The sequence below is a fragment of the Helianthus annuus genome, chromosome 16 (genome assembly GCF_002127325.2).
Source record: "Helianthus annuus cultivar XRQ/B chromosome 16, HanXRQr2.0-SUNRISE, whole genome shotgun sequence".
Classification (NCBI taxonomy): domain Eukaryota; kingdom Viridiplantae; phylum Streptophyta; class Magnoliopsida; order Asterales; family Asteraceae; genus Helianthus; species Helianthus annuus.
The window spans coordinates 139,575,807-139,647,895 of record NC_035448.2 but is presented as its reverse complement, the minus strand read 5'-3'; the positions used below and the strand labels follow the sequence as shown (position 1 = coordinate 139,647,895).

The 72,089-nt window shown below is 38.9% G+C and overlaps 2 protein-coding genes across 2 annotated transcripts; both read left to right on the top strand.

The window, feature by feature from the left end:
• The first annotated feature begins 38,887 nt into the window (after window positions 1–38,887).
• On the top strand, window positions 38,888–40,438 carry LOC110917852 (transcription factor WER). The gene is made up of 3 exons (XM_022162291.2): window positions 38,888–39,094; window positions 39,188–39,317; window positions 39,687–40,438. The coding sequence occupies exons 1-3, from the start codon at window positions 38,962–38,964 to the stop codon at window positions 40,171–40,173; spliced, it is 750 nt and encodes a 249-aa protein (XP_022017983.1). The 5' UTR covers window positions 38,888–38,961; the 3' UTR covers window positions 40,174–40,438.
• An 11,917-nt stretch (window positions 40,439–52,355) lies between these two features.
• Window positions 52,356–54,057, top strand: LOC110919671. Its single transcript, XM_022163934.1, has 3 exons — window positions 52,356–52,501; window positions 52,625–53,339; window positions 53,449–54,057. The coding sequence occupies exons 1-3, from the start codon at window positions 52,356–52,358 to the stop codon at window positions 54,055–54,057; spliced, it is 1,470 nt and encodes a 489-aa protein (XP_022019626.1).
• Window positions 54,058–72,089: the final 18,032 nt, after the last annotated feature.

Below are 72,089 nucleotides of genomic sequence, written 5' to 3'. Positions count from 1 at the left end.
GAAATGATAGGAAGGTCTTCTATCTTCGGCTTGGGCTCTTCAATTATCACCTGAGCCATGTAAATGACACAGCCTCTTTTTAAACATCTAGAAGCCTTGAGCATAGATACGTCCTCGGGTAATCCATACTGTGTATCTCCTCGAATGGTAAGCGATTCACCACTCGGAGTCTTTAGCACTATATGCCTTCTGTTGCAAATGATTTGGGCCTGATTACGGGATAACCAGTCCATGCCTAGAACAATGTCGAAACCCGCCAGTTTGAAGGGAAGTAGAGATAGAAGAAAAGAGTGGTTCTTAATGGACATTTCACACCCCTCTAGAACAGTGGAGACGGTTTCTATCGTGCCGTCTGCTAACTCTACTTCGTATTTTACGTCTAGGGTTTCGATAGGCATATTCAATAGTTCGCAAAATTTTTGGTCTACAAAGGACTTATCGGCGCCAGAATCGAAAAGTACTCTTGCAAATATATTATTTACGAGAAAAGTACCTGTAAGCACATTGTCGTTCAGCACTGCCTCCTTTGCATCCATGCGGAAGACTCTCGCATTCGTCTTCTTGTTCTCTTCCGGTTTCCTGGCATTCTTAGGGCAGTTGCTCTTGATATGCCCCTTTTCATTGCAACCATAGCAGGTTGCGTCCTTGATCTTTTTACAGTTCACAGTCTTGTGGTCCCTGGACTTGCACAGTCCACAGGCAAAAGACTTTGGCTGGGATTGGGAGTTCGACCCAAACCTACATTTCCCAGAGTGGGGTTTCTGGCAGATCTTGCATTTGGGTCTTTCTCCTGACTGTTGCCCGTCTTTCTTTGCTTCAGCCCCTTTCTTGCCATCACCGTTTCCACGGTGTTTCTTTCCTGGCCTTCGTGAGGTGTCATCCTCACGTTTCCTCTTTTCCGCCTCCTTGCTCCTTAGCGTCCTCAAACGGACAACATCTAAAGTGAGAGACAAGGAGAGGTCAGTCACTGACCTGAAGGTCGTCAGCCGAGAGGCCTTCACGCTAGCTTTTATCGCGGGTTCTAATCCCCCAATGAAACGAGCGATTCTTCTGGACTCTGGTGTCACAAGGTACGGGACCAGGCGAGACATCGTATTGAAGCTCGTCAAATAGGCCTGGCAGTCCAGGTTTGTCATCACCAATGACACAAAATCAGACTCGATCTTCTCCACCTCATGCTGAGGGCAGTAGTTTTCTTTAATGAGAGCAATAAATTCCTCCCATGTCATCTTGTATAGAGCAGACTTACCCGATGCTTGTACCAACGCTCTCCACCATGCCAGGGCCTCGCCCTTAAACGACTGCGACACAAACTTCACCACATCCTTCTCCGCACACCCACTGATGTCCACAATAGTGTCCATCTCATCCAGCCAGGTGATACAATCAACAACACCCTTTTCCCCTGTGAATTCCCGGGGTTTACAAGACACGAAGTACTTGTAGGTGCAACCCTTGGCACCGGATGCATCAGTATATTCCCTATCACGACGAACACTGTTCTCAGCGGACGAGTGATTGTCGTCATCTTTCTTGGGTTTGGAGAGTGGTTTGGATTGTGACTTTGGTTTGGAGGGTGGTTTTGATACAGTTCTGCTTTGAGACTCAGTATATTGACGATCAAGAGCTGCCTGAACAGCGTTGTCAATCAGAGCCTTTAACTGTGCGCCTGTCAGATGCACTTGCGCATTATCATAGTCATCTTCGTTTGTATGGCTGTTCTCTCCATTGGGATCCGCCATTGTAACTTGTATCTGTTACAGAAGATAACAAAATTTTATTTAGAAGCTTATTATGGAATTGTCTTTTATGACAATCCGTTAACCATGGTAACAGAGGCCATATCTGGTTAACTTATTACTCACTTAGTGTTAGGATTTGAATATATCCTATTTTAGCTATAACAATAATATTGGCGGCACAAAGCCTAATCACGAGGATGTTTTATGATATTAGCCGAGATTTCAGAGAATCAAAGGCATAGAGATTTGAACCGTAGTTCTTTTGTCTCTTTCTGACAGGGAGTCATAGACCACCACTGTCTTTTGTCGTTATAAGACAATTATTACGGCCCATAGGCACTACACCACTAATGGATGTATTATTAAGGTTGGCCCGTAGGCACTACATCTCTAATGGATGTTTGATAATTTGATCACCTTTATTGGTGATTTTAACCCATGATTTATAAATCATTTAGTTGGGTCTTTGAGATCCTTTAAGGGACTCTTGTACAAGAATGACGTGTGTGACTTTAGCGAATCACATTTGTCATGATTTGTTAACATGCTTACAGAGGTTAACAGGGAATCAGAATCTTTTCAATTAGGTCTTACCATCTTGGCCGGATCTTAAAAGACACCAGGCTAGGTTTCACTCTAAAGATTCTTTATTTAGGCAGATCAAATTAAAAGGAATGGTTTTGATTTATTTCCTATATAGTGATAACAAATGATATTCATAATATAACATTCCATAGTTTCAAATACAATCACATATTGCCCTAAACGGGTCTTTAAAGTAAGTACATACCTTTATAAAGGTTAAATAAAAGATAGGTCCATACAGGGACTAGTACACGACATGTGTCCTTGTAGGGATTTACGGATAAGTCCGCGAAGGACTAAAATACGATAAGTGTCCACGCAGGGACTTATTTCAAAAATAGAAATTACTTAGTACAACTATTAAGGGCTAGTGATCACGTTTCTTCTTTTTGCCCTTTAATAGGTTCGCCAAGCCTTTGAGAAATCCTCGGTGGCTCTTTTTCTCTTCCTCGAACTCTCTCTCCACACGATCCAGTCGGTGGAGTATCTCTTCATGCTCAGGAGGAGAGAAACGTGGTTGTGGCGCTGGTTGCGGCACTGGAGGTCTAGGTGGTGCTGGATACCCATGAGCTGAGTAATTCGGTATCCCTAGATTTCCGTCTGGATAGCGGGCGTTATACCTTGCCGCTACCACATATGGGTCGCGCTCATAGTTGTAGTTGTAATGAGCTTGCGACGTTGGCTCAAACGGGTTATATGCCGTTGCGTACGGAGGTAATGGGCGGTCGTCCCCAAATGGTGGCGAAGATGGTGCAACTGGTGCGGAGTTCGCCTCTTGTGCTGGGCTTGAAGGCCCTTCCTCAGGTACTGACGGATAGTGGCTACCACTTGAATGTCGAGGGGTGCTGAAGTAGAAATCCCCTCCTCCTCGTGTGGACATACGGGCATTTGTCCTCCTACGCCTTGGCGGATCAGGCATTACTGGTTGTGCCGGTGGCGGTGGTGGTGGCGTAACTGCCACGAAATGTGGATCCTCGGAGGGATCTCACGGATGTTACGGCTGTTGTGATGACTGCTGAGGTGGTGTGTAGTACCACTCATGTCGGTCGAACAACGCTTGGAAACTATCTGGTCCCTGATAGGGTGTGCCATGGAAGGATGACCCATCAGAGACTTCTATTGGATGCGTGGGCGTACCATGAGCAGGTTCTGTCGGATCAGTATCCTCGTCCATATGATCTTCGGAGAAATGATCTTGTGGCCCTAACGGAACAAAGCCTGAAGGTTCCTGGATGTAGTCAGCTGGATTAAACTGACCTCTGAAGTATGGAGTAGGGTCGTAAAAATTTCGGTGTGATACCGAACGCTGTAGAGGTATGAAGGAGGGTTGCGGGTTGTTGGGGTCATTCTCGGAATTTGGCCCGAATGAGTGCCGGTATGATGGCGTCGAGCTGTGCGAGGTAGAATGCCTCGCAGGTTCATAAAGGTCTCTTCGCCTCTGCGGTTCTTCACTCCTTGTAGTTGAAGGAGCTCGCGTATTTGAAGGCCCGGCTTCGTGATCGTGGTGAGTAACGATCTCTCCTCTGCCTCTTCTTCCCCTTCCTCTACCTCGAAAAATCACTGGCGGCATATTTCCTGCTTTATAAAACTTTAAATACCAATAATAAAAGAAAAAGACAAAATTGGAATAACAATTCGAAATTGTCCTATGTTCCTGTCTAGACTCAAGTATGTGCAATTGTGTCACTGAGATTAAACACATTAGGATAGTGTTTAATTCACTCAATGTTGGCTCTGATACCAACCTGTCACACCCCGATTTCCACGTGTATCACCGGTGGGCCCGGTGGGGGATTACCGTGACGTAGTTGGCAACAATATAATCAAACCACACAATTATATGAATGCACAGCGGAAGCATAAAGATAAATATAATTCAACCTTTTGAATGTAATATCAAGTGTATTACAGAAGTCGAATTGCATCCACAGGGGATCATAAATAAAATAAAGTATTGTTCAGTCAGATACAGCATCAAGTTTGCGAGACTATTCGTGATGCTAGGAAGCTATTACCAGCCAAATTTCGTGTAGTACCTGCACTTAATCTTTTTGGGGAAAATACGTCAGTTTACACTGGTAAATACGTTCAACTGACACATTTGAAAATGTTTATTAAAATTGATTTGAATGCACGAGGCACAAACTCTTTTATAACATGGGAAAATTATTAAAATCTTGTGAACGAGTTACATGTCCTTTTATGCGTTTAGCAGCCCGGATCCTGTCCGGGTTAAAGATTAATAGACACACCACATTGCGTAAAACCGTGGTGTAAAAACCAACGGTTACTTCTTTTAATAATAATAATGTCGACATAATATACCGGGTGTATGCCTACACCGGGATGTCGAGGTCGTGGCCATTTCGTAAAATGATGCCAAGGATATCCGGGACAACGGTCATTAACCCCCCAAAGGCTTTTAAGTAACAAGACTGTTTAAATGAGCTGATCACATTATTCAATTAACCACCTAAGCGATGGAAGATATGATGCTCAATCAAGCGGTATTAATATACCATATCCCAAGCCCGTATTCCTTAATGGATTACGTCACAGATAGCTTTTACTGTGGCTCCTATTCTGGAACGAAGGTTTTAATTAACCTATTAGAATCCTAACGGGTCTTTATATTAGTCGTAGCCTAGACCGGTCGGTTTCAAAAGGTAGATATGGTTTAATCGCGCGAAAAGGCGAAAACCGAGAATGGAGTGTGATTCTGACCCAACAAGTTTAGAGACTTGTTTTATATGGGTTTAAAGTTCACACTCTGGATTTTAGGGTCAAAATAATATGGTTTGACCCATATCGGCTAATTTATGAAAACTAGTTCCATAAGCCGAACCGTGCGCGCAATAGGTGAAACGGTTAACCATGAGAGTCCTACGCTTGTTTCCTAAGTCAATATGCCTTAAAGAGGTTGTGGTATCAGTAGGATACCTTCCGTGATGCCCGTAACGAGTTTTAGTTAATATATCGCCCCGTAGGGGTTTTTCGGTCATTTTAAAGACTTTTAAAGAGCTTTTCGAGTTCTACAGGAAATCTGAGTTTCCCGAACAGTTTATAGAGTCTAAAATACTTTATTTATTATTTAAAATCAGTAGCAACTGGAATCGGGTCAAAAGACCTTGTAGAACTCAAGTTTTGGCCGAAAAGGGCATATTCGGTATTTACCGAACCGTAGCCATAACCGCAGGTTATGAGCAAGGTAAAAATTATTAAAAATCTTTAAAATTCCAAAAATATTATTTTATAACAGTGTGTAAAAGTTTTGGTGACGAAATCTTGGTTTAGATAGGCGTTATGCTAATTGCGCCGTTTATTACAAAAGTTTCTTATAAATGCGCTATTTAGCATAACTTTCATTCTAGACCTCGGATTGACGTGAAACTTTAAGGACATGCTTATAATTTAGTAAGCAAGGTTATGGTCCGTTCACGCGTCCGAAATGCGTAAAAGACTCGGACAACCAACGAACCGGTCACAGAGGTTTATACCATCATGTAACCTGGTCCTAATAGAGTCCTAAGGCATATCTATACCTCACTAAAACGGGTCAGAACTGAAGTCAAAGCAAAAGTCAAACTTTTGCGACATTCGGCTCCGAACCGGGTCAATATAGCAAACGGTCGATTCAAACGAGCGTAAACAAGTTTATATACTTAATATCATGTTTTATGAGTGTCTAAACAGGTTGCATATCATTTATATCACAGATTATGCAAGAATCGCAAAAATAGCTTTCTGTTGACTTTTTAAGCATTCGTTTGACTCGACATTTGAGCTAGTTAGAGTGGTGATCAGAGGGAACCCTTTTAGAGGTTTATTACCTACATAAATACCAACTCATAACTACTTTTGATCCGTCATAAGACTGAGCCATTACAGATTTATTTTGAAGTCAAACCGTAGTTACGACGGTTTGGTTTTTAGCTACATTACTAAGTAAAATTGAACCACAAAGGATCTAAACGACTTACAGAAGCTTAGGCTTGCTTAGAGAACAAAGAAGAACACTTGGGAGCTTTTGAAGTGACCAGAGAAGTGTTTTTGAGTTGTGATAAACTTATGCACACAATGTGCTTATTTATAGTGCAAGAAGGGCTTTAAGATCATCACACATTGGTCTACAACTGATCATGGATGATGGGCAGGTGTCCCATGGTGCTATGGGTCGAGTAGGGGGCGCCCATGCCTCTGGAGAACCCATCATTTATTGTTTTACCGCTTAAAAGTGCCAACAACCATTTTTCTGTCGCTGGGCATCGCTTACGGACCGTATGGCTTAGGCCTTGCGGTCCGTAAGCCATAGGCGGATCAAAATCAATCATTCCCCTCCTTACGGTCCGTAAGGCATAACCTTTACGGTCCGTAAGGGGTTAAAATGAATATCTTTTTAAATCTTTTGTAATGATTATAAAATCTTGGTAATTAATTACCTGACCTTTCGGGTTTGAGGGGGTAACTTTGCGATTTGGCCCTCGGTTAATTACAATTAAGGACCTCGCGTTATTTACCCGTATTGTTAAGCCCCCGGATATATTACTTATTATCCGAAAAGCCTTAAATTATATTATTGGCGCTTTTAACCCTTCTCATACGAATTTGATCATAACTTTCCCGTTTTAAAACGGAACTTCGCGGAATTTATATAGTATATTCTGGTGAGCGTATAATACCGTTACAAAGCCTCGGGAACGTTAAAGGGTCACTCAGAGGTATAATTTAAACATGTTGACACGGTTAACCCCTGTAGCTCGTAATCTCTCACTTTCTTCCGCGTTTACCTTCCGTATGATCCATGATTTATTCGTTTGAAGGTACGAGCATCATTTAGGGTTACTATACAGTATATTTACCCTTTGTTGACATTTATAACCCTCGAATTTACATACTTTCAAGGTTTGTCAAAATTAGTCCTTTATTTAATATCAATGCCACGTGTAATCAAATGACACGTGTTAACACATCATTGGACACAAAAATTCGAGGTGTTACAAATATGCTGCAAAACAAAGCTTGCTGAGCTATAGCTGTTTAACTTCAACTGAATTCGTTCGTTTTCAATTTCAGCTTCTTGAACTTTGAGTTTCAGTTTAGCAATTTCATCCAGTTGTTCGTTAATTGATTCTTCTTTTATTCTTACCACAGCTCTTAGATGTTCATTTTCTTTATATGTTTTGCCATTTCGATCATCACTATCTTTCACAATACTTTTAAGTTTTTCGAATTTTTCAGAAATTTGACGGTTTTCAAGAATTAACTTTTCATTTTCACATTTAACTTTCTCATGTTCAATTTTATCAGTTTCAATTTGAGCCGTTAATTCTTTAATCCGTTTTACGGTTTTGTCACGACCGAGAATCTGATTCTCAACATTTTTAACTTTCGTTGTCAGATTCTTAATTTTCTCACCATTTAGATACGTGACAGTGCTACAAAAATTGCATTCTTTGTTGCAGTTTTTGCAGTCAGCATTTCCGTCTATCTTTTTACCTGACACATTTGTTGACGCATTTGGACTGACCTGGCCCTTTGACTCAGTCACAGAATTAGAGTCTACCTCAAGTGCTTTCGCGGCTAGCACTTTGTCAGCCATCTTTCCCAGGTTCTCTGCCGTCAACTCCTGCGTAGTATTAATCAAACCAGTATCAATCTGCTTTGCTTTCTCAAACTCTTCTTTTTCTTTCATCTCTTTCTCTTCCTTCTCCTTTCTCTCTTTTTCTTTCTCTTCTTCAATCATCTTCTCAGTTGGCGTTCCCCACCACTTGTGCTGCCAGCACTCATCATCTTCTTTTATTTCCTTGATGATGGCTTCCATATCGAGTGTGCTGTCATCAATTGCAATGTTTCCATACCGATCAAGATAGCATTCTCTGTCTGGATCCCATCTATTTGTTCTTCTTGCTTCCAGATAAATGCGAGAGATCCTCAAGATTCTGTTTTCAGCAATCATTTTTCGATAACAGTACTTCTGCTCGTCAGTACGATCATCTTTCCACGGAATCGGTTCATCATCATTCGCCATGAATGCGTAACCAACCGTATCTTCTTCCGGTAGAACTTCCTTACTCCAATCGTACTCCTCATCATCGTAAATCACAGCCAGAGCCCTTGATTTGTCTCTGTTATCTTCAGACTGCTTCAATCTAGGCGGCTCGGATTTATTCTGATGGTAGATTGCCTTTTTGTAGTAATCATCTCTAAACGGATTCTCTGACTCATCAGCGTACGCGTTTCTGCATTCCCGCTTGAAGTGACCCTTCTGCTTACACTTAAAGCACGTCACCTTGGATTTGTCGAACCCCAACTTTGTAGACGGACCACTGATCGTTTTTCTCCCAGTAATCTCCATGAAGCGTTGTGCACGTCGAACTGCACTTGCCATCGCCCAACGAATGTCGATCAGTTCCATTTCTTCGGGGTCTATCTGATCGTAATCTTCTTTCGTCAGATTTGTATTCCCGATCTTACTAGCCACCAACTCTTCATATGATTCCAACACAGATGCCAAGAAAACCATCTATTGCTTAGCCGACTCCTCATCAAAATTCTGTGCGTTTTTCAAATCTATCGCGATATTGCAAGAAAACTTCGCATCAGAACAGTTTGCAGAAGACGTAGATCCACTGTGATAACCACTGTGGCTTTCACTGCTTGGACTACTTTGACTTTCTTTGCTTGCTGAAGAAACATTTTCAGCAGTAAATGCAGTTTTAGGAGAAGCAGCTTTCGGCATCAAGCTTTTCGGATAGTACAGATCCAGGTTTTGCTGATAAGATGAGTGATTGATTTTGTGTGTTTTCTTCAGTTCTAGCTCATGACTTTCAAGTCTCTCAATCACCAAATCTGGAGTCAAATTTTCAGGAGCAATAGTGTTCTTCAACATCAGTGCGTAATATCTCCAATCCACTTCATCTGGTAATGAATCGAACAGTGTGTCAACAAGTTCTTCATCAGAATACGTGATCTTATGTCGTGCAAGCTCCAGCTTCAGATGACCTAACCTTTCAATCATTTTGCAAACCGATTCATTTTTAAGACAACCAAACATATCGAACTCTTTTCTAAGAAGTTTTGTTTTATTTTTTACAATCTCTTTACTTCCTAGACACTTCTTCTTGAGTTTTTCCCATAAATCTTTTGCATTGGAGTAGTCTATCAACGAAATGATGTCTTCCCGCACCGACTGAAACAGTAATGCCACACACTTTTGCTCGGCTACAAATCCTTCAATTTCTTCAGCTGATCTCAATGCTTCACCATTCTTCTTTCCATTTGCATATCCGTTTTTCATACTCTTCCAACTTGCAAATGCGAATGCCATCAGCCAGTCTTCGAACTTTGTAGACCACCTACTATAATCTTCTATAGCCATCAGCTTCGGAGGTTTGTTGAATGTACCAAATGCGGTCTCCGACTCCCAAGCTTCTTTCTTTTTCTCTTTCGGTGGATCCTCGTACGTATTGCTCGAAGACGTATCATTGTTTCCAGAATTTCCTGTGAATGCGTACATGTCGCTGAACGGGTTCAAGAAAATATCGTCCATCGTGAATGTACCTGTAAAATCAGACAATACTTAGAAAAATTTTGATTTTTGAAAATATCAGATTCAAACGGAACTGTTCAAACGGAATGGTCTTGTCCGTTTGAAATACCAATAGTTTCAAACGGAAAGTGTTCAAACGGTCTAATTTCAAACGACAGTTTTTCAAACGATCACTTTCAAACGATCAGTTTCAAGCGACCACTTTCAAACGATCACTTTCAAACGGTCCTCATTTTCAAACGATTGGTATGTTTTTCAAACGATAGGACTTGTTTTCAAACGATAGGACTTGTTTTCAAACGACCAATTCAAACGGACTGTGCCTTTCAAACGGATGACGTCATTTTTTCACGAACACTTTCAAACGGACATGATGATTTCGGTAAGTTTTAGGTCGAATTTTAGTTCCAAATTGTCAAGGATTAGTTAATAGTGAATTTCGTTTGATATGTGAACGTTTCAATCCATTTTAATCGTGACAACTATTCAAAATCAGAAAAGAAAGGTAGAAGTGAGATAATCCGGCGATTTCAAGCTGTATTTGGTATGAACTCCTCGTCCTGAGCTCTGATACCACTTGTTGGACCGATCTGATGACCTTAAATGTCAGTAGAAGTAGTTCATCTCAGTTTACAAAGGCGAAAACAGAGTAAACCAAGTCAAAACAGCTTAATCCTTTCAATTCTTTTTTCTATTCCTGATTGTGAGCTTTTACAGAGATTTTGACAGAAATCCGGCAGCACCTTGGCTCACACACACAAACATCTGTTCTGTCCGTTTGAAATGGACTACCCTATTTATAGACATCCACCCATCCGTTTGAATCATGTTCAAACGACCTGACCTTGTTTAAACGGTCATGGTTCAAACGGTTAAGACAGTTTCAAACGGATAGGCTTCCTTCAAACGGTCAGACATCCTAAAACCTATACAAACCCTAATTTAATCATGTTTATACACCCGTTTAGCCTATCTAGACACAAGACTTAATAAGACGTAGTCAGCAGACATTTTGTGCACCAACAAGAACCCTTTCTAGTCAAAGTCATATTAGAACTTAACTTAATAGGACACTTGACACTTGGGTCTTATAACTTTAAACTTTATAGGACGCTTAATCATTGTGGTGTTATTATAATACACCGTAATAAGACACTTGATATTTGAGTCATAAAACATTAGTTTTATAGGACGCTTATTCGCTAGATTTTTATTATAATATAACTTAAAAAGACACTTGACACTTGGGTTTTATAAATTTAATCTTTATAGGACGCTTAATCATTGTGGTGTTATTATAATACACTGTAGTAGGACATCTGATATTTTAGTCATAATACATCAGTTTTATAGGACGCTTATTCGCTAGAGTTCTATTATAACATAACTTAATAGGACACTTGACACTAAGGTCATATAACTTTAATCTTTATAGGACACTTAATCATTATGGTGTTATTATAATACACCGTAACAGGACACTTGATATTTGAGTCGTAAAACATAAGTTTTATAGGACGTTTATTCACTAGAGTTTTATAATAACACTAGGTTATTGACCCGCTTAATCATGGCCTGTGAGTGGTGGTGGTGAGTAGTGGTTGTCGCCGGTGAGTGGTGGTGGTGAGCAGTGGTGGTGGCCGGTGAGTGGTGGTGGTGAGTAGTGGTGGTGGCCGGTGGTGATGGTGAGTAGTGGTGGTGGCCGGTGAGTGGTGGTGCTGGTGAGAGGTGGTGGTGCTAGTGAGAGGTTTGGGCATCTAGGACCCCAAAGCGCCCAAAATATATTTGTGTAATTATAGGAAATCAAGAACCACCCAATTTTATAAGAATAACGCCCAAAAAAGCGTATATTTCTAGGCGTTTTAGATGAGGGCCCAAAAAGATATCTTTCGGGGCGTATTAGGTGTCCCGCCCGGAATCCTTTGTTTTTTCTCCACTAAATTACCAAATTTTCCAGCTAACAATTTCAAATCTAGGGATGCAAAAATACCTGAGCCCAACGGATATACCAGAAACCCGACACAAATAGGACGGGTATACTTGATACACGACGGGTATTGGGCCGGGTATGAGATTAGAAATTTTTCGTGGGTATGGGCTTAGGTGATACCGACCCGATTACCCGAAACCATATATCCGTTTACCCGAACTATATACCCGGATTTTTTAATTTATATTTTTATTTTCCATTAAGCGTTGTCTATTAGTATTTTTATTTTTGTATGTTCATAATCTATACTATATATAATATACATATTGGAAGGGCAACTTAGGTCATTTGCCACTTCCCTTAAAATTGATTCAATGCATAATGTACAAGTGTTTAAAACAAATCCATCTTTCATCCAAATTTTGGGCGGCCAAATTATTCATTTAATTTTTGAATTCCCGCCCATCCTTTACACCCACCCATTACTGAATTCTTCTTTTTTATTTGGAGAGGGAGAATGAGAAAAAAAGAGATGGCAAGAGAAATAGAGAGAAGGTTCTATAGCTTTCTTCACTCATCAGAACCCACCATCAACGTTCGTCATAATCATCGGGGCTTGTGGATGGAACGAACACAAGACTTGATTTGGTTTGAAACCTGCCGAATCTGGTGGTGGCGTGACAAAGGAGTTTTAGGGCTTTCTTGATGACCTAAGGGCGGCGATTAGCGGTGGTTTTAAGCTCGAGTAACAGCGGCGACCAAAAATGCTTGGATTGGCCGCTGCATTTGATTAGGGTTCAGGCGGCGGCGTAGGAAAGTATATGCCGTATACTAAGACAATGGAGATAAAATCGTTTCCTGGCCACGATCATGACCGATAGGCGCAACATGGGTCATTACCAACCAGATCTGCGATGGTGTCGGGTGTATGTGCTTATTTACGGCTAGCTCAGGTAAGATTCAACTATTTTCTGTCATACCAACGAGATTATTTGTGCAAACTGTTGATTGTCTCTGCTTGTATAATTTTTGGCGAATTTAGAGGCAGAGTTGAATGGAGAACGTTAAAAAAACTATAAGTAAAAGACATAAAAACTCTACGCAAAAGTTTGGTCTTCAATTCACCATATGATAACTCTCACTAATATTTATAATTTCACTAAATTATAAATTTACTAAATATCCATTCATGAAATTTCTAACAATCCCCCACATGAATGGAGAACGTTCAAAACACGTAAATTTTTCAATGGAACATCGACAATTGAATATTGCCGGATAAGTAGATGTTCCCTTTAAACTTTCCGTTGTGAAGCTTATTTAGCCTCCTAACGGTTTGTAGACGCAATGTCCTTAAACAAACCCTCATTTGTGTAGAAGACAATACTCTCCTTAGTCAGGTTATCTCCTCATAGTTGTGCCCAATAATGGTCGTGGAACACTTTCCTAGTTATGCGAGAGCTCTAGGAAGTGCGCCCCTAATTTTATTCGAAGCGACCTGACTTCTCTCTAACATAGCTGATTCTCCTTAAATTATTAAAAGCATTGTGGTTACTATGATTAACCAAAATCATTTACCACATGATATGCTTAGCGTTACAATTCGTCACTGAATTTCATAGGAATGGACTAGGACATATTTAAGCGACCTTTTATAGTTTAGGGGATGTATGTAACCATATATACTAGCTATGTCCCCACAATGACCACCCTTAGGCATATGAATTAGTTGTCCTATTGAACTTAGATCTTGGGATCTCAAGTCAACTAAGTTAGGTATCCTCCATAACATTCAACAACTTAATCTCTTATCAACCCTCATTGTTGGATCCATAACATTATCTTTGACTTTGTCAAGTCACTAAAGATAACTTTGCAATTGAGATATGTTGCCATGTTGTGTTCTTAACTCATAAGTTAACGTTGTCTTATAAGACTATAACCTTAGATCCCAATCTGAAAATAATATTTGTCTTTGAAAGATACACTTATCATTTGAGGCAAGAACTCATGTATGCACATAAATCAAACGCAATCAATATTTATGTAAGTGAAACAAGAACTATAACTGAAATCTAAACAAGTGTGTTACCGAGAAAAAGATGGAAATCGAAAGACTTAGAAAACGAAAGAGGTGGTCCTGTTTGTGCTTGATCATTTGCGAAGAGAGGGAGAGACGAGGGAGGGGCTACAATTAAAGTCGTAGGTAGGGTTTTTGGGTGTTGGGGTTGCATGCATGTTTTTTTATAAACTAATAAGGGTTGGGGTTGTGTGTGGGTTGGGCTGCAAAACCGAATGGGTCGAGGGTTGGGGCGATGTGGTTTGGGCCGAAAATGTCCATGGATTCTGCGAAGGTGGTATGAGGCCACGAAGTTTAGGTGGTTCGGGTTGCGTATGTTGTGAAAGTTATAAGTGTTGCGGAGGTTGTAACTATCTTGGGTAGAAAGTTATCCTAGATAACTTTGCGTTTTGACGAGATAAAACCCTTGTGTGTTGTTAACTTTAAACATTGATACGAAACTACGTCGCGTGTTATAATTATTCGATAATTCTTAAAGAATACCAAGACGTGTGAAAGTGTTTAGTGATTACATGAAAGTATAGGATGTCACATTATCCCCATGTTGAAAGAATTTTTGTCCCGAAAATTGAATAAGGATGAGTTGTGTCGCTAAGATTGAATGGAATTTTCCTGGATGTCTCATCATCCACACATTAGAGGAATTTCGTCCCGAAATTCAGTTTATGTTATCTGCATTTTGCGATCTGGTTTCGAAGAGGTGAGGATATTTGTTTTTCATTTGGTCCCCTCTTTCCCATGTGAACTCCGATCCACGCTTAGAGTTCCAACGAACCTTGACGATCGGTATTTTTCTTTGCCTTCGTGTTTTGACCTCCCGATCCATGATTTCTATTGGCTCTTGAACAAACTGTAGTTGTTCATCTACTTGGATCTCATCCAACGGAACGACCAGTGTTTCATCTGACAGACATTTCTTCAAATTTGAGACGTGAAAAACATTGTGACCTCCACTGAGTTCTTCAGTAATGTTTAACTGATATGTCACTGGCCCGATCTTCTTCGTGATCTTAAACGTGCCTACGTAACGCGGGTTTAATTTGCCTCTTTTTCCCAAAATGAATCACACCCTTCCAGGGTGATACTTTTAGTATGACTCTATCACCTAGCTGAAATTCTAAAGGTTTATGGCGTTGTTCGGCACAACTCTTTTGCAGATCATGGGTTGCCGCCATACGATTTCTAATTTGAACAATATTTTCAGTCGCTTCGAGTACCAACTCGGGACCGTTGAGTTGACTATCACCAACTTCAGCCCAACAAACGGGAGATCGACATTTACGTCCATACAACGCCTCAAACGGTGCTTCCTGATTGCTTATGTGGTAGCTGTTGTTATATGAGAATTCCACTAAAGGTAGATGCCTCTCCCAACTGTTGTGAAAGTCAATGACACATGCCCTAAGCATGTCTTCGAGGGTCTGAATGGTACGCTCACTTTGGCCATTAGTCTGGGGATGGCATGCGGTGCTCATATCCAAGCGCGATCCTAGAGATTTATGGATACTGACACACCGTGTCTGGCGACTACTTCCTTCATATAAACCGAAACAAGTTTATCAAACTTGTCCGTCTTCTTGATTGCTAAAAAGTGAGCTGATTTAGTTAAGAGGTCTACAATCGCCCAGATGGTGTCGTTCCCACTAGGCGTCCTTGGTAAGCCCGTAATGAAGTCCATAGCGATTTGCTCCCATTTCCACATTGGGATATCTGTTTGTAGTTAAAATATCAAATCAAAAGAAGAATTTACAACATCACATAATCTATTTCGCCTCTCAAACTCACTCTTATAATTTATAAACACGTGTAAATTTGTTAAATACAACAAACTTATACATGTGTAATTAAGAAACTTACACATGTGTACATTTTCAATACTTACGAATACATGAATAAATGTAAATATAAACGTGAAAATTTAATTTCTAACATTGTATTCGAAGAATAATAATGATAAGTGTAAAAAAAATTGAATTTGAATTGTGTTTGACCATGTTCTCGCGGGTTTTTCATTCGTTCTCACCGGTCTCACAATATTTAGCGTTCTCATTTAAACCTTCTCATGTATATATATGATTAGAAGTGGTATCATACGTTGTTTGTCATCAAACTAGTGACGAATTCCGACCACATATTTTGGTTGCTTTTACCCCGTTTTACCCGGTTTTGTAGCAGCGTTGATTGAGTATTCTTGATTCTACATTTCTTGCGAGGGTGATGTCACTTTTCTTAAGGATTTTTTCTACCAGTTTTGAATATGTATGAGAGACTTAGTCACACTTAATGGGCTTATAGGTGAAATATTCTTAAAAAAATATGGAATATTCTGGTACACTACTACAATATATAGATTTGATGCACCTAATATGATCCCGTTTTCTTGAACGAAAAAAGATAAAATAGCATCTTCGTGTGCTCAAGAAATATGGTCTTTGACTCAAACTAATGTTTCTTTGAATTATTTTTCTTGGGCACATTTTTTTTGAATCCATGTCATGTCTATACAGAAGAGTTGAATACTAATTCATATATGTCATTAAGATCGTGACAAGTTACATTAATTATATGTTTACTTAAACGGTTAACTAATTGGAACTCTTTATTCGACTGAAAATTGACTGATTTATTCCAATTTAATTATATCTTTAGTAACCGACAAAATTTTCTATTTTTTTTTTTTTTGGACAGCAAATTGCATTTGCATTCAACACCAAAAGATTATAGTGTATGGATATTAGCAAGATACTAAACCCACCCCCATTAGGGTGTAAGGGGCACTCCCCTAAGAGGGGAGTCCCCTCTCTTACGTATAACCAATTCTCGTGTGCCACGTCAACTCCCCTCTTAAACTCCCTAACACCCTAAATTGATGGTGGCACTCCCCTCTTAGGTGACTTGGTTTTTTATTAAAAAAAAAAAAAAAAATTTCATTGGTCCTTCTCCTCCCTCTCTCCTCCCTCTCTTCGGTGACTTCCCACCGATTTCATTCCCCCAAACCACTCACCTAAGTGATGGCGGCGGTGTTCCCCTTAGGTGACTTGGGTCACCGAATGGGGTCACCGAAGGTGCCCCTTACACCCTTACAATATCACCCAACTTCACAGTTAACCCATACAAAACTTGGTTTGCCACATCAAAGGACACCTATTTGTTCCAGTTCGTAGTCTCGTTTTCGTCCGGTTCTTCACCCATAAGAAAGTTGTCGCTTGCATCCCACCAAACATGGCATAGATGCTGATTCGCTTACCGCAGAAAATCATTTCATTGCGTGCCTTCCATAAAGCCCAACATGTTGCGAAAATAACGGAGTGTATGATCTTTTTCTTGCGAAAAAAAAATACGGGTAATAATCTGTGAACTTCAAACACATCCTTCATTGAGATAATAAAATGAAACTTCATTAAGAGATTTCATTTGTAAAGTGGCAAGTGGAGTGGGTATTGTTTGTGGGCCATTAAAATTTAAATACACTAGCTGGGCCAGCTAAATTGGTAGACATGGATGATGGACCCTTGAAAAGAGATTTCATTTTTGTTAAGTAGGTAAAGTTCGTGGGCAATTAAAGACACTAGCTGGGGTCCAGCAGCCAAGGTTAAATTGTGAGGTCTGGGATCTGAGAATGAATAGTAAATAAACCTTTTAAGTAATTTGATGCGGGTGAACCCGTTTTGGAATGGGATCCAGGTTGAAGATTATCTGAAGTTTAAATAATATTTAGTTTCTTAATTATCGAGTCTTTTATTAATTATCGTATCTTTAATTTATTTAGCTTATTTATGTTTATCTCTAAGTTTGTTAGGGTCTAGTATAAATAGTGGTATTGGTTCAATGTTTTAGGAGGAGTTTTTGTTGATTATTGAAAAGAAAGAACATTGTTCTTGGAACCATTCGGTTCGTTTTTATCGTCATTGATTACTCATTGTTTTTGAGCCATTTGATTGCATGCGAAACTGCATCAGGTGGTATCAGAGCTTTGGTTTTCAAATGGCTCGACGTGAAGGTGAATACTTGTTTGCTCGTAGAGTCGCCGATAGAGGCAACGACATGAGTGTTTTCTATTCACGTGCTTGTGGTGAAGATCGACACCCTACTCGCAGAGTCGCCGACCGAGGCAGCGATGGACTCTATCTAGACCCACGAGATCTTAAGATCAAACGGCTTCGTCAACGAGTCCGAGATCTTGAAGAGATCAAACGGCTTCGCCAACGAGTCCGAGATCTTGAAGAGATCAAACGGCTCCGCCAAAGAGTCCGAGATCTTGAGTTACAACGGGAGATGCGCGTTAAGGAAACCGAATCGGGAACCGTCATCCGGGACGATGTTAACGAGGAAGAGGAGTATCCTTTCGGCCATCCCCACCCTCGGTTCTACGAACCGATCTATCAAGAGAGTTTGACGGATGACGAACCCGACTCGAGTAACATCGTTTGGGACGAAAGTGATGACGAAGAGGAGTTTTTGTTGATTATTGAAAAGAAAGAACATTGTTCTTGGAACCATTCGGTTCGTTTTTATCGTCATTGATTACTCATTGTTTTTGAGCCATTTGATTGCATGCGAAACTGCATCATAATTACTAGTAATAAGACCGCGAGCGTTGCGGCGCAAGTACTTCGCAAATGTCGAACGGATTAGTCCAACATTATGTGATGTGTTAACTATATGAAAACGCACGTTCTGACGTATCCGATTGAACTCAATTTATCCTATAGCTGCATTGTCATTGAATCAAAACGTAACGTAAATCGAATTTATATCGTACAATTATAACGTATTATACGCGACCCGGCTAACTCGAATTTATATCGTCAAGCCAAAAACTCTCGAGGGGGTCAAAGTGGCATTTACAAAGTTCATAAAAGTTAAGTGGTTAAAAGTTGCATTTCCTAAACTTAAGGGCTAAGAAAGGGTAAAGTTAAAATTTGATAAAGTTTTGAGGTAAGAAGTAAACTATAACAAAGTTGGGGCTGAAAAGAAAACTACCACAAAGTTGGGGTGTCAAAAGCAAACTATTTGTAAAATGGAGTAGTAGTTTAGGGACTAAATTTGCCAATTTATGAAACTTTGAAGGTATCAAAGTTAAGAGGCTAAAACTGCAACATCGTGGAAGTATGGGGGGAGGGGGAGGCAAAGCCGGTGGGATTTCCACCGACTTTGTCTCTTAAGAGTATGTATAATTTCAAATGTTTTAAATAATAATATTTTCATATTAATTCGGAATTCCCATAAATAGATACCAAGTAAAACTTTTGAGTATTTGTTTCAACTTTTTTAAATAATATTTTTGTTCATCGTTTAATTGGAATTCCCATAAACATATACTAAGTAAAACTTTTAAATATTTGTTTCAACTATTTTAAATAATATTATACTCATCATTTAATTTGATTTTATTAGTTATTTTTCAAAAAAAAAAAAAAAATCTAAATACATAACTATAGTTATTTTTCTCGAACATTCTCACATAAATTTTATGGAAAATGGATACCGTACAACTACTGTACTGAACCGAAAACCGATGGAACAACATCGTCATCGGTATATATTTTTATGGTTATCAGTTTCAGTAAATCGGCACAATATTGCTACCGTACCTGAAGGGGTAAGGTCCCAAAAATCCCACAAAGATATAGGACCATACCACCAAACCGACCTTTCAACCTTTCTAACCTTGCGCGGCCGCGCATTGGTCTTGCAGAAGGAAGAAAGAAACTAACGAGCGATAGTCGCGCGCCCAAAGGGAAAACTGAACCCTTGCGACGCCTTCCATTTAACAAAGGGTCAAAAACCCTGAGACCAAAATGTCCACCCAAATATCCAGACTTGGATATTATTTTACCCAGACTGGGATTTGTTCAGCTGTGTACACACTAAGAGGTGTCACACCAGATTGCAGTAATAATCTTCTAGAAGAGGTACAATCGTGCACCACCCAGACGGTTATAACCGTCTGGACACGTGTCATCATCACAAACATTCCTGAAATCACAACGATAGCATGTAATTGAAGAATGATCTCCACTTGGATCACCTTCCACGTGGCAATTCCCTAGCCATAGGATCAGGTCACGATCCGTGTGCATCCACGTATGATCAAGGCAAACTAATAAAGATTAAAAGAAACGTAACGGAAGGAAAAATAACTGCTACGGCGTTAGCATCTTCCGTTATCTTTTCAATAACAGATTTTCCCTCCCAAACTCTCGGTTATAAATAGGAGAATTCTTCAGGTAAAAATTCAGATCCAATTTCACTACTCAAATACCTTTATCTTCTCCATTCAAATACTTATTCTCACACCGGAGTCGGGTCAAGGAGAGAACCCTTTTTCTCCTCTTGACGAGGCTAACGGTGCTTTGTTTTGCAGAATCATCGGAGAAGGAGCTCGACTTCCACTGAACCAATTGAGAGAGAACTAACCTTTTATGCGGATTCAAACCCCCTGGTTCAATTGATTCTGATCTGTTGAACCAGTTTTTCTTCATTGGCGCCCACCGTTTTCTCAGTTTTTCTAGTTCCTATCTCGTTTCGGTTCAGTTCATCTCATTTTTCTGTTTTTGCATATGGCAGAAAATTCATCTTCTCACCGACGGTCTGGTCCTCGACCAAATATCGGAAACAATTTACCAGTCGAAGGGATGGTGGAAGAGGCCTCAGACGATAATGAGGTTCAATCTAATGGAGCAAATGACCATGTTACTCCAGGGATATTTCCCACAAATCCCGCCCAATCAATTCTACCACCGGGGGAAACTCCGATATCATGGTATGTCCGGTCACAAGGAACATTAAATGCAGTGTATACACAATTGTGTGCTCAAACCGCTCCCGTAACACAATCGCGAAGGCCGGGATCTAGAGCTCATGCTTCCCAACGAGAAGAATCAACGAATGATGGAACGAACAGCTATCAAAGACAACACCATGAGTCACAGCCTCGTCAAAGGCAATCAGTTCATGATAGGTTGGGCTCCCCTTGGGATGCTCATACCAATGAATCTGACCAAACGTATCGTTTGAGCGCAAACACCAGCGTATTCAACAGGCTGCACCCAAACTCTAACAAATCCAGGCCTCGAGCGGTGTACAACCCTGAGGCAGAGCATAATTACAACTTAGTTTACCGCCCTGCAGAAGCAGCGGAAAACTCGAAGTTTATACTGGAAATAGCTCTAGCTCCGTTAGAAAGAGCAAAATTACCATCTAACGTCGGCAAATTCAATGGGTTAACTGATCCCGACGATCATTTGAGGGTCTTTACCAACGCAGGATTGGTCGGCGGTTGGACTCTTCCACTTTGGTGTCATTTGTTTGTTCAAACATTAACGGGACCAGCACGAATCTGGTTTGATAATCTACCAACGGGGCAAATTGAGTCATGGAAAGACCTGCGCCAAAAATTCTTAACACACTTCAGCTAGCAAAGGCGCTCCATGCGGGATACATCTGATGTCATGAACATATGGCGTCGAGATGATGAGAATTTGGAAGATTTTATAACCAGGTATAATAAGGAAGTATTGGAGATCGGTGGTGTCCACGAACAGTTAATCCGCGCTCAGTTTAAGTACGCGGTTAGATGTGATGATATGGTCAAAGTGCTGTCCGGAACAGAAGGTCTTCCCAAGAGTTGGGAAAAGATAATGGCGGCGGCCAAGGTTTACGCACAAACAGAGAAAAACCTTACTACAAACAGACCACCACCACCATACAGCAGGCCCACAGATTTAAGTGCAACGGGCGAGCGAAGATTCAAGAAATCATGGCGCGAGTCATCTGGAAGCCGCTCCTCTGAAGATGCTCGCGCAACAATTAACAAACTCTCTACTCAGAGAGATAACAAGCATGAAAACAGGGAGAGGCAGTGGACCCCACTGACCAAGACCCCGGCGGAAGTCCTGAGTACCGAGGATTATCAGTTTAAACCGCCAATCCCGATGAAGAGTAAACGTGGTCAGGACCTAGCGCAGTATTGCGAATATCATAGGATACGGGACACACCACAAACAATTGCATTTCCTTGCGCACTGAGATAGAGAAAGCCCTCAAAAATGGGGAGTTTACGCATCTACTCCAGAATATGCGCAAGGAGATAAAGCAAATCACCCGGGGAGAAGAAACCTCCAACAAACCGGCCAAGACTTAAGAGACTCTACAGAAGTCCCCGCAAGAAGAAAACGTCAAAAATGGCAGAACTAAGTTAAGTTCCATCTAATTATTAAGACTTTGTAATGCCTCTGCGTGTTATCCATGAATAAAAATTACAAAGTTTCTATCATTTGTATTTACAAAATGCATGCAATTTCTTTTTAGTAAGCACGAAAACATTAGGGTAGTATAAAATAAGCTCCATTCGCGGTCGGTGATTATTTCACAAACGACCATAGACTCCACGCATGAGCTTCATACCAACTTCATTCGCCTTACTTAAGTAAAAGCAATTGTACTCATGCAAAAAGTTGTAAAGGCATTCAAACAAATAGAAACATATTACTTTCAGCGTACAAATACGCCCTGACAAGATTCAAACACGGCAGTGTTTCGAGTTTTTACGCGAACAGCGCAACAAAACAAGGATATACATCCCACAAAAAGAAAGGGGGAAAAACACAAATTGTTCAGAAACAAATTTCACCCTACTCTAAATTTTCTTCCTCATCAGGGAAGATTTCTTTAAGCTGCGCTACCGGATCGTCCGACTGCAGCGCTACATCTATCAACTCCATAACTGGGAGTTGTAAGTTATTAAACTCCGCCTTCATAGAAGCAAGCGCGGCCGCAGTATCTACACCAAAAGTAGCAGACTTGCTGTCATCCCAAGTAACTTTCAGCGCACTCGTTACATGATGAGAGCATTCTGCATAACCTTGCGCATAACCATCCCGCCGCGCAGCAACCACTAAATCCGCAACAGTCTTATCCAGCTCTTTAGAGTTTAACACAGATTCAGCAACCTATGAAACCAATCAATAACGGTTAACACAAAAGAAAAGAGAGAAAAAAGCCAACGCAAGCGCATATATAAGGTAGGAGCTTACACAGGCAATCCCACGATCCTTCAACCAGGTCATGTCATTCCTTAAGGGCTCAAGCTCGCTCTCTGCTGAAACCCGCACCGTCTCTGAATTTTCCAGTTTTTCTTCGGTCACAGTCAAGCGGCGGGAGGACTCAGCATGTTCAGAACGCACAAGCTCCAGGTCCTTTTTCAGTTGTTCCTGGTCAGAAACCAAAGCAGTAAGTTCCTCTAGTTCCTTATCCCTAATGGCAAGAGTGCTTAAAGCTTGTACCTCCCGTTGCTCGCTACGTTCCCTATGAGCACGAGCTTCTGCCAACAAAGCTTCCAAGTCACCTTTCTCTTTCTTCAATCTCTCAACCTCCGCATCTTGATTCTTCAGCTTTTCAACATCAGCTTTGAGGTTATTTATGATAATACGGAGATTTGCCTTCTCTGCGTTATCCTTTTCACAAATCTTCCTCCAGTTTTTTCGTTCTTCAGAAAGAAGAGCAGCTTCAGCTTCAGCCTTTCTTTTCCAACCAGCAACAGACCACTCCTCAGTCTTCCGCTCAGCCTCAAACTTGGCTTGATCATCTTTTAGTTTCGCCATCAATTGGGCCAGATGTCTCTCATCATTGGAGAATTTCTTCTGAGCCGCCGCGAAAGATTTCTGCTCCTTATGCATATTAGACCACTCCTGAACAATACGATGGGTGGTAGAAACATGAGAGGCGGTCTCGGCAACGTAAGACGGATAGGCTTGATCACAAGATCGGCTTTCTTGAAACTTGACCTCCCCAGGCGGAATTATCCCCTGCAACCAATCTTGGCACACATGCCAGTCCGCAAAATTATCTCCTTTCTTCAAATTCCAGACAGGAGCATGAGGGTCAGCAGCATCCTTCTCCGAATAGCTCCGATAATAATAATCTCCCAAAGTTTCCTCTGGACGGATAGGAGATTGCTTACTAACACCGGCTGATGAGTCTTGTTCTTCAACTGTTGTCTTCTCAATATGCTCCGGTGTAGTATCTGAAGGAGCAGGACTAGGAATTTTTTCGGTTGACCCTCTCCCTTGGTCTTGAGCAACTACCTCAGGAGCCGAAGGATTATCCGTATCATCCGTCTTACCTAGGCCCGCATCAGCAGACCTCTCAATTTCAACAGGCTTCTCCGCATCGTCATCAGCGCCTTCTGCAGCGTTCGATTGAACAGTTGCAGAAGCATGCGGAGGAGTAGGAGGAAGTTCTTCATGCACCACGGCTTGAACATTGGTGGGAGATGGAGCAACAGGAGTTACTGTAAAAGTAAAAATCCATAAAAATTTAAACCATAAAAAGGAAACAAGAGAAGATGCTGCTTACCAGGAACAGATTCCGTAACAAAAGCATCAAGATTCCCCCTTCGAGTAATCTTCTTTCTTTGAATCTTCTTAGGAGGTTGATCCTCCGCGTTCGTATCAGTTTGTTTTCTCTTGCTTGCTCCTCTCTGCACCAAATGCTCAGGACTAGATTCCAAGTCAATTGGATCATCTGGGTTGGATGGAGGAATGTCAGCAGAATCTTTCGGCTCTGGTTTCGGTCGCCTAATAGTAACTGCAGGCGTAAGACCTTCCAAAGTATCAGATACCACCACATAATCACACTTGTCAGAAGAATGGCGCATACCTTTCTTCTCAACATTTTTAACTTTTGAAAAATTGAGTCTTTCCCGCATCACCTTTCTTGGGCGCAACATTACTAGCCGTAGCGCGCCTTTTCCTCTCAGGGCCTACGCCCAAATTTGACAACTCACCTACAAAGCGCAAAGAACAATTAAGGCGCGAGTAAAAAGATAAGACGGACAGCGCACACAATCTTACCTGCGCCAGCAGCAGGAGGATCAGACAAATCCGCGTCCCGCGGAAGAGAAAAATTCCTTGCAATACGATCATACCAAAATTCTTCATCAGGATTTTTCTTAATGGTACCCATTCTCCCCCCTTCTCTTTTGTAGGCAACAACATACAGTGAAACAACTGCAAGAAAAAACAGACAGGCTCAAAAAAAAAAAAAAAAAACTTAAACCGTACCATGGCCCCCCTCTGTGTATACAGGCTTGTCGTCCCGATCCATCTTCCAGTTTAAACTCATCCCAGCTCCGACAAGGGCTTTCTCCGGCAAAGCAATATTAGGTATCTCCTTCAGATCCTGGTACCAAGTTTCATCAGAAGGAGTCCAGAGTGTTTCAATAGGAACATCCTCTTTTCCCCTCAACACCATCCTCACCGGAATCACTCCGGCCTTAATAAAGAAAAATTTCTATTTCCAATCATCGAAGGATTTCGGAGGATTGAGCAAAATCTTCTTTGCAGTAGCTCTCTGAACAAAAGAGTAAAACCCCTGGGTACAGTGCATTTGGTGAAAAACCCTAAATCGAGGAACGGTCGGCTCAATATTCATAGTCCGACACACGAACTCAAAATGTCGAACCCTGACCATACCAATAGGATGCAGTTGAGAAAGATGAATATTATAAAATGTAAGGATGTCAAGAAGAAACGTCGTTGCAGGCAAACGGAAGTTTCCATCACAGAAGAAATCCCAGAAAAGGGTGATGTATCCAGACGGAGCATCTACCGCTGTCTGCCCTTCTTCAGGGTACAGAGCACCCCAACTTTCCGGAAACTTAAGATTTCGCATCAAACCGTCAAAAGACCCCCTCGGCCACTTCAATGGTGGAAGTTCAGTACACATCTCTTCAGCAAGACTTTCTTGATTTTCTCCGGTCGACATAAAAAGAGGAATGATGGATTTTTCAAGAAAAGAAAGGTAGGGGAAAAGTGTCAACAGAACAATGATGGCACTAGGAGGTTACCCAAACGTTATATACTCATCGCAATAAATAAGCATCGGGAACCGTCACAGCAATTTTTTCGGATATCACAGTCCTTCGAAAGAGCAGGAAAAGTACACACGCGTTCGCACACGCGCGTAAAAGGCACAAATAGCAGCATATACCTGACAATGTCATCTTGACCTACAGTCCTAGCTGTACCATCCTATAAAGACAAAAGATTTCCAAAATCCCCAAAATAAAATAGAGTCTTCTCATAGAAGATTTCTCATTTTTTCGCGCTCAAAAACCATCTCTCTCCTAAGTCCAGTGCTCCACTTATTTGCATAAGTACAACACTAGACTGGGGGACTTGAAGGGGTAAGGTCCCAAAAATCCCACAAAGATATAGGACCATACCACCAAACCGACCTTTCAACCTTTCTAACCTTGCGCGGCCGCGCATTGGTCTTGCAGAAGGAAGAAAGAAACTAACGAGCGATAGTCGCGCGCCCAAAGGGAAAACTGAACCCTTGCGACGCCTTCTATTTAACAAAGGGTCAAAAACCCTGAGACCAAAATGTCCACCCAAATATCCAGACTTGGATATTATTTTACCCAGACTGGGATTTGTTCAGCTGTGTACACACTAAGAGGTGTCACACCAGATTGTAGCAGTAATCTTCTAGAAGAGGTATAATCGTGCACCACCCAGACGGTTATAACCGTCTGGACACGTGTCATCATCACAAACATTCCTGAAATCACAACGATAGCATGTAATTGAAGAATGATCTCCACTTGGATCACCTTCCACGTGGCAATTCCCTAGCCATAGGATCAGGTCACGATCCGTGTGCATCCACGTCTGATCAAGGCAAACTAATAAAGATTAAAAGAAACGTAACGGAAGGAAAAATAACCGCTACGGCGTTAGCATCTTCCGTTATCTTTTCAATAACAGATTTTCCCTCCCAAACTCTCGGTTATAAATAGGAGATTTCTTCAGGTAAAAATTCAGATCCAATTTCACTACTCAAATACCTTTATCTTCTCCATTCAAATACTTATTCTCACACCGGAGTCGGGTCAAGGAGAGAACCCCTTTTCTCCCCTTGACGAGGCTAACGGTGCTCTATTTTGCAGAATCCTCGGAGAAGGAGCTCGACTTCCACTGAACCAATTGAGAGAGAACTAACCTTTTATGCGGATTCAAACCCCCTGGTTCAATTGATTCTGATCTGTTGAACCAGTGTTTCTTCAGTACGAGCCAAACTGAACATCGATACATATACCTGTATTCTTATACTAGAATTACCACCCGCCGCAATGCGGCGGGGATTCATTATCAAACGGGAAAAATAGACGCGCTGCGACGAACATGTAAAACAGGAAAAAAATAGATGAAAAAACGTTGAACCCCACACGCACGCTGCAGCGTGTTAACTCGGAAATTTAGAATGACACGTTAAACGGAGAACTTATGAAAGATGAAAAGTATATAAGAGACTAAAGTTGAAAGTAAAAAAATGTTGAGATTAAATTGGGAAAGATGAAAAGCTTTGGGTTAAAAGTAAAAAAAAAATTAAAGGGCTTAAATTGCAAAAGATGAAAACTTTTGAATTAGAAGTGAAAAATCAAATTAATCAAAGGGATTAAAATATCAAAGATTGAACTTTAGACTTAAATTGCCAAAGATTGAAACTTTAGAGTTAAAAAAGAAATTAATTTGAGAAAAAAGAGACAAATAGATTTAGTTAAATTGATGTTTAATATTATTATTATTATTATTATTATATTGCGAAAAATAAAAAGCTTTGGGTTAAAAGTAAAAAGAAAAAATTAAAGGGGTCAAATTGCAAAGAGTTAATAGCCAAAATGGTCCCTGAGGTTTGCTCACTTTTGCCACTTTAGTCCAAAACCCAAATTTTTTACATATGGGTCCCTGAGGTTTGCATTTTGTTGCCATTTTGGTCCAAAATTTAAAAACCCTATTTTTTGACTGTTGCAACCTCCTATTTTGTCTTTTAGTTCAGGGGCATTTTGGTCATTTTGCTTTTCATTAAATACTTTCTTAATTCAAAAATTAATATATATATATATATATATATATATATATATATTAATATACACACATCATATGCAGCAGTTCATCTTCATCATATTCTTCAGCACTCTCTCTCTCTTCTCTGAAATACCTCCACACCAGCACCGCATCATCCCCACCACCACCATCCCACTGCCGCCAACACCACTACCACCGTGATGAGAACCGACATCGGAAAACGACACCCGGCTCTCTCTTTCTCTCTCCAAACCCCCATCTCTCTCTCCTCTCTCTCTCCTCTCTGTCGAACACCACCACCACCACCGTGATGAGAACCGGTGGAGCAGGTGAAGGATCTAGGTTGTTTGCAGGTGGTTGGTGATTAGGGTTGTTTGCAGGTTGTTTGGGATTAGGGTTTCAGTGAGGGTGGTGATGGTGGAGACGGTGGGGGGATTGTGATGGTTGCTGATTTGGGATTAGGGTTTTCAGTAGGGGTGGTGGGTTGAATTTTGTTGGTTGCTGATTTGGGTTAGGGTTCCGGTGTTGGTTGCTGAATCGTGTTGTTGCAGGTTTGGGGTTAGGGTTCCAGTGTTGGTTGCTGAATCGTGATGTTACAGGTTTGAAGGTGGTTGTGGTGGTGTGTTGTTGGAGGTGGTGGGTGAAGGAGGGAGACAGAGAGATGGTGGTGGTGGTGGATTAATGGTGGTGGTGATGAAATTGGGTGCAGGTCTGATCAACCTGGGTTTCTTGTTGCAGGTTTGAAGGCGGTTAGTGTCGCCGGCGTGAGGAGGTGGCGGAGGTGGCGGTGGTGGCGGCAGAGAGGAGTAGAGGGAGAGAGAGAGAGGTTGTGGTAGGTTTATTATTTTTAATTAATAATTAGTTATAATAAAATGAAAATGACCATTTTACCCATGTGCAAAAGGACAAAACTTAAGTTTTTTTTTGAGAAATCTGAGCAGATTTCATTTTTGGACTAAAAGGGTAAAAAAATGCAAACCTCGGGGACCCAGATGTAAAAAATTTGGCTTTTGGACTAAAGTGGCAAAAGTGAGCAAACCTCAGGGACCATTTCTGCTATTAACTCAATTGCAAAAGATAATAACTTTTGAATTAGAAGTGAAAAATCAAATTAATTAAAGGGGTTAAATAACAAAGATTGAAATTTTAGACTAAAATTGCTAAAGATTGAAACTTTATAGTTAAAAAAGAAATCAATTTCAAATTATGAAAATAAAAGAGATAAATAGATTTAGTTAAATTGATGTTTAATATTATTATTTAATAAAAGAGATAAATAAAAAATAAGGGTGAGAAATTACCAGAGAATGACACATGTCCAAAAAGGATTTTTAATATTATTATTTAATAAAAGAGATAAATAAAAAATAAGGGTGAGAAATTACCAGAGAATGACACATGTCCAAAAAGGATTTTTGTTTATTAGTATAGAAAGATATGATTTCTAGTTTTTGGTAATATTATATTATATATATTAACTAGTGCATAAATAACTTGAACTTTCCGGTTCCTTGAGTTGTTTTATTATATTATATTATATTCTTATTATTATTATTATTTTATTTTATTATTCCATATATAAATTAGCAAGTTATATGTGCATCATGAATTGTACATTGAGCTTTGGACATTTTTAAAAAAAGTTGATTTTTTACTTTTAACCCAAAGGTTTTTACCTTTTGCAATTTTAACCTTACATAATTTGTTTTTTAACTTTAACCCAAAACTTTTCATTATTTACAATTTAACTTCACAACTTTTGTCACTTATACTATTCATCTTTCGCAAATTTTCGCTTTACGTATACTTCTAAATTTTTCGAGTTAATACGACGCAACGTGCATGTGTGATTCAACGTTTTTACCTCTATTTTTCCATATTTGACAGGTTCGTCGCAACACGCATATCCTAGGTCGAGTCAGTGTTGGTGGTCGATGACGGTTAAGGGTGTTCAAAACCGGATATCCGAAAATTCGGATATCCGAATTTCGGATATCCGAAATTTTCGGATACCAGATTTTACTATCCGAATCCGTATCTGAAATTTCGATCCGAAAACGGATTCGGATATCGGAAAATCCAACTTTTTATTTAATTTTTATTTTTTTTATTAGGGTAAATTACACATTTCGTCCTTTATGTTTGTAGCGGGTTGCAATGGATGACCTTTAACTTCAATAATTACAGACACAGTTCTTTATTTGCGAAACCTGTTACATATTACGTCCTTTGACCCTAACCTGGTTATTTTTCATGGTTAAATATAGTCATGTGCATTGCACATGAGGGTATAATTGTCCTTTTACCTATTTATTAAAAAAATAATTAATAGAACACTTAATCCACCTCATCTTTCTCTCCCTACCTTACCCACCACCTGCAACCACTATTAACCACCCTCACACCACCAACTCACCACCTGCAACCACCCTCAAACAAATCTGGAAACCTAAACCCACTACAATCTGGATCGGACAGCTTTCCACTATCACCTGAAAACCCTAAATAATCATATGAAAAAAAAATCCTAAAATTATTCACAAAATTACCAAATATTTTACTAAATTTAAAATCACTAGACACAAAAAAAAGCCAAAATTTAAAGCATCAGTTTAAGAATATCTAAACTAACAGCAATCATAAACTAAACTTTCAAACCAGGATCAGATCAACAACCATAAATCATTTAATCAAATAATGTTTAAAAAAAACAAAAGGCAATATAGTAATTATACCATTCATAGTAGCTCTAGGGCAAACAAACCCATCATTCACAAGCGAAATATTTCTCGGCATGGGTACATCGGGCGACCCGACTCCAAACTGGGTACCCACCAACTCGACCCAAATCGACATCTGATTGACATCACCAGCAGTCTCAATAACCGTTTTGCAGCAGCTTCGGGACCTCTTGTCATTTATCAAGGCAAACTGTGAAGGAAATGGGCGACTTGTGGTTTTGGAAGTCAATCAATGGGAAGGTAGCCCTTTCAGTTAAACAGGCCAGGCGTAGGTGCAACAGACTCCTTTCAAATGGTGTAAGTCTGTCGTCCCAAAAGGTGAGCTGCTTCATCTAGATGGAGAGAGAGAGTACAGGGGTGGGTGATGAATGATGATGGTTTAGGTTTATAGATATTTTTAATTTTGATATTTTTTTAATGTATTAAATGACAGTTTTGCCCTCACATGGGTTGCACATGATCTCACTTACTGGAAGTTTTAACTAGGTTAGGGTTAAAGGACGTAAGATGTAACGGGTTTCGCAAATAAAGGATTGTGACTGTAATTATTGAAGTTAAAGGTCATCTATTGCAACCCGCTACAAACATAAAGGACGAAAACTGTAATTTACCCTTTTTATTATTTTTTTCATATTCGGAAACGGATATTTTCGATAGTTTTGGATATCCTAATATAAGTTTTCGGATATTTTTCAGGTATTTCGGATATTTCAGATATTTTCGGATACTTCGGATATTTTCGGATATTCGGATATCCGAAAAAAATGAAAATTAAATTTTCGGATATCCGAAATATCCAAAAATTTTGAAAATCACTATCCGAATCCGAAAAATTCGGATATCCGAAATTTCGGATATCCGCTTTTTCAGATATTTCGGATTCGGATATCGGATATTTCGGATCGGATTTTCGGATACGGATAGTTTTGAACACCCCTAATGACGGTTGTGTGACATTAGTACTACTTGACACCGTTTTATGCCTCGTCGCAACGCCGGGTGTGCTTTGGGGATTTTTCAAAGAAAAAATGATTATGCATATGATTGTCGTAACGTTGGCTTTGGGGGTTTTCCAAAAAAAAAATGATTTTTTTTTACTTTCACCCAAAAGTATTTCATAAATTACTTTTAACCCAAAACTATTTGTTTTTCTACTTTTAACCCAAAACTTTTTATCTTTTGCAATCTATCCTTATAACTTTTTTTTACTTTCAACTTTGGTCTTTTATAGTTTTCAGTAAATTTTCCGTTTTATGCTTGGTTCTAAATTTTGTGACTTAACACATCGCAACGTGCGTCTTTGGTTTAACGTTTTTATGTTTTGTTCTAAACTTTGCGAGTTAATATGACGCAACGTGCGTGTGTGGGTAAACGTTTTTACATCGTCTGTTTTTTCCCGTTTGATAGGTTTAACATAACGTGCGGGTCCTAGATCGACTTAGTTATAACTAAAGATTCCCCGCCGCATTGCGACGGATCGCAATCCTAGTTATTATTAATTTGAAACTCTCATCAATAGTAAATAAACTTTTTAAGTATATGTTTAAAAATTTTAAACGACATTTCTTTATTATTTAATTTGATTATTATAATAACTTGCGTCCTTTAATATTTCATTTATACAACTTCGTATGCAACAATTAATGAATATCGACATTGATACCGTGATGAAATAAACTAATACCCTCCAAACAACATCGGCACCGACGTTCATTTTTATGGATGCCGTGCTGCTGCTGTACCGAACCAAAAACCGATGAAACAACATTGGTATATATTATTGATACCGTATGAATGTCGATTATTTGCATGTTATTTGGCATTAATTGTCGATTAGTTAGGTGTTATTTTGCGTTCAGACCTAAGGGACACATATTTTTAAGCTCGGACAGAGCACCTGAATTCTCAGGGTTGGCCCTGTTAAGAGGATACGTGTTCTTAGTTGTTTTCCTTTATTAATATTATTAATAGATAGATTATTAAATACGGGTAAGGGTTAAATAGGAAGATTGATCTTGCTAGGAAGGATATGAAGTGTGATTTTTTAATTTAGGCGCGCAAGGGTATTTTGGTCCATAAACAATTTCACATTCTCTATCATTTGTCACGCACAGAAAAAAAAACCCAATTTCACACCCCCAGAAAAAAACCCTAAAATTCAAACAAATCTTCACTAGATTGAACCAATTAACAATTCAAAACATAAATCAAACCTCATGATCACCGTCCTAATTAACCTCACGATTGTCGCTAAACGCATCATTTCCTCCTCAAACCGTCCTAATTGAGCTTGAACACATTCTCTAACCTCCAGTTTCTTCCCAGTCTCTTCCTTTTTCACTTTGAACGCGTTTGAAACCGGTCAGATCCGCGCAGTCAACGTTAAATTAAGTCAATAACTTTGCGTTGGAATTTTCATGCGGTGGCTTTTCTCCACCTAATCTTCATGTGTTACATGATGCCGATAAAAAAAGTTGAAGAGGAGAACAGTGGTATCAAATTTATAAAAGGGCGAACTAGATTTGGAGATATTCTAATGGCAGGCTTCATTGTGTTTTATGGGCTTCATTGCGTTATATGGGCTTCAGACTTTAGTAGTGTTCCATTACGTTTTATGGGCTTGAAACTTCAATTATTTGTAAGTTATGATTTAGTTGTTGCATATGTAATTTTTTATATAATATTAAAGTTTGGATAGTTGATAATCAAGGTGTCTGTGAGATTGTGATTTATGGTTCTTTATTGAATTTTATTCTATTGTGTTTTGGTCTATCGCGTAATTGAATTGTGTTTTACAAAACACAATTATAAAACACATTTTATTGTGTCTTACTCTATTGCGTTTTAGAAAAAAAAATGTACTTTTAGTCTATTGTGTTTAAAGAAAACACGTTTTTGCGTTTTAGAAAAACACATTTTTCTTGTATTTTAGCCCATTGTGTTTTAGAAAAACACAATATTTTTGTGTTTTTAGCCTATTGCCTTTTAGAAAACCCCCAATTTTTTTTTTTTTTTTTTTTTTTTTTTTGTGTTTTAAGCCCATTACGTTTTAGAAAAAAAACACATTTTTGTGTTTTAGTCTATTGCGTTTTAAAAAAAACACATTTCGTTGCGTTTTTAGTCCATTGCGTTTTAGAAACAACACGTTTTTTTTTGTGTTTTTTGTTCATTGCGTTTTAGAAACAAGACATTTATTTTTTGTTTTCTGTCAATTACGTTTTAGAAAAAAAATTATTTTTTGTGTTTTTTGTCCATTGTGTTTTACGCATCTGGGTTATTGATTTTTTTTAAAAGTATAACAATAGTGTGCTCGTTTTAAAGATAAAAAGACGCTCGTTTTTATGGTGCAATTTTTATAAAAAAATAATATCGTATGAAAAAGTTATTAACGTCTTAGAAACGGGGGATGGGGGGGATCGTAGGAGAGAGAAACTATTGACTTGTATGAACTAGAATACCCTTAAACAATCCTACGCGCCTCCTTTTTTGTTTAACTCTAACCCATTTAATCTTAGCCCTTGGTTATTCAATGAATAGTTAAGATTAATTTCTAACTTTCCTACACTAATACATATTCCTAAGGGTCTGTTTTCTTAGTTTGTGGTAGAACTCGTTGAGTGTGTAGCTTCAACTGATTGTTTTATTTGATTAGTTCCATAAGAAGTTTAATGTTGATATAGTTAACAGTTCTCATATAGTTCCCAGATAGATCTACAAATCAGTACTTTTATGAACTTTTGGTGAATTTGCGGGGACCAACAATAGAGGAGTTTTATCTTTGTATACTTGCAAGTGTGAGTACAAGTTTTCTATACTTGCCAGTGTAAGCATTGTTTGATTTTTTGTAGTAAGGGCATGTAGACCAACAATAGAGGAGTTTTATCTTTGTACATGTACTTAAGTGCGAGTACAATTTTCCTATACTTGTAATTGTAATTAGACTATCTTCATCGCTTCTGAAGTTATGCGTCTGAGATGAGGTGGATTTTGTCCTTAGTTACGGCCCATTAAAGTGCATCATAAATTGAATTAATATCCGACTGCAAGGGCATTGTTTGTTTTGGTTCTTGTGCAATAAAGCCATGTTTATTAATTATTTTTTCAACCAACCCATTACAATAAATCAAATTCATTCATTTGCAATTAAGTTTCAAATTTTGTTTTAATTGAATTCAGTAACTGTCCCATATGGACTTTATTTAATTTGCTTATGTACCAGCTCAATTTTATATTGTGTACACTTTATTTGGTTGTGTAGTTGAAGAATTTGTTTACCAACCTCTCAGCATTTCACTCTCATTTCCTTCTTCAAATACATACAAACAAAATGAGTGCACCAAATCCGTTTATGCATCTTGCAAAACTTGAAGAACTAATGTCAGGTGATATTGAAATAATTGCACAACAATTTTTGGAGCTCGACAGTGATGAGGCCATCGGTTCTTCTCGACAAAAGGTGAAACGCAAGTAGATTGAAAGGTCTCGTGAAGATGGTGATAATCGTATGTGGAACGATTATTTTGCTCCCAATCCGGTGTTCCCCAAGCATCTCTTTAGAAGACGATTTCGGATGAGTATTCGTCTATTTAATCGAATTGTTGAGAGGTTAACAGAACATAATACGTGGTTTTCACAGAGATTTGACGCAATAGGTAGAAAGGGTCTTTCAACTCAACAAAAAATGCACAGCAGCTATTCGTCAGCTGGCATACGGCGTAGCAGCTGATGAAATTGATGAATATGTACGTATTGGTGAGTCTACCGCTATCCTTTGTTTACAAAAGTTTTGTGGTTTAATTATTGAAATTTTTGGTGAAGAAAACCTTAGAAAACCAAATGAAATTGACGTCCAATGGTTACTTGAGGAGCATTTAAATGTGCATGGCTTCCCGGGAATGCTTGGAAGCATTGATTATATGCATTGGACTCTATTTACTTACCAATCCATTGAATTCTATTTACCTTATATTTAGAATATCCATTGAATCATCTAAAGAACACATAACATTCAGCAACTATCACCAAATTTCTTCACCTATCTCTATTTAAAAAAATGAATCCAAACCAAAACCTAAACTTTACCGAGTTGTTGAATCAAGGTAGCGTAGATAAAAACCCAAACTTACCACTTCCAAACTTTGGGTTTCCACAAAAACAACTAAGCCAATCATTACCAAATTTTGGTTTTCAACAGTTTGACCATAATTCTGGAGTGTTTAAACAACAAATGATGTTTCAGCAGTTCCAACAACAAATGATGTTTCAGCAGTTACAACAACAAATGCAGCAACAACAATGTCAGAGTCCTGTTATTCCAAGCACTGAAACATCATTTGTGGAGCCTCAAATCTTTAGTATTGAGGCTACTCTATCCACCCAAAAGAAAACACAAAAAACAAAAAAAAAACACAAAAATTGTGGAATCATCTTCTGAAGTGAGACGCATCAAATGGACCTTGGAAGAAGAGGTTCTGCTTGCCAAGGCCTACGTGCACGTTTCTGAAGACCCGGTTTTCGGAAATAGTCAAAGGGTGGGTGTATTTTGGGGACGAGTTTTAGAAATTTTCTTGAAAATCCCTCAAGTTTCCCAAGAGAGGACTGCCCATAACTTGAGGTCACATTAGCACATGTTTAAAAGCAAGGTGAACAGGTTCAACGACCTGTACATACGCAACAAAAACAATACAAAGAGTGGTATGTCGGACGAAATGTTGTTGTGGGCAGTTAGAGAAGAATATGTTGCTGATAGAAAGAATAACCCAACTGGACATCAATTTCAATATGAGCATGTTTGGAGGGTTGTGAAGGACCACAAAAAATGGTCCGGACCAATCAAGGTATACGGTGCTCAGCCGCCCAAACGCACAAAGACATCGAGCACGAGCACTGGTGAATACACCTCGGTTGGTACTCCTTCCGATGCTCATACCACGGCCTTCGACCCTAACGCTGATACATCATTGTCGGTGGAGGATTATGGCATCTCACTAGGTGATGATGTCCATGTGTATGATGATGATGATGATGATGAAAATGTTGTTCATGTTGAGGTTGAACCAACACAAAGGCCAACCGGGAGAGACAAAGCAAAGGCACAGGATAAGGTTAAGAGGAATGCCAAGGCAGGATCTTCTTACCAAGAAAAGAAAGAAGAACTACTTGACCGGTTAAACGAAACTCTGTCTCTTAAGCAACAAGCGATTGGTGATTGGAGAGTTCATATGACAGACTACTTGGAATTTAAAGAGAAAAAAATACTTTACAGCCCGACTGCCCACATGGACCCGGTTCAAAAAGCCCGACATGACATTGAGTGTGCTAGGATTAAGGCAAAGTATAACATGGATTGATCGAGAGTAGTTTATGTTTATTTTTAAAATGTTTGTTTTTAAATCTAGTTTACTTTTGTTTTTAGGTAATGCAATTTCTATGTTTTTATGTTTTTTTTTTATTTTACTTAAATTATTTATCTTAATTATCTAATCATTTAATTTATTTGAATATATTTTAATAATTTAAGTAAGTGAACTTAAAAAAAATGGGTAAACTTAAATAAAAAATGGGTGATGATGTGGAAAATGTAAGGATATGTAATGATGTTTGTATGGTTGGAGATGAAATTGGTGGTTTTTAAGAATTTGTAAGGATTTTTAAGGATATGATGTGGCAGCTGATTAGGCATCTAAGGGCGCCGTTTGCATTGGAGATAGTGTTAGCATTGTTTGATTTTTTTTGTAACAAGGGTGTGTAGAAAAATGTGTAAACAAGTGATATATAGTTTTAGCATTTTTTTTGAACGGCCAAAGAAATAAAAGCTCAGCTACCTGGGATAACTTAATGGCAAAATTCGGCCCATACGTCCGGGCCGCAGTGTCTATAACACTACAATGCGTTATTCGTACAACTGTCTATAGCTTTAGCATCTACAACGCATTATTCATACAAGTGTCTATAACACTACCACGTGAGCTTTTAAATAACAGAATAATATTTCAATGGATAAATCACATAGTACATTTGCTAATACAAATATCCATATCTGTAACAAAAACAGTTTTGCTTTTGTTTTGTTTTGTGACTGCATTCATTCTTACTATACCCATCCTTGGACGTCTTTGCATAGACAAACCCACCATTGTCATGTTCATCGTTAGATCATTTCCAATGGTCTTCGACGGATGGCTGCCATGATGAAGATCCGCACGAGCTGCAAACAAAAAACCCTCTCTTTCTCTAATATATGATCTCTTCCCAATGGCGGATCCAGAAATTTTTTTCTGTGGGTTCATTTTTTAAGATACTCTAATATCATAGGACTGGATGTAAAAAAATTCGGGTCGGTCCGACGGTTCGGGTCGGGTAAAGTTCATCACATAATAAAAATTAAAAATACGATGTAATAATAAAAAAATATGGTCATTAGAAATTTAAAAACATGTAACACAAATTGTCTAATTCATATTCACATAATCATTCAAGTTCAACAAAGTAACAGAAACAAATAACAATTCACATTTTTCATATAATCATTCTCAAGTTCAACTAACATATTAATAACACATTACATATATTCATTAAAAAGAAACAAAGAATGAAAGAAACTAAAGAAATTGTAAATTTACCTTTCATTCTTTCAAGAAAGGTATAGAAACTGAACTCAAAGTGGCTTGTGAAATCATTAATTCGAAGTGTAGACGTTGGTTTTGGCTTGTGAAATCGTGAATCAATGAGAGAATTCAGATTTGATACTTGGCAGTGATAGGGTCGAACTCACTCTTGAATGGATTAAGGGAACTCTGATGTCGAGTTTAGAAAAGAAAAGCCAAGCTTGAAAATGCTTCAAAATTCTTCATGCCAGATCGTCCATAGCCACGAATTAGAGCTTGAAAATGCTTTAAAATTCTTGTCATTAGTACAAAGCCCACTCATGTATACAAAACACACCACCACGTGAGCATTTTCTCTCACGGTCACAGCCATCCCATTTGGACGCTCTTAGAGTGTATGATCTGGATAAAATGTATTATTTTTGAGGAAACATAAAGAATAATTCAATCTGTAGATTTGTTATCATTCCGTGAGCCACTCTGCATGTGGACAAAGTTTTTCTTGCTAGAAATGAATTTAAAAAAGTACATTACTATTTTAATATTTATTTTAAAACACATGTGCATTCCACCATGTATTATTTTATTTTCCCCATGTATGTAATTTACAATCTAGACATTGTACGCCGCGTAGCAAGTATTTTATGAGTTTTCAATGATCTTATCTGTTGACCAACGTTTTGAAACACAGAACTTATTAATAATGGAAGTTTCTTGGAGGATGACAGGAAGCTGCTTGATCATATCTATTACAACGATAATGGAACACTATTTATAGCAGTAGATCAGTTACTGATGATACTCCATCAGTTCAAGATACTACTTATTTCAATATAGTTAACACTTAGAAGTGATGAGGACTCCAAGTGGTCAGATGAGCACAGGTTTAAAAAAAGGTTCATGGAGCCTTGAAGAAGACCAGAAGTTGGTTTCTTATATCAATAGATATGGCATCTGGAACTGGTCTCATATGCCTAGATTTGCTGGTAAGTAAATCCACATATAGGGTTTTCGGATCTACGATTATGTGATATTGAAATAACATGATTTCTTATTGTTTTTTTTTTGTGTGTATTTAGGCTTGTCGAGAAGTGGGAAGAGTTGTAGACTTCGGTGGATGAATTATCTTAAGCCTAACGTAAAGAGAGGGAACTTCTCCAAGGAAGAAGAAGAAATCATACTGCATTCTCATTCACTTCTCGGCAATAGGTATGCATAGATATCGATCAGTTATATATTATATTATTTATTTGAAAATCCATCACTAACCAACTTTTTCTCTGGTATAAATGATCGGGTCTATATATGTTTCAACAAGTCAGATAAACATTATAGAATAAAGACTCAAATTAAAAGACATGAATGGTTGGATTTCAACACATACCTCTTGGTTCTTAGATAAAATGTAATGTGGATGTCTTAATCACTTGGCCGACAAGCCAATCTAATCCGCCTAATCCGTGTATATTAATTTAATTACATAGAATTTATTAAGATATATACTTTTAGGAGTGGGGTATAGTAAGTTAAGTATAGTAAATAATCATTAATGCCCTCGTTTCTTTAATCTATTCACAGATGGTCTGCAATTGCAGCAAGACTTCCTGGTCGAACTGATAACGAAATCAAGAACTACTGGCATACTCATCTCAAGAAACGTGGGACAGACAACCTACTGCATCAAACAACCAACCCAAACGATTCGGACATATCATCTACGTTTGAATCCAGTGATATTAAGAACATACAATGTGAGCAGGTTAATCATGTAAAAGATATTATTGAGACCCAATCCTCAATGACTTTTGAAGATGATGCCTCTTCTTCATCTACTACTACCACTTCTTCCATAGAGGAAGAAGGTGACATTAAAGATAATCACTATGATATAGGATCCCCAGGAACTGTTGAAGATCTTCAATGGTTTTGGAACCAACTTTGCCCAATTGAGAACTTGGAGCATGGAAACAATTATCAAGACCCGTTTTCTGATTCGGTTTTTCAAGATTCGTTCCATGATTCAATCAGTCTCTACTGCTTATACAACCATGAGTTTGGCATTTAGATAACTTTTAGGAATGGCATCCGATCTCACCTTAGGTGTTACGAGCTTGCTCAAGTTTTTCCTTTTGGAAGAGTGCATTGTACATGAAAACAATCGTGTACAAAATTTTTGAGGTCTGAGATGCTCAAGTTTTTCCTTTTGGAAGAGTGCATTGTAGGAAACTAAACTATCAAACTCTCTAACCTATTATAAATTCCGAACAGGTCTGCTAGCGGGGTGTGTTTGTTATTGAATATTTCTGCTTAATTTCTCTTCAACCTTTTTATACGAAGACCCTTATATAAAGTAGGAGGCAAAGTCTGAATTTTAAAGATTTGAGTAAATTACTATTTGAGTCCACTTTGATCATTTTAACTATTTTTTTTTGAAAGGTAATCATTTTAACTATTTGAATCTAGGGATGATAATGAGTCGAGTTCGCGTTGAGTATTGATAATCTCAGTCTCGGGGTTGGTTCAGGTACAAACCATATTTATCCTACAAACTGTAAGAACAGATCCTAGCACTTAAAAAAGTTAAATTAGCACATACCAAAACTATATAAAAGTAGCACTTTTGAATTATATTAGCACATGAAAATTAATCATGGTAATTGATTTTAGCACATATTTGAATGATATCAGCACTTTTCTTAATCAGCACATTAAAAACAAAAGGAAGATTCAAATAAAGAATTAATTGCTTGTTAGCATATTTATAGATAATTCAATATAATTGATATTATTTAGGATATTATTTTATCATTTCTCTATAATTGGTTGGATGCCACATGACACTTTTTAAATGGTTCTTACAGTTTGTATACGAAATATGGTTTGTATTTGATCATATTCCTCTGAGTCTCATACCCGGTTGTAAAGTCATGTCCCATATCCGGTCCAACACCCCTCGGGTATCGAGCATTCCCGCATGCATCTGGTATACCAATTTATTTGTTAAAAATAGACTCATTATGATTTTCTAATACATTTTTTTACTATTATAATTATTGTATGATTTTTTATTTATATAACTATTACAAATTAAACAACAATAAATTACATATATATATGTTTTATTATAAAATAATTTCATTGCAATATTTATATAATTTTATATGTATACGTCAATTCACAACATACAAAAATATAAAAAATATTATCATACATAATCTAAAAGAAAAATTAATTTTCCACATATCGAGCCTACTAAAATATAAAGCACTAATAGACAAAGGGTTGAAGGAAACAAAAATATATAAAATTTTTGGGTATATGTTTCGGGTATACGAGTATGTGGTTTCAGGAAACTAGACCGGGTATCACCTAATCTCATACCTATCTCATATCTAAGAAAATTTTGAAAAATATATAAAATTTTTGGGTATATGTTTCGGGTATACGAGTATGTGGTTTCAGGAAACTAGACCGGGTATCACCTAATCTCATACCTATCTCATATCTAAGAAAATTTTGAAAACTAATATAATTCCAGTCCTATACCCGTTGGGCTTTAGGTATACCCGCCTAGATGATTTAGGTTTCAGGTATACTCGTCCCGGGAGTTTTCGGTTCTAGACATACTCGTTGGTCTCAGGTTCTTTTTGCCATGCTTACTTGAATCCAATCCTTAAATTCTTAACCTTTTGAGTCCCTGTGATTTCCAATTTTAAAAATTTAAATACAATTGACTAACACCTCTCAATAAGTCTATTTGCACTTTCCAATGGTACATCCTTACCGCTAAAAAGTTGAATTAATTTATTATATAACTAGTTTAAGCTTTTTTTTTTTGAAAATTAAACTTCATTAAAACAAACCTCCTACCTAAAAGGGCAAAAGACCAAACAAGTTACAAAACCCCCGATCTAAACGGGCAATGGGCAAAGAAATTACAACATATACATAGGATATTTACACCATTCCGTCCACCTAATGTAATTACATATATATCTATTTTTAACCCAGGCATAACCTCTAGATTTTACCTCCTCTATGATATCTTGCAGGCTACATCTTTTCTGATTAAAGACCACGTCATTCATTTCTTTCCATATGCAACAGGACGATATCAAAGCCAACCCATAAATGATATTTTCCTCCTTGTTGCATTTAATGAATTTATGTATTTCTAAGATGTCTTTATACTAAAAGAAGTAAAGTGACGGAATGCTGCACCACCCGCTGAAAGCCGCCCACACCCTCAAAACAACCGAGCACGCAGTGAACAAGTGCTCCACCGGTTCCTCGACCTCATCGCAAAAAGGGCACGTAACTGATGTAATGGCCACGTTCTTTCTTCTTAAATTTATTCTAGTAGGGAGCCTGTCCAGATTTCCTCTCTAATTCATGATGTTGCATTTTATAGGCACCCATTTACACCAGACGAAATTTGTAGGGTGGCAATTACCCCTATCCGCTATCATAGCCAATTTGACCTTCTTCACCGAGAAACCGTTCTTACTATCGCCACTCCAATACCAAGCGTCCTTATCTTTGGAAAAATTCAACAAGCTGAGCATCTCGCAACACTTCTTCCATTCCTCAAGCTCCTCTTCTGACTCAGGCTGTCTAGATCACTGCAAAGTGAAAGCTCCACTTCCACTGTCTGTTTCCATTCTCTCTGCAATCCTGCATGATTTAAACAATTCCAAACCAAATAACTGAGGCCACCTCTCCCGAAGGGAAGGTCACCCACCCTAGGGCTGGCATATCGGGTCAATCCGATCTGTTAAGACACGAACCCGATAAGACACGAACACGAAACCTGTAAACACGAACACGACACGAAATCTTATCGTGTCTGATTTTCCAAACACGAACACGGACCTGTTAATAAACAGGTTACACGAAATGACCTGTTAAGACACGAAAATGTTACCATCATATCATATGACCTGTTTAAGACACGAACACGACCTGTTAAGACACGAACATGACCTGTTAAGACACGAACACGACCTGTTAACCCCACATATTTGATATATTTTTTTAATTTAAAATTATAAACAGGTCATTAACGGGTCTTAACAGGTTAACGGGTTTTAACCTGTTTAGACACGAAATTTAAACAGGTCTTATCGTGTCGACCTGTTTAGACACGAAACCTGTTAACTTCGTGTAGGTTCGTGTCGTGTTATCGTGTTCGTGTCAGAATTGCCAGCCCTAACCCACCCACGCGTCAATCCAAAAACGAATATCGACCCCATTCCCCACTTTACCCATGATAAGGCGATTTAAACCCTTCCTATTTAGCTTGATTTTGGATATCAAATTAACAATGTTTTTCCAACAACCCGATATATTTTTGTTAAGAGGAAGGAAGCTCCTTTGGTTATACTTACTATTACACGCTTCCACCACACCAAAGATTATGGTTATCCACTCTGTATCTCCACCCCCATTTAACCATAAGGGCATCATTTACCTCTTTAAGCCTGCTTATACCCAACCCACCTTTTGTCTTGGGCCAAGTAACCTAATCCCAAGTCACCCAGTTCATTTTAGAATTATTTCCAGAGCCAGCCCAAAGGAATTTTCTCATTTTGGCTTCGAGGGACTTAACGACCCCCGCCGGGGCCTTATATAAAGAAAAATAATAAATAGACAGGCTTTCCAGCACATAATTGATCAAAGTAAGCCTACCCCTATCGATAAAGTTTTAGCTTTCCACCCCAACAATCTTTTATCAAAAATCTCCAAAATTGGATTCCAGTTGTTGATTCTATTCATATTTGATCCCACCGGAATCCCCAAGTATGTCAGCGGGATAGAATCCAGTTTACACCCAATCACCTTAGCCATATCAGACACCGCCCCACTGACAACCCCCAACCCATATATATTAGATTTTTGAAGATTTATTTTTAAGCTTGAACATAAATAGAATAGTTTAAGTACTCATGTGTTACACGGGTTACACAATATTAATTACATTATTTATCAGTGTTTACATATTTTGAAATGAAATAAATGTTCCATTATTACATATGTAAAGATGAAATTACAATAAACTAAAAACAATAACAAAAAATCACTTATCGTTAAAGATTTCATATCTCAATCAAATAATAATGCAAGAAATAGGAACTTAAGTCATTTGTAACTTTGTTACATAATATTAGTAATAGTAACGTAAGAAAACCAAAAACAAATGTCTAATGAAAGATACTAAGTTTAAAGACTTCTTTTTAAAGACGTTAACATGAACAAGAACTATGAAAATGACTCATCCTTCTAATATCACGTGCCTTAGGCATGTTTGGTTCATATGCAAACAAATTCTCTTCATTTTTACCATTCGTACCCTTTTTATGTCAAATCATTAATATTTCTATTTTCGCAACTAAAAACCTATTAAATTGAATGTTTTATATCGACCCCATTCCCCACTAACAACCTATTAAATTGAATGTTTTATATTTTTTAAGCTTTTATTTTTTCATAAAGTGTGAGATAAAAAAACACCACATTTGGACGCTTTTCTTGAAACCTGCACATTACAAAATCCCAAATCACTTTATTTGATAAATTTTAATACATTTTTTGAACACCCAAACAACTTCAATATATACACACAAGAACATAATTGCTATACACTAGGACCCGCTAAACATGATACAGTTTAATAAGCAATACTTTTGTGATGCACCTCTAGCTTCAACATCGTACCTTTGTGATGCACCAACCATTTAATTTTTAACTTTGGTCCCCTATACTTTTCGTCTTTTACAAATTTTCGTTTTGTGTTTAGTTCTAAATTTTGCAACTTAACACAACACAACGTGCGTGTATGGTTCGATATGTTTACGTTTCGTTCTAAACTTTGCGAGTTAACACGGCGCAAAGTGCATGTGTGATTCAACGCCTTTACATCTATTTTTTCTTGTTTGATAAGTTCACCGCAACACGCTTGTTCTAGATCGACTTAGTTATTATTTTCTAAGTTTTATGTTTTGATTTAATTTCTTTGCAATAACATGCCATAACTTCAGTGTTGATTGAGATGGTCAGTGGTGGTGGTATGGCATTGATGATATATGGCATGGTTTTACGCTCCCATTGCAACACGGATGTTAATACTGGTATTTTATAAATTTCTAAAGACACTGTTGTGAACGCTTATTTTTATCGACGTTAATTGCCTCAATGCATGCGCATAACCCACTCCTTCATAGTTAAACGACAACAAATGAGATTTGAAGTAATACTTCAAGTTCTTGTCTTCTTGAATCTTGATGTCAAATCCGGCGAACTATTTTAGCGCACAAAGGAAATTATATTGGGCCAGAATCAGTTACAACAACTGATGTGGGCTTGAATTAAAACGTTAAACTGTTAATCATGCAAAACTCAAATAAATGACAATGGGTTTGTCATTTCGAATTGGGAATTAATGAAAAAGCATTGGGAAACAACAAATAAATTGATGGATGAAGAGACCATGCAGTGATTGATACTCTGTGAGACTCAAGGTTTACAAAAAAGGTTTCAAAAAGGCGATAGACCAGCTCTAACTTGTGACCTCTTTTATCAAAGACAAGCCCTCTTCCAACTGGAACTGTTGTTTGGTATAGAGAATGATCTCTGACTAGGGTTTGAATTGTATTGAGAAAAACTGTATTGAAGTTGTACAAAGGTTCCTTTCAACTAGGGTTACAAAGAAATGGTGCTTATATAGAACACCAAGTTACATATTAGCCCCCTATACTATTTATTTTCTTCTTTCCGACACTCCCCCTCAAGTTGAGTAGTGGGGTTACCAATGCTCAACTTGCTCAAACAGCTATTAAACGCGTTTCCGTTGACTGCCTTTGTGAGGATATCTGCAAGTTGATCTTTTGAGGCTACATACGGGAGCTCTATGATTCCTCCTTCCAACTTTTCTTTGATGAAATGTCGATCTACCTCCACGTGTTTTGTTCGATCATGTTGAACTGCGTTTTCTGAGATTTGTATTGCAGCGGTATTGTCACACATAACTTTACTAGGAGCCTTTTGTGAAAAACCAATGTCTTCTAGCAGCTTCCTGATCCAAAGAACTTCGCTTAACCCTTGAGCTATACCTCTGAACTCTGCTTCTGCACTTGACAGAGCAACCACCTTCTGTTTCTTACTTCTCCAGGTAACTAGGTTTCCGCCAACCAAGGAGAAGTACCCTGATGTAGACCTTCGGTTTCCCTTATCTCCTGCCCAGTCTGCGTCAGTGTAGAGCTCAACAGTTAAATGCCCATTTGTTTTGAACAGCACACCATGGCCTGCAGTTCCCTTGAGATACCTTAGAATTCTCTGAGCAGCTTCCATGTGGGCAACTTGTGGTTGGTGCATAAACTGACTTACCACTCCAACGGCGTAAGCTATATCAGGGCGAGTATGGGAAAGATAAATTAACTTGCCCACTAGCCTTTGGTATCTTTATCTGTCTGCGAGCTTTCCATCGAATTCCATGTGAAGATTGTGGTTCACCACCATTGGCGTATCAGCTGGTTTACAATCAATCAACCCAGTTTCTGCCAGGAGGTCAAGAACATACTTTTTTTGGCAGATGAAAATCCCCCGTTTAGATCTGAGAACTTCGATTCCAAGGAAATACTTGAGATTCCCAAGGTCTTTCATTTCAAACTTTGAAAACAAATTCCTTTTCAGTTGTGCTATTTCTTCTACATCATCTCCGGTGATAATCATGTCGTCCACATATATGATCAAGCAAGTTACGAGGCCGTTCCTCCTTTTGAGGAATAAGGTATGATCAGCGTTACTTTGGCGATACCCGTATTCTTTCATGCCCAAGGTGAACTTTCCAAACCATGCCCGAGGAGACTGTTTTAGCCCGTATAGAGATTTCTTCAACCTACAAACTTCCCCATCTTTAAAACTCCCTGAAAAACCTGGAGGTGCTTCCATGTAAACTTCTTCAGTTAGGTCTCCATGAAGAAATGCATTTGTAACATCAAATTGATGAAGGGGCCAATCCTTATTAGCTGCAACGGAAAAGAGAACTCTGATGGTATCCATTTTTGCAACTGGAGAAAATGTCTCAGAGTAATCGATCCCATACGTCTGAGTGTACCCTTTGGCTACAAGCCGGGCTTTGTATCTTCCAATGGAACCATCTGGTTTATATTTAATCGAATACACCCACCGGCATCCAACAGTTTTCTTTCCTTTAGGAAGACTGCACTTTTCCCATGTATTGTTTTTCATAAGGGCACACATTTCCACTTCCATTGCTTCTTCCCACTTCTTCTTACCTTGAGCTTCCTTTACGGAAGTAGGTATCTGTTCATTGTATAGAGAAGCAACAAATGCTTTTGCACTATTAGATAAGTTCCCGTTGACCATATTCGCTACAGGATATCTTGAATTTCTGGTTTCCCTCTCTGGGGAGTACCGTTTTGGAGGAACTCCTCTATTGGCTCTAGGTGGAAGAGAGTATCTTCCGGTAGTCTCCGCTGCAACTGATTCAACATGTTCAACAACTGATTCAACATGTTCAACAACTGGTTCAACCTGTTCAACAACTGAATCAACATGTTCTGTAGTTGTCGGTTCTATATGTTCCCCTGTTGTCTCATAGTTATAAGACGTAGAACATCCAGGGTTCTCAGTATTTCTTACCTCAGGCATCACGTTGGATGGACTTTCTTCAGTGGTACTGTGCTCCGTGGATTGTGTGTCTGTGTTTGAAGGACTCGCAGTACTGTGATAGTTTTCTGTTGTGACTTCTTCAGATGAGGGAATTTGGGTTAACCAGCTCAGAGTGTCTATACTGTCATTCTCCCCCTGACCACTGAGTTGGGTGTTATAAAAGTATTTTGTTTCAAGAAAGTCAACATTCATGGTGGTGAACATTTGACGAGTTGTTGGATTATAACACCGGTAACCGATTTGATCGATCCCATAGCCGACAAATACACATTTCTCAGCACATGGGCCAAGTTTGTTTCGGTTGGTTTTGGGTATATGGACAAAAGCGGTACACCCAAAGATTCGAGGTTCAAGTGTAAGAGGATGAGGAATATTGGCAGATTTAGACAGACAATCTAGGGGAGTCTTGAATTTAAGAGCTTTTGTGGGAAGCCGGTTCAGCAGATACACGGACGTTGCAACTGCCTCCGGCCAGAAAGATTTAGGGACTTGAGATTCTATCAAAAGGGCTCGAGTCATTTCAAGGATAATACGGTTTTTCTGTTCGGAAACACCATTTTGTTCTGGGGTATGGGCACAAGAGGTTTGATGAATTAATCCTTTGGTTGTAAAGAATTGTTTCATAGATGTATTGACAAATTCCCCCCCATTGTCAGATCGAAGGATTTGGATTTGAGTTTGGAATTGAGTTTGAATCATAGCATAAAACATGACAAATTTTTCGTAAACTTCGGCTTTATTTTTTAAAAAATATACCCATGTCATGCGAGTGCAATCATCCACGAATAATATAAAGTACCGAAGACCCTGCCCCCTATTACAGGGGCAGGACCCCACACATCAGAATGGATTAATGAGAAAGGTGAAGCAACTTTCGTATTGCTGGGTTTGAACGGGTGTCGATGGCTTTTGGCGCGAAGACAGGTTTCACAATCTATTTTCCCATTTGAAGGGAAGAGTTTTGGAAACAAAAGGTGCGAGTAACCATGGGATGGATGTCCCAAACGTCGATGCCATAGCCAGGCATCCCGGTTATCAGTTCCATGAGCCAACATCACAGTACCCTGGTGAGCCACTTCATCCACATAGTACAACCCTTGGCGCTCAGTACCACGTCCAATAATCACACCCGTCCTGATATCCTGTAGGAGACAGAAAGTAGGGTGCATTAGTACCGTGCAATTTAATTCTTTGGTAATATGACTGATTGACAGTAATTTGTGTGATAAGGACGGAACATATAGGCAATTTGACAATTTCATAGTTGGTGAAATTTCAATTACTCCTCCTCCTTTCACTTGCATCGTTCCGTTGTTTGCTGTATGTATTTGAGATTTTTGAGGTTGAGTCATTGACCGTATGTCTAATGGTTCAAACGTCATGGTGTCAGTGGCACCAGAGTCGAAAATCGAAGCACTGTTCTTACCATGATTGATTTCCATTTCTTTTCCAATTTTTTTTTTAACTTCGCTGGAAGCCCGTAAGCTCGCGTTCAAGACTTATCAAATTCGCCGGTAATCCGAACCGAGCGACTTAAATTCGCCAACAAAACGACGCCAGAGAATGAAAAATAGCGCGTACCGGCGTACTTAATCCGAACCGAACCGGCGTACTTATTAAATACGCCGGGCGACTTGAACTCGCGTTCAAGGTTTGAAAAATAGCGAAATTATCACAGTGAAATAAAATAGTGAAATAAGAGCAGCGAAATTGGTCGGGATTGATTGTCGGCAGCGTAACTATAATAAAAGCAATCGGCAGCGAAATTATATAAAGGAAGTTGGAACAAAAGGTAGGAACACGGTGATTGGACCAACTTCAATTATATAAAAGGAAAGTATATCAATTGATTGCACCAACTTCAAAAAATGGTCAACGAAAAACAAAAGAATTGATTGGACCAATTTGCTCAACAATTAATTGGAACACAGGTGTGAATGGACAATGATTGGACCGATTGTTTTGCTATTTCGCCGGAAGTTGGACGGATTTGTTGTTGAACAAAACTGATTTTGGTTTGGTTTCGCGGTTTTGCGATTAAACCCGACGGATTAAGGATTGATTTCGATTTTTCAGGTTTGAGTTTTGAATAGGCTAGGATAAGTAAAAAATTGATTTTGATTTCCAAGCGAAGATCGATAGGGGTTTTACGAATCGGAAACCTGCTCTGATACCATGTTGTTTGGTATAGAGAATGATCTCTGACTAGGGTTTGAATTGTATTGAGAAAAACTGTATTGAAGTTGTACAAAGGTTCCTTTCAACTAGGGTTACAAAGAAATGGTGCTTATATAGAACACCAAGTTACATATTAGCCCCCTATACTATTTATTTTCTTCTTTCCGACAAGAACCAAGTTACATTTTAGTTTGTGTTAGACGTGTACATGTATATATTTGTGCTGATATACATATAACTAGGATCACTTCTTGTATTCAAAACTTTATCGATTTCATTCTTTACAAGATTAGATTTATATGATTGCAGTGTCGTTTTAGTATGTAATAATTGATAAGAATCACTTTGTGTAGTCTTAACTTCATTAGTTTTACATTGTGCAGTCTTTTATTCATTGCGTGCTTGTGTTTGAGGCCAGGAAATAAAAACCAACAAGGTGATTTTGAATTGTTATGTCGGTCCATCGTGGCGAAAGGAATAGCAGGCGAAATGGACATCAAAGGATATGATCAGCAAATGTGTTCTCCCTTTTTTACGTAACCATTAATTATGAAAATAAAGCAGTGGCGGTTTCCTAGTTTGGAGGCTAACAACTCTCTTTAGTTTACCTTTTATTAATTCTTCATATGTGAACTTTAATAGGTTGAGGGTTCCACTAGTGTGGTGCACTAAAGTGTAGTTTTAGAAGTAAGATTAAAGGGTGTATGAGAAGGGGTAGGAAAACGAACTAAACCCGATTAATTTGTTTAGAGTTGACTACACTGATGCCCTTGTGGTTTGTGAGAATTTTACATATGCCTTAAATTCACACCCTTGGTCCTCATTGTTGACATTTTATAACTTCCACAATTCTTACCAACTAACGTTAAACTTTTCATTTAAGTCATGTAAAATGACCAAACTACCCTCTATATTAAAAACAAAAAAATAAATAAATAATTAATTAAAACAAAACAATTAATTTAATATATAATACAAAAACAAATAGAACAAAATTTTTAAACCTACTTTACCCCTTGTAAATATCTAAACTACATCCTCATCTTCTTCCCCACCTTACACCACCCTCTCTTCATCTTCAAGATCAAACACGTCATCACTATCACCCTTCACCATAGCCACCATCCCCTCCACCACAACTACCATCGTCCACCACAACCACCACCCTCACCTGAGATCGACATAGATGAAACCAACATGCCCTTACGTGAGATCTTCAACTTCTACCATTGGCGGAGATCTGGAACTTCCACCTGTTGGTTCGCGGAGACAGTGAGAGGGTTTGGACCCCCTTGATTTTCCGGTAGGTTTTTCCGGAACAGGCGACGACCCTGTCAGTTTTTCATGGGAGTTATGATAATGGAGTTTGATGATGCCAATGTAAAATAAACTATGGCTGTGACAACTTTCCATGAGAGTTTTGAACAGGTGATGACCATGTCGATTGTTGGTGATTCATAGGGTGGTGGCGACTGCTGGCGGCAGAGACATGCAAGAGAATGGTGTTTGGTGGTGCCAGTTGCTCGTTTGTTGCATTTGGATGGTGGTTTGGGTAGGTGGTGATGGCGGTGGTTTAAGGTGGTGGCGGTAATGGGCCCACAAGGTTTAAAATGTTTTTGTCTTTTAGCTTAGGGTTAATGTGGTCATTTTACACCAAGTTAACTCAGAAAATCAACACCAATTCAAGTCAAGGTCCATCATAGATATGCATTTCCAACTTTTGGTACAATCTTTGTAATTTTAGAAAGTTGAGGATCATACTTGAAACATGGGCAAAGCCTAGGGACCATCTGGGTACCAAACTCATTTATTTAACTACTTATAAAGTAATAATTAAATTATTTCAAGGGTAAAATGCCAAAGTCGTCCTTGAGTTTTCGTTATATTTATTTGTTCTATCCAAAATGACTTTTTGTGCATTTGAGTGATTCAGGTTTGTGTTTTATTGTCATTTTCATCTAATTAGCTATGTTTAAACTTAACGTTAACTCACGTTCAACTTAGACATTTTATCATTTTTTTTTTCAATTTTGATTTTTGATACTTCCATCTATTGCCTTCACCTTTTCCAACACGCCCTTCGGGTACGGTTCAGCAGAATCTCGTTCCTCAGGAATATGATTCTTTAGTTGCTGACGGTCTGGTAGATGCTGAAGTCACTGATAGTGTAGCAATCGGGGATCTGGTTGGTGTTAACTTGCAAGGTTTCGAGCCAGAGATTCGTACCTCAATTATTGGTGAAGGTGAAAACATTGTTATCCAATGAATATTCTCTCCACTAATCTGAGAGGCGTCCGGGATGGCCGGAAGTTGGAATGGATATGAGGTTTAAAGACAAGTCATGGAGTTCATTTTCTTTGTATTCAAGAGACGAAACTGATGGAGTCATCTACTTTCTCTTTCAATCACATGTGGGGAAGATCTGTGTTCCATATGTCGGTGGTTGATTCGGTGGGCAGGTCTGGCGGATTGGCATCTCTCTGGAATCCGGTTGTGTTCTCTAGTCGCGAAATTATCAAGAAGAGGTATTTTCTATGTGTTTGTGGTAATATTGTTCCATCGGGTATTAGATTAAATATTGTTAATGTATATGCTCCCAATGACGCTTCTGCCCGTAGAGCTTTGTGGTCAGATTTAATCCGGTGAAGGAATTCGCGACAAGGGCTGTGGGTTTTTGCCGGGGATTTTAATGATGTTCGACATCCGGAGGAACGTAAGAACTCGGATTTTGTGGTGGAAAATGCTGATGCCTTCAATGATTTTATCTTGTCTGCAGCTCTTCAGGAATTCGATATGGGTGGTGCAAAATTCACCTACATTTCGGATCGGGGGGATAAGCTAAGCAAGCTTGACCGATTCTTGGTATGCATTGGTTTTGTGGAATCATGGCCCGGTACAGTGCTAACGGCTCTAGATAGGCGATACTCGGACCATCGCCCACTTTTGTTATCTACCACCCCCACTAATTTTGGCCCTGTACCCTTTCGGTTTTACAATTCTTGGCTGGAAAAACAAGGCTTTATGGAGTTCGTCATTAATAAGTGCAACCAGTTCTCATTTATCGGTCCTGGGGATCTAGCACTTTCCACTAAACTTAGGTGGCTAAAGAATAGAATCAGGGAATGGATTATGGTGGATAAACATAGGACCAAGGGAGTGTACTCTTTTCACAAAGCTAAGGTGGACGAACTAGAGGCTTTAGCGGAAGTGAGGGACTTAAATCAAGCCGAGTTGGATTTAAGAATGGAGCATAAACAATTTTTGATGAATATTGATGAACAAAAACAAATGGATGAGCGTCAAAAGTCTAGAATTAGATGGGCGATTCAAGGGGATGAAAATTCTGGTTTTTTTCATGCTACGGTGAATGGGAACTTAAGTTCAAGTCGTATTAATGGCATTTTTATTGATGATGAATGGATTACTAACTCGGTTTGTATTAAACAACATTTTTTTTGAGTTTTATTCCCAGCTCTTCTCAGAGCCTATGCAGAATCGGCCTTCAATAGTTTTCATGCCTGCTAGTAGTCTTTCCACGGAAGGTGTGGTGTTGACGCAACCGTTTTCGTTAACCGAAATCAAGGATGCTGTTTGGGAGTGTGATGGTGACCGGGCGCCTGGGCCAGACGGTTTTAACTTTAAGTTTCTGAAAAGATGTTGGAGTGGGCTGCAAAGGGATTCTTTAAAGCTGTTTAATGACTTCTATAACAACCCATGTCTGAATAACAGGTGCTCTTCTTCTTTTATCGCCTTAATTCCAAATATTAAGGACCCTATGAGGCCGTCCGAGTTTTGTCCTATAAGTCTCATAGGTTGTATTAATAAGGTTATATCTAAACTGTTGGTGAACCGGTTGAAAAACGTGATTCATAAACTCATTTCGGTGGAGCAGACGGCGTTTCTTGCGGGAAGAAATATTGTCGACGGTCCGTTGATGTTGAATGAATTAGTAGCATGGCTTAAGCTTAGGAAAAAGGCGGGTATGATTTTTAAAGTTGATATACATAAGGCGTACGATTCGCTTAGCTGGGTTTTCCTGAATTCGATAATGGAACAAATGGGTTACCCACTTTTACGGTGAAAGTGGATAATGGGTATCTTATAGTCCGCTCGAGCATCAGTACTGGTAAATGGTTCACCTACAATGGAGTTTGCTTGTACTAGGGGACTCCGCGCAAGGAGACCCTCTTTCCCCTTTCCTCTTTTTAATCGCCATGGAGGCTTTATCCGGTATGATGAAGAAAGCATCGGAGAGTGGTTTGGTTCATGGTATTAGTTGCAATAATAGTAGCAGTATGAATTTAACCCATCTATTATATGCAGACGATGTCGTGTTTTTGGGTGATTGGTCAGTCTCAAACGCTCTTAATATTCGGAGAATACTTAGGTGCTTTTACCTGGCAACCGGATTGAAAGTGAATCTATCTAAATGTAGTTTATATGGAGTGGGTGTGGAGGATTCGGAAGTGACAACTATGGCTACTATGTTACATTGTAGAGCGGGTTGCTTTCCATTTAAATACCTCGGTTTATACGTAGGAGCAAACATGAGTCTAGCTCGGAATTGGAAACCTATTGTCGATCTTTTTAAGAGTAAATTATCTATTTGGAAGGCAAAAAAACTATCTTATGGGGGGAGAATTACGCTTTTAAAGTCAGTCTTGACATCTTTACCTACTTATTTCTTTTCATTATATAAAGCTCCGGATCTTGTCTTAAATCAACTAGAAAGACTTCGGCGGGTTTTCTTTTGGGGCGGGTCGGAGGAAGTATCTAAAATGGCATGCATGGCATGGGATAATGCAGTGGCTCCAATCAAATACGGGGTTTTAGGTTTTGGCTCATTACGGGACATAAACCTAGCGATGCTTGCAAAATGGTAGTGGAGGTTCAAAACGGAAAAGGATTGCCTATAGCATAAATTGGTTTGGGCAGTTCATTCAAATTCGAGATCATGGAACTCGATTCCGTGTAAAGTAGCAGTTGCGGGTCCATGGAAACATATATGTAGCAGCTCGGTGAATCTGGCAAACATGGGGATAGATGTATCTAAAAATATAATTGGGGTTTTGGGATCCTGATGTAGCCTTCTGGATCGACCCGTGGGTGGCGTCGGAACCTCTAAATGTACTCTTTCCGGTTAGCCGAAAAAAACCGATGGTGTACAGTTGCTTGCTAAAAGAACTGGTGAGACTAGGAACGGTTCGTCTTGGGCTTGGGAGTGGAGACGACATCCGAGTAGTGCTGATGAAAGCCTTGAACTCCAGCAACTTACATCTCTACTGCAACATGTGGCGGTCTCCACAGAAAAGGATAATTGGGTGGGGAAATTGGACGATGCGGGTCAATTTTATGTAGCAAGTATTAAAAAGGAATTAGTCGAGTTATCTTGTGTGCCCCCTGAGTATGTAGTGCAATGGAATAACTGGATTCCTAAAAAAGTCGGCATTGTCGCATGGCGAGCTCAAAGAGAAAGGCTTCCAACCACGCTAGCGTTGTCTAGAAGGGGCATTCCGGTCCAATGCATGGAGTGTGCTATATGTGGAGAGTCTCCCGAAACCAGCGAACATCTTTTCGTCGCCTGCGAAATGGCCCAAATTGTTTGGCAGCTTGTTTTTCGATGGTGTAAGGCTCCTATTTTCCTGGCTTTCAGCTTCAAAGATATTCTGGAAGAGCATAATCGATTCCATGGTTCAGTAACCATGCGGTGTGTTTGGTTACAATCTGGTGTCTATGGAATTCGCGAAATGAGCTTATTTTTTCAGGTACGTCGAAGTCGATATCAAGTATATTGGAAGAAATTAAGGCGAAAAGTTTTTTGTGGATAAAAAATCGAGCAAATTAAGGCGTCGGCGGTAACTTGGGAACAATTGAAGAGTTTTGATGTGTTTTAGATTGCTATTTATGTTGAATTTCTGGTTGTAAGTATTTTTCGATTTGGTGTATGTAAGTTTGGTGGTAGCCGCTGGCTAGTATATTAATAAAAATGTTTTTGTTGACAGTTGAAAAAAAAGTACAAAGCCCACTCATGTATACAAAACTGATAGATGTTTGAATCATAACCAGCGGAAGCATCGTTATCATTTGTTGATTTCATGATGATTGTTGGGAATTATTGTAGTAACTGTGGGTAATTAGCAATGGACAATTTTGATGTTGGAATTGTCTTGGTATCGAGTGCAGTTCCCGGGAACCAAATATATATACAGAAGAATGAAGCGGTTATGTGTTTTTTTCGGTTGAGTAATGGCGGGAATAACTGCCATTTGAATAGGGATCAACCAAACGACATACCGGTTCAATATTCGAGTTACATCGTTACACACATATATATAATTACATAAATATTACGAATCCTAGATACTTATAAGAATTATGTTTATAATATGTCTAATACTCTCCCCTAAACATAATTCAGTTTACGGGAGTTTTTCTTCACACTTTCATTTGCTTCATTCACTGCTGCTCTGGCCCTTTTGAAATCGAATCTTCGTCTTGTGCTCCTCCTCTTGTTTTCATTCCAGTCGTTATTTGTAAACAATGCGTAGTGTTCCGATGGATCCCTTGTAACTCTCAGAGTTTCTTCAGTCCTTTCCTCTTGACCTGCATCTCGTTCTACAGCATCTCCCTCACTTCTGTTGGTGCACTTGTGTCTGTACTTTGTCTGTGTTCGGTCTGTATATAAATGATGTCCTTGGTAGTCTGTAAGTTGACCAAGTCAACCATCCTCCGGATTGACTTGGCCAACAGTTGACATATGTTTAATATGTTAGTCTGTCTCGAAGGATAGGTTCGAAAGATAGACTCGAAGGATACTGTTGATCCTTCGAGATGGTCGATAGATATGGTTCGACTGTTAGACCTCGAAGGATCATCCTTCGAGGTCCCTGCTCATCCTTCGAATCTCTTGTCCTCGATAGATGATCCTTCGGAACATCTTTCGGATCCTTCGGGATAGACAGCATGTGCTGGGTATATATATACCCATGCAGTGTAGTGTGAGAGAGTAGATGCACATATAGAGAGCTTGAGAGCATTCTGCTGAAAACACACACACACACTTGAGAGTTTACATCTTTGGTTTTGTAAACATTGTGCTTGTAACCGGAACCTTCATACGTATTAATACAGTGGTGTTAATCGGTGAAATCTTGTGTGCTTGTTTTTCTACTTGCTTCATCCCGGTTTGCCTACTAGCTTGGATTCCGCACTTGCTAGTGGGTTAGTATAACAAGGTTTAGGTTGTTCTCGATCCTCCGAGAAAAGGGACCTACAAGTGGTATCAGAGCCTCGCTCTTTACCTTGTTTAAAACCGGTTTGTTCGAGTTCTTTGGTGTGTTTGGACACTTGGTTTAGCACTCGTTTTTGGTAGTTTCCTTGCATTTTGAAACTGAAAAACGGATACTAAATCTATCGGGAGTGTTCGGGGTCGGGTCGGGTAACATAAAAATCGTTTTTGTGAAACTTTGAATTTTCCGGCCATACTTCCGGTTTGTCTCCGGTGACTGAACTTGAGGATAAGGTGTTTGCCATTTTGGGTAAACTTTTTGAAAGTCAAATTGTTTGGTGAAAAGTTGGTGGCAGAACATCCTTTCTGCCGAAAGTTGGTACACCAACCTATCACCTTTCTCACCAACCTGTCGTACTTTTCGTCAGTGTGTCAGAGCATTCGAAAGATATCCTTCGACATCGAAAGATATCCTTCGACATCTTTCGATCAAAGGCAGCTCGAAAGATAAGCATCTTTCGTTTAGTCTTTCGAAGTCTAAGGGTTATCCTTCGTAGTTGGAATCTTTTCGAAAGTTGGTTGTCCGAAAGATAAGGATTCATCTCGAAAGATAAGGATCTTTCATTGTGAATCTTTCGAGATCAGTATTCGAAAGATATAGATCTTTCGAACTGTGAATCTTTCGTGATAATCAGTCGAAAGATAAGGATCTTTCATTGAGAATCTTTCGAAGACTTTGCTCGAAACTCAACAGTAATCTTTCGATCACTGTTGATCCTTCGAACAAGTCTTGATCTTTCGATCAGATTGTATCTTTCAATTGTTGTCTGTTTGTTGTTAACAGTTTGTGGTGTGTAGGTTATCTGTTAATCTTTGATCAAAATGAGTTGCACAAGTCCTTGGGATTGGAGTACGGATCCACAACCAGATCTGAAACAGATGTCGATGGCTAAATATATGACGAGTGCCATACCTAAACAACAACAGTCAATAAGTTCATGTCAATGGGCTTTGGTATCCAATCAAAGTCAAAGTCTTCAGAATCTTCTGATTAGTGAGAGTGAAACAGGCAGTAACAATCGTCCACCAAAGCTGAATCACATGAACGATTTTCCGTCATGGAAAGGCCGCTTTCACACATATGTTCAAGGACAAAGCACCGACCTTTGGATGTGTTTTGTCAATGCATTCAATGAAAGTCTTGAAAGTAGAGCATCCACTTCAGAAGGTTACGCCAACATGCTTGAAAATGACAAGAAGGCTTATGAATTGGAGAAAAAGGCATATGCCATACTTACTCAAGCACTCCACAAAGACATCTACCATCAGTTTTCATATTGCAAGACCACGAAAGCATTGTGGGATGCCTTAGTTGCTAGAGGAGAAGGCAATGCAGCTGCTCGAAAGTCTAGGCATGATTTGTTGAAGAAAGAATTTGAATCTTTCCAGTTTTTGGAAAACGAGACTCTGAATGATATGACCACACGTTTCTATCATTTGATTAGTGAAATGTGTGCTTATGGGGTGGCAGCTACTCAACAAGACATGGTGAATAGGTTTGCTGACGCCCTACCCCCAAAATGGAGTTCGTTTATTGAGTTGTTGAAGCATACTAAAGCTCTAGATGAGATTAACATCTATGAGTTCATTCAGAAGCTGGAACATAAAAATGATGAAGAAATTAGGAAAGCAAAGCGTGCTCCAGCTCCTCAGAATACAGAAATGTATCTTCCGGGATTCGATGCTTTGGCAAGATCCGCTGCAGCTCAGCAACAGCAACCTAAGCTGCAGACTGCATTTGTGTCCAATACAAGTTCAAGTTCCTTTCCATTTCCTCAATCAACAGCTGCTCCACCACAACCTCAATTCGATCCGAGGTCTTACATTCCTGTTCCAACACAACCACAGCCTCAACAACAACAACAGCAAGCTCACTATACAAGCAATCCTCAACCTCAATCCCAAAGTCATCACACAATCCGTGTCGACAACTCAAATCTTTCACATCTTAGCAATGAAGTCGCTAAGGAACATATGGAGATTATCAACACCATGGTCAGTGCATACTGTGGTTTGGTAGCTGGTCAGCTTGGAAACATCAACATGACCAATGAAGATTATGATCAGATCGACAAGGAAGAAATGGAGTTGATGGATATTAAATGGGCTTTTGCTAGTGCGGTTAGAAGGGCAAAAGATTTTATGGCACGAACTGGAAGAACTTCGTTGGAAGGAAAGAAAAACACGAAGTATGGGTTTGATATTAATGCCGTCACGTGCTTTAATTGTGGCGAGAAAGGGCACTTTAAACGTGAGTGCACTCGACCAACAAAACACGGCAATCACAACCCGTTCAGAAACCAGACTAATGTGAATGCCCAACAAGAAAACCGTGAACGGAGGATGGTGGCAGTGAATAACAATCAGGGACAGCCTGGAGCTACCAATCACAATCGGGCTTTGGCTGTTCAAGCTGATGAAGGATGTGACTGGTCAGTGCAGTTTGGTGAAGGTGATCAAGGAAGTGGAACTGCCTTGTATGCTAAAGTCATCGAGCATGTTCAAAAAGAAGAATCTTCTGGGAGCGATGACAGTTCTGGTTATTCGGGCAGTTCGGATGAAGAAGGCTCTGTTTCTGGGGATAATCACTCAGAGCCTGATGAGGAGGAAGAAGGTGAAGATATTCAGGATCTTCTGAATGAAGCTGATGAGCTTAAATGTCAGAAATCAATTCTGATTAGGAAGGCTGCTGCTACATCAACGGAAATGGAAAAGCTATTTTCTGAAGATGGAGCTTTTTCTTTTCAAACTGCCTTTATGGCAAATGGTTCAGCCTCTACTAGTCAGGTAACTTCTGAACCTCCTGCTCCTAGTATTTGTAAATCATGTGCAGAGATGAAGCTTGAATCAGAAAAGCTTCATAGTCATAACCAGAATTTGGTTGTTGAATTGTCAAAATGCCAAGAGGCAAACATGGCTTTAACCCGGAATGAAAAAGAATTTAAATCTGTAATAGAAACATTAAAGAAAAATGTGTCCGAGGTTAACAAAGTAGTTTACCACAAACAAGTAAGTATAAACGAATACATTAATCTTGTGGAAGAAACTAAGAAGCAGTTAGCCATTGCCCAATGCAAGCATGATGCGATCAAACAGAAATTGGATAGTTATTCTAACTCCCAATTTGTGCTTGATCACATAATTGACGTTCAACAACTGAAAGGGAACGTGAAAGGAGTTGGGTATAAGGCATGTCCACCTCCTTTGATGAGCAACTATACCAAGATGCCTGATGAAGAAGAAATGCCTCGGTATGAACCCAGTGTGCCTTTGAACTTTGAGGAATTTTCTACTGGCCTAGGGTTCAAACCGGACAGTTCTTCAAACACAGCCCCTAAGGAACAAGAAACTTCATCATCCATGAAGCAAAGTCCTCCAATTATCGAGGACTATGAGACATCGGATGATGAATCAGAAGTGGCTGTAAGTGATCAGGATAAATCACTTAGCAAGATGAAAGGAGTAGATATTCCACGAGAGAATCACATCCTTTGTGATCCTGATACTCCTGAGGCTTCATCTGTTGAGAAGCAAGTGATTGATCCTGTCAAGGTTGAGAAGACAAGTGTGTCTACTGTTAAAAGCAGTAATGTGTTGTACACTTTGGTTGGAGATAATAAAATCTACTCAGATCATGTTTTTCCAATTAAAAATGTAAATAAATCTTTGATTGACAAAGTCTTTGAAGACAATACAAACAAATTTTTGGGAAAAACACTTCCGGGAATTGTGGTAACACAATGTGATCCAATTCCTAAGGCTGAGATTAGGAAACAGTTTGGTAATCAAAAATCTCCAACCACTCAACAACCGACTGCTTCTAAGGGTAAACAACAACAACGAGCTCCAAAGCCAAAGGCTAAGGTTGAATCAAAAGGAGCTCGTTACATGAAGAAAGGAAAAGATGTTAAATTTGTAGCATCAAAGGGTACAGATAAAATTGAGACTTTTGAAAACAAATCAAACACTGATTTTGTACAACAAGTCAAAATTTTGAAACGTAACAGTGATAACAATTACACCCAACATACAAACGGGTGTGATGAAAGAGCAAGTACCTCAGGTTCTACAAGTTCAACATCTGGTGGTCGATCAAGTTCTCCTAAGTCTGTTGAAAGGAGAACTTGTTTCAAATGTGGAGAAATTGGGCACATTATCAGAAACTGCCCAAATGCTCCAAAGAAGAAATTGGTTGAAAAGGCTCCACCTGAAACAGTTCATCCTCAACGTCGGTCAGTTTCACCTAAACAAGATAAACGAACTGTAAAAGAACAAGAAACTAAACAACGACGTAAGAACTTAAAAACTGTTGAAAAAGCTTTAAAACCTGAAGTTAAAACAGTGCAAAAGGAACCAAGTGTGTCACAACCTGCAAAACCAGAATCTTCAAAAACTGGTAGGCACAGACAAACTTGGTTACCTAAGTCGGGTGACAATTCAGGGGGAGCAGTTGTTCTTGAAAACCATCAAGAGATAGAGCTTACGTATCGTGATGCCAAGGGACGACCCAAGACCACTAAGGCTTGGGTCCCCATTCTCAACTGATGTGTTTAATTGACATGTGCAGGATGTTCTAGGAGGAGCTATTAATAGTCATTGGATTGTTGATAGTGGAGCATCCAGGCACATGACTGGCGACTTACGGCTCCTGTATGACGTGAGAAATATTAGAGGAGGGTATGTTGCTTTTGCGGGTGATAAAGGAGGGTACATCACTGGAGAAGGAAGTATCTCCAATGGCATCGTGTGCTTTGATAAGATCAATTATGTGAAGCAAATTGATCACAATCTTCTCAGTGTGTCGCAAATCTGCGATAAAAAGTTCTCAGTGATTTTTGATGACGCTGGCTGTTATGTGCTGAAGCCTAGATTCAAAATTCCACAAGAATGGATTCTCTTATCGGCTCCGAGAGTTAATGATCTTTATATTCTCGACATGAGTCAGGCGATTACAACATCTGCACAAGTTACTTGCTTTGTCTCAAAAGCCACAGAAAAGGAGTCTATATCTTGGCACAGAAGAATGGGACACATTCACTTGAGAAAGATGAACCATTTGGTGAAAAATAATCTTGTGAATGGTGTGCCTGTGAGAAGTTTTCATTTGCAAGATATCTGTGTCTCGTGCCAAAAGGGGAAGCAAACAAAGAAGTCTCACCCTTTGAAGAAAATCAACACTGTCAGCATGCCTCTCGAACGTCTTCATATGGACCTTTTTGGACCTATGAAGCACAAGACAACGTTTGGTGATGCTTATTGTTTAGTAGTTACTGATGACTACTCTAGATTTTCTTGGGTATCTTTTATGGCACACAAAAGTGAAACTCCTGGCATCCTCAAGGATCTTCTTACAATGTTGGAGAATCTCTATACGTTGAAAGTGAAAAGGATCCGAAGTGACAATGGAACTGAATTCAAGAATCAAGTTATGGATGAGTTTTGTACTTCTAAAGGCATTCTTCATGAGTACAGTTCTCGTTATACTCCACAACAAAATGGTGTCGCTGAGAGGAAGAATCGAACTATTATTGAAACTGCAAGAACAATGTTAGTAGAGTCGGAACTCCCTATTCAATTCTGGGGAGAGGCTGTATCGGCTGCTTGCTACACGTTGAACAGAGTTCTTACAGTTAAGAGACATGGCAAGACTTGCTTCGAACTCCTTCAGAGAAGGAAACCGGATCTTTCTTACCTTGAACCGTTTGGTGCTCCTTGTACTATGATTGAGCCGGATGGAAAGTTTGGTGCAAGAGCTATCGAGGGTTTCTTCCTTGGATATGCTACTCCGAATTTTCGTGTTTGGAATTTAGCTACTAAAAAGATTGAGCTATGGAGCGAAGTTAGGGTTCAAAGGTACACGAGTCCTGTTAGGGCTCCGGGTGATCCGTGGATGTTCGATTATGATGGGCTATTTGACTCCTTCAATCTGCCAACCTTTGACGAAGAATCTGCGGCGGCTCGGATGTTGTTGGAAAGTGACAATGCTGCTGTCTCGCCATTGGTTAGACCTATTGTTGTTGACCCTCAAGCTTCTACGTCAGTCAACAATATGGTTCAAAATGAGGTTTTTGAAGATGCTGCTGATTATAATGACTCTTCTGAAGATGATGAATATCATGATGCAGCTGAAGGATCTTCAGCTCCAGCTGCTCCTGTTCAAGGTGCCTCTGGTGATACACCTCATACGCAGAATGTAGATACTGCTGAAGGGAATGCATCCACCTCTACCCACATTCCTGGTGTGGAGTTGGTTGTTGATCTTAATCTTACCAATTTGGGTATCAATGCTCGTGTGCCAGATAATCCTGAAATGAGGATTCTGGCTTATGCCTCATTCAAAGGATTCAAGGTTTACCAGATGGACGTCAAAAGTGCATTTCTACATGGTGTGGTTGAAGAAGAGGTATATGTCGAACAGCCTCCAGGTTTTGAAGATCCTGTCCATCCTGATAGGGTTTGGTTGCTCAACAAAGCTCTCTATGGTCTTCATCAAGCGCCACGAGCTTGGTATGCAACCTTATCTACATATCTCCTGGAGAACGGTTTTCGAAGAGGTCTTATCGATTGTACTCTCTTCATCAAAGAACAAGATGGAGATCTTCTTCTGGTACAGGTATATGTTGATGATATTATTTTTGGTTCTACTAATGATGTTTTGTGTAGGAATTTCGAGCGCATCATGCAGGATAAGTTCGAGATGAGTGCTATGGGGGAAATGAATTTCTTTTTGGGCCAACAAGTGCAACAAACGGAGTCTGGGATATTCATCCATCAGACTAAATATGTTGGAGACATCTTGAGCCGGTTCCAGATGTCCGATGCAACGCCCATTGGTACCCCATTGCCAACTAATCACGGAATAACACCTGACTTGAAGGGTGAACCTGTTAGCCCTTCATACTATCGCGCGATGATCGGATCCCTTATGTACCTCACAGCATCAAGGCCAGATATAATGTACCCAACGTGCCTGCTTGCCAGATATCAAGTTAATCCGAAGGCCTCACATCTTGCAGCTGTCAAAAGGATTTTTCGTTATTTGAAGGCTTACCCAGACACCGGTCTGTGGTATCCTAGGGATAATAACTTTGACTTGGTCGCATTCAGTGATTCTGATTTTGGCAGATGTAAAATCGACGGCAAATCCACAACGGCTGGATGTCAGTTTTTAGGAAATCGCCTAGTCACATGGCAGTGCAAGAAGCAGACGTGTGTAGCTACATCAACATGCGAAGCTGAATACATTGCTGCCTCAAGTTGTTGCTCACAAGTTCTTTGGATCCAACAACAATTGCGGGACTACGGTTTTGAATTCCTAACTACTCCTATTTACGTTGATAATTCTGCTGCTTTAGATATCACTAGAAATCCTGTGCAGCACTCAAAGACCAAACACATCGAAATCAAATATCACTTCATACGTGATTGCTTTGAGAAAAGGCTAATCGATGTTGTTAAGGTCCACACCGATGACCAACGTGCCGACTTATTTACCAAAGCATTTGACAAATCAAGATTTGACTTTTTATTATTGGTAAACGGCATTAAGGTCAAGCAAGAGTAAAACCAACATCGGAAAATCATTTTTGTAAATATCTTTGTGTGTTTTTAAATTTATCTTAGTTTATTGATTTTAGGGGGAGTAAATTCAAAAATCGGAAAATACAAAAACATCGAAAAATTTCAAAAACACAAAAACAATAGAAAAACAAAAATGAGTTTCCTGGAGAGCAATAGAGAAAATGATAGTACATCAGTGGTCTATCCAAACCTCTTTTAAACCTTAAATGCAAAACGATAAGCAGCTCTATATAAGATGTATCGGTAGGCTCACAATCATTTTAAAGTGTGCAGGGTGATATAAATCTTAATCGACTGAAGACCAGGTGGGAACCATTCATTGGCATATGGTCTTAGTACCGAAATTTCGTTTGATAGATTGCCGAGGTTCTGAGATATTCGGTCTTTATGCTGCTTATCATCTGGGTATCATGGTTGTATCTTTTACCGAAAAATAACGGGGACGCAAGTCTAGATCTTCCATGATACTATACATACGTGTACATATTACATACTGCATTCGACCTCAATAAGTGATAAACAATCACATGTCCAAAACAAATAAGTGATAAAATATCACATTTATCCGGGTGTCAAGTTCGTCTCTCTGCTGTACGGAAGTACTGACCTGTTCACGGACTTGCACCTGTGCCCTCATGCATACGAAAATCAAGTTCCTCATCAATAAGTGATTATATCACAAAGGGCTTGTTTTCAAATCAAAATAAGTGAGTATCTCACATTCTATACGGTCAAACAGATGATAATCGGTATACTCACCGGTAAGATGAACTCTCGTGCATACCTTGATACGGGAATGTGTCGTGATGTGGATGAACACCGGTTGGTAAGTATAAATCATACCTTAACGTATCCCCTCGCCATGATTACATCTGATAAGTTTGAGCTTAAGTGGATAACAATACCGATAATTGTTATAGGATGCTTATCTTAATGTTAACTAACTGAACAACAAGAGTGTTTTGGCATGACCGTACACTGATATGATTCTCTTACCCTCGAAACTCGCAAAAAGAATGTTTGTATATATTTATTTACTGCTTAACTTTTATTGTCTTTCTTTTAAACAGTTTCGTCGTTTGGTGCATATCAGCACGACATTAGCGGTGATGTCGTTTGATAACACTCAAAGGATTTTAAATTGTTGTCTTTTACTTTCAAAAATACCAAAAAGATTTTAGGTGTGTTTTAATATAAACTTTATAAAAGCCAAAAAGATTTTCTTTCTACTTTATTTTCGATCGTACGATGTTGGAGCTCGAGTCTTCGTTACCTGAAACCTGAACGAAAACCGAATTGACTAAATCTTCATAAACGGTCGAAATTTGCATGTTTTGAAAGTTAAAGACTTAAAATTGACAAATTTGTTAAACTTTCAAACTGTCGGACGGTGTTTGATTGTGACATGGTCATTCGTGTGTCATTTGTTTATGCTGTGTTCCAAGCAGTTGTTCTCATTACGCGTTTAGATTTCTTGCATGTGCAGATTCTAAAGGCTAGGAGAACATGGTCGATGACAAGCTTTGGAATGAAGACACGACGAGAAGGCGCTCAAAAGATGAAGATGATCGAGTAGCCGCTGACCATCATCAACACCACAAGGATCTCACTTCATAAAGTTAAAGTATTTCACGAGCATAGCCCAAGGGGGAGCTTATGTTAAGGGGGAGTTTGTCAACACACTTCCTACATGATACGGGTAGTTTGTTGATACACTCTCTGCTTTCAAGACGTGAAGACTTTGAAGATCCTCCGATTTTGAAGACTTGAAAGGACATCAGAGTTTTGGGAACTCGAAGACCAAAGACCGTCGAAGTTCGAGACGAGTCTACATCTATAGAAGATCAAGACAAGATCAAGACAAAGCTACAGCCAAGGGGGAGTTTGTTGGTGCACTTGTGTCTGTACTTTGTCTGTGTTCGGTCTGTATATAAATGATGTCCTTGGTAGTCTGTAAGTTGACCAAGTCAACCATCCTCCGGATTGACTTGGCCAACAGTTGACATATGTTTAATATGTTAGTCTGTCTCGAAGGATAGGTTCGAAGGATAGACTCGAAGGATACTGTTGATCCTTCGAGATGGTCGATAGATATGGTTCGACTGTTAGACCTCGAAGGATCATCCTTCGAGGTCCCTGCTCATCCTTCGAATCTCTTGTCCTCGATAGATGATCCTTCGGAACATCTTTCGGATCCTTCGGGATAGACAGCATGTGCTGGGTATATATATACCCATGCAGTGTAGTGTGAGAGAGTAGATGCACATATAGAGAGCTTGAGAGCATTCTGCTGAAAACACACACACACACTTGAGAGTTTACATCTTTGGTTTTGTAAACATTGTGCTTGTAACCGGAACCTTCATACGTATTAATACAGTGGTGTTAATCGGTGAAATCTTGTGTGCTTGTTTTTCTACTTGCTTCATCCCGGTTTGCCTACTAGCTTGGATTCCGCACTTGCTAGTGGGTTAGTATAACAAGGTTTAGGTTGTTCTCGATCCTCCGAGAAAAGGGACCTACAACTTCGACTGCATCTTGGATCTACATTCCTTTCCAGCATTGTTTGCTCTTCAGTAACATTCTTGTCTTGCACTTGTAGTTGAATGGTTTTGAACTTGTAATAGTAAACAAGAACATCTAAATACATTGCGTATACCAGACGCATTAATTCACCCTCATTATATTCGAAACCCATCTCTTTTGCAATCATCGGCCAGAGATTATTTTCTGTCACGTGTCGATGTCCCCCTTCTCGTTCTACTATCAGATACATATCTAGTAAACAAATCCTTCGGTTGTTTGAGGCATAGGCTGGAACTGGTCTTGAGTTTATTCCTAACATTTTTGTAATAAACCATTCCACCATTTCTTCAAACTTTTCGTGCAGAATAAATTTGTATTTTCTAACATATTCATCATCGTCCATCATATTGAGCAATGCCTTACAATCTAAGAATTCCTTGAATCTCATTGTTTGAAGTATCATAACGTTCCAGTCTGGTTCGTTGGATGATATTTCAAGTTTTTCGAAATAATTATTCAAGTAATTCGTTTTGAACGACATAAATTCCGATTCCTTGTTCATCACCTTTTGTTTCTCAATAACACACATCTCTTCTTCTCTGGTTAATCCAGATCTTATATTTCTGATGTTGTTTAGAGGAATTCCAAAAGTTGGATAGAGTTTACACATATCTCCCATGAATTTCACTGTAAACCCTTGTGTTATTAATTGATCATAACTTAGAATATTTCTATCTATGTCTTGTGTAAAGAACACACTTTGAACACGGATCTTCTCCGTTCCAGACATAACTTCAACAACACCTATTCCTCTAATGAAATAGAATTGATTTTCCCCCGTGTTTGTTTCAACATCAGCCATATACTTAATACGCTTAAACATTTCTAAATTTCCAGAAAAATGATGTTTTAACATTTTGCTTACATACCACATTTCCGACCAACGACCTCCATCGGTTCCTGCCACCAAATACTCTGACTTCTGATCGTTACTGAGATCTGCATCTTCTTCATTCTGCCTCTGCACTCCGGTATTGATGGCGAGACGAACTAGTTGAGATTCTTCATCATCTTCTTTGTTCTTACAGTTTGATATTTGATGGCCTGGAGAATTACAGTAATAACACCGTTTCATCAACCACTTTCTTTCCCTTCTTTCGTCCGTGCAATGTTGGCACGGAAACATTGTAGATGTGGCCCTTAGATCAGAAACTGATGCTCTGATACCACTTTGATAGATGTTTGAATCATAACCAGCGGAAGCATCATTATCATTTGTTGATTTCATGATGATTGTTGGGAATTATTGTAGTAACTGTGGGTAATTAGCAATGGACAATTTTGATGTTGGAATTGTCTTGGTACCGAGTGCAGTTCCCGGGAACCAAATATATATACAGAAGAATGAAGCGGTTATGTGTTTTTTTCGGTTGAGTAATGGCGGGAATAACTACCATTTGAATAGGGATCAACCAAACGACATACCGGTTCAATATTCGAGTCACATCGTTACACACATATATATAATTACATAAATATTACGAATCCTAGATACTTATAAGAATTGATATCAAGTATATTGGAAGAAATTAAGGCGAAAAGTTTTTTGTGGATAAAAAATCGAGCAAATTAAGGCGTCGGCGGTAACTTGGGAACAATTGAAGAGTTTTGATGTGTTTTAGATTGCTATTTATGTTGAATTTCTGGTTGTAAGTATTTTTCGATTTGGTGTATGTAAGTTTGGTGGTAGCCGCTGGCTAGTATATTAATAAAAATGTTTTTGTTGACAGTTGAAAAAAAAAGTACAAAGCCCACTCATGTATACAAAACACACCACGTGAGCATTTTCTCTCACGGTCACAGCCATCCCATTTGGACGCTCTTCGAGTGTATGATCGGGATAAAAATATTATTTTGAGGAATTGTGTAATCAATCCGTGAGCTACTCTGCATGTGGACAAAGTTTTCCTTGCTATAAATGAATTTAAAAAAGTACATTACTATTTTATCAGTTAGTTAAAAAAAAAAAGTTTAAAACACATGTGCATTCGACCATGTATATATTATTTCATTTTCCCCATGTATGTAATTTACAATCTAGGCATTGTACGCCGCGGGCCAGTATTATATAAGTTTTCAATGATCTTATCTGTTGATTCTTATACTTTAATATTGAGTTAGTACTTACAACATAATATTTTTATATTTCTTGCTCCGGTGATTGTTTACTTACATAGTGGTCACTTTGACCACGTTTTGAAACACATAACTTATTATATAATGGAAGTTTCTTGGAGGATGACAGGAAGCTGCTTGATCATATCTATTACAACGATAATGGAACACTATTTATAGCAGTAGATCAGTTATTGATGATACTCCATCAGTTCAAGATACTACTTATTTCAATATAGTTTACACTTAGAAGTGATGAGGACTCCAAGTGGTCAGATGAGCACAGGTTTAAAAAAAGGTTCATGGAGCCTTGAAGAAGACCAGAAGTTGGTTTCTTATATCAATAGATATGGCATCTGGAACTGGTCTCATATGCCTAGATTTGCTGGTAAGTAAATCCACATATAGGGTTTTCGGATTAACGCATAGCCTATTTAGACTTAGATTTTATACCAAAACCTTATACCCACTGTTATGTAATAATATTTTGGGAATTTTAAAGATTTTTATTTATTTTTAGGCTGAGCATAACTTAAGGTTTTAAACTTAATTCGGCTTATGCCGGTTTTGCCCTTTTCGGCCATAAAATGAGTTTTACAAAACCTTTTGACCCCAAACCTTTTTCTACTGATTTATTATGTTAAATATAATATTTTGAGCCTTCTGGAATTATAAAAATATCAGCTTTTCCTTTAAAACCCGGAAATGGCTCCAAATCGCCTTTTTGGCATTTTTACGACATAGTATATGTCAAAACTAGTTTTTATACTAAAGGTCTAATACCTACTGATATATTTAGTAAAATTTCATGTTATAACAGTAAACTAAGGTTGAGGACTCAGGTTTCCCGTTTTGACCTTTTAAGCCTATGTAAAATTACCAAAATACCCTTATGAGGCGTAATTGGAGTTTAAAATCATTCGGGGCATAATGGGACATACCATACTGATATTACAACATATTTGGTGCATATAATCTCAGGAAACATGTATATGTAGGGCTGTAAACGAATCGAACGAACACGAACAAGGCCTTGTTCATGTTCGTTCGTTAAGAAATAAATGTGTTCACGAACGGTTCATGAACACTTACCAAACGAGATTTTATGTTCGTGTTCGTTCGTTAAGGAAATGAGCGTGTTCGCGAACGGTTCACGAACACAAACGAACACAAATAAATTTGGCGAACTCAACGAAGGATAAAGATAGATGGCCCAGAGAGTAGCACTCCAACTTGAATCCCTTATTGTGGAACGGAGGTCGATCGTATTCGTGGATGTAAATAATGATGCATAAACAAGGTGAAAGTGAGTTTCCTAGTTTAATTGTTAGGGAAATAAACTAAATAAAAGTTTAATAATATAAAAAGTACAAATAAAATACAAGAAAGTACAAAGATCTTTAATTAAAACACAAACATACGAATATAAACGAACGTAAATCAAGGAATGTTCACGAACACCTTACCGAACGTTCACGAACACAATCGAACGAACGAGACCTCTGTTCATGTTCGTTCATTTAACTAATCGAACGAAATTTCTTGTTCATGTTCGTTCGTTTATTAAACGAATGAACATAAACGAACTTCCCGCCGAACGGTTCATGAACTGTTCGCTGAACGTTCGGTTCGTTTACAGCCCTATGTATATGATTTATATGGTTACCCGTTACGCACTTTCGCGTTCGGATCGGCTTATGTGACTAGTTTACGCACGTTAGCCGAAACGGGTCAAACCGTAACATCTTAGTCTCTAAATCCAGAATGTGTTTAGTTTACCCATGTAATACAAGTATCCAAGCTTGTAGGGTCTAAGTCACATTCCTTTTCGGTTTTTCGCCTTCCTCGCGATTAAACCATATTTATTCTTCGAAACTAACCGGTCTAAGCTTAGGCTATGTTAAAAGACCCGTTAGGATTCTAATAGGTTATATTAAACCTTCGTTCCAGAATAGGAGCCCAGTAAAAGACACTTGCATTTTTGCTTTTGTGGTTTATACTTGCTCAGGTAAATACTTTTAACTTATTTTCCCTTATACGGGCTTGGGGGTACGGTATATAAAATACCGCTTGGTCGGGCAATTGACCCCAACTCACTAGTAGTTGGGTACTATCAATGTGACCCGTTTGAAAAATTGGTTTTGTTTGTTTTTACGCCTTTGGGATTTTAATGACCATGTCCCGGATATCCTTGGCATCATTTTAAGTAATGGCCACGACCTTGACACCCGGGTGTAGGCGTACACCTGGTATTATGTCCATATTATTAAGGTATAAACGTTGGCTTCCCGCCGCGGACTTATACTGAGTGGTGTGTCAATTAGCCTTAAACCCGACACGACTCGGGCGACTGAACGCATAACGAACATGTAATTCTTTTACAAGTTTAACTTTGATTAATTATTCCCAAGTTATAAAATGTTTTGTGCCTTGAGCATTTAAATCAATTTTTAAAACCTTTTCAAAATGAGTCAGTTAAATTGTATTTACCAGTGTAAACTGACGTATTTTCCCTAAAAAAGATTAAGTGCAGGTGCTATACG

Coding starts and splice junctions, on each gene's coding strand:
- LOC110917852 (XM_022162291.2), top strand. CDS start 38,962: ATGAGGACTCCAAGTGGTCAGATGAGCACAGGTTTAAAAAAAGGTTCA. Junction 39,095..39,187: donor TCATATGCCTAGATTTGCTG/GTAAGTAAATCC, acceptor GTGTGTATTTAG/GCTTGTCGAGAAGTGGGAAG. Junction 39,318..39,686: donor CATTCACTTCTCGGCAATAG/GTATGCATAGAT, acceptor ATCTATTCACAG/ATGGTCTGCAATTGCAGCAA.
- LOC110919671 (XM_022163934.1), top strand. CDS start 52,356: ATGGAGTCATCTACTTTCTCTTTCAATCACATGTGGGGAAGATCTGTG. Junction 52,502..52,624: donor CGCGAAATTATCAAGAAGAG/GTATTTTCTATG, acceptor AATCCGGTGAAG/GAATTCGCGACAAGGGCTGT. Junction 53,340..53,448: donor CTGGTTTTTTTCATGCTACG/GTGAATGGGAAC, acceptor TTTTATTCCCAG/CTCTTCTCAGAGCCTATGCA.